Source organism: Quercus lobata, chromosome 10, assembly GCF_001633185.2.
Source record: "Quercus lobata isolate SW786 chromosome 10, ValleyOak3.0 Primary Assembly, whole genome shotgun sequence".
In the NCBI taxonomy this organism is placed as follows: domain Eukaryota; kingdom Viridiplantae; phylum Streptophyta; class Magnoliopsida; order Fagales; family Fagaceae; genus Quercus; species Quercus lobata.
Window position 1 is genome coordinate 45437443 of NC_044913.1, and position 72089 is coordinate 45509531.

The following is a 72089-nucleotide window of genomic DNA, read 5'->3' on the forward strand; positions in this document are numbered from 1 at the left end:
ATTGGGTATTTCTTTCTTTCCTTTTCTGTTCATGGTTAAATACGAAGGTAGGAAATATTAAAATCATAATCTTTATATGCGTTAGCTGCAATTTATTCCAATGGTGGATGCTTCCTCCCAGATCTCATATAAGATCAAATCCAAATGAAATTTTTTTACAAATCCTTCCTGATGCTAGTGTAGGAAATGGGAGATTGCTATTTCTAACAAGGCATGAGCCATTTACCTTATTAAAAACCTTAGTCCAGAAAGGAGGCCAGAGAAGGAAGGGAGGCTTGAGGGGAGCTGAAGGGGCTACATGTTGCTACCTTTTCATTTTATCAAGCTGCAAATTTTAGCTTTAGAAGTCAGGGACTTATTTAGCCAAAACAAAGTGGGAAGCCTTCTATCATTCACCTGAAGGTGGGGAGGATAGGAAACCCCTGTGTACATACATACATTAATAAATAAATGCAATTGCTTGGAGAAAGATGTTGGTTCTTGATGAGGGTCAAGTGAGATATTCAATATCTAGAATTGTAGCTTAATATGGCATAAGTGGTTGAGGTTTAAGACACTGTTCTTATTTGAAAATCTATGGCTGCGGTGTATGGAGAAGTATGTCGAGAGCTAGTTAGTTAGCGAAGGAATTCAGATTCAGTGTTAGTCTTTGAGTGGATTCTTGTAAATGATAAGGGGTCTCTCATTTGGAATTTTTTCTTTTGATAGGCAATGTAAAATATTATTAAAAAGGTAGCCAACCTGAGTACATTGGGGATGTACTGTGGGAGCAAAAATTAGGGACCAAAATTACAATAATCAAGTAGAACAGGAAAGGAAAAACAAGAAGAATGAGACAAAGCTACACTCCAATCAAGGAGAGTTTGCGGAAAAAAAAAAAAAAAAAAAAAAAAAAAAAAAAAAAAACTTAATCTCTAGCATAGAATGTTCACATCCCTCAAAACTTCTAACATTCCTTTCACGCCATATACACCACATCAAGCATTGCGGCACAAGTCTCCAAAAGTCTATATTGCAATGTCTCCTAAACTTACCCTGTCAAGACTCAAACAATTGAATAACCTTATGTGGCATAACCCAGTGAATTCCAAACAAACAGAATACCAATGACCACAAATCATATGCTATGGGGCAACGAAGAATAAGACGATCCACTGATTCCCCCCAACTCTTACACATATAACACCAATCAAGAACAAGAATATGCCTTTTGCGAAGGTTATTTGTTGTTAAAATCTTACCTAAGGAAGTAGACCAAGAAAAGAAAGCTACTCTTGTAGGAACCTTCAATTGCCACACCATTCTCCAAGGAAAAGAAATGAGTGTAGGAGGGTAAAAAGAAAGATAAAATCCACTCATTTAGAATTTTTTCAAGACATTGGAATGATGAAATCATGTTGTGGCTCTTTCTCCTGCAATCATATGGAATTCAAGATTTACAGCTATCAATTGGCGTTTATGTTCTTTTTCTACATATTCCCGTCTGCTGAGTTGGGAATTCATTTTTGAGTCATTCTTTAATTTGGCATGTGCTCATGGTGTACATCTATCCTGGACAATACAAGATGACTTCCAGCACATTATTTGCCCCATGGCTGCCTGAAATTTTTCTTTCATTTTAAACTCTCACCCCAACACTGGGTTCTTTGCAAAGCTTAAACCACTTTTCCCAAGGTTCATTCCTATACACTAGTGACTGATTTGTGCACTCCAAATTGGTTGCTACAGACCCAAGCACACTGGAGATGGACTAAGGGAACAAAACAATCAAGAGCCCAAATTACAAAGATCCTGCAAGTCAGAAATTGCAGAACATGAAAATGTTTGTAAAGCTAAACTCCACTTGAGCAAAGTATGAAAGAAGAAAGATTTAATCCCGTGAATAGAATGCTCGCATCTTTCAAAGCTTCTAGTATTCCGTTCCCCCCAAATACACCACATTATGCAATGTGCACAAACCTCCACAAAGCTATATTGCGATATTGGCTGAACTGGTCCTGCCATGAACATAACAACTCAATGACCTTTTGTGGCGTAACCCACTGGATTCCAAACAAGCTAAACACCATAGACCATAACTCATGCTATAGGGCAATGAAGAAGCAGATGATCTACCAATTCCCCACATTTTTTGGCCATACAACACCAGTCTATGACCATAGTTCTCCTCTTCTGAAGATTATCTATAGACAAAATTTTACCCAAGGCAGCTGACCATGAAAAGAATCCCACCCTAGGAGGGACCTTTGCTTGCCGCACCATTTTCCAAGGGAATGATGTGATGGTAAAAGGGGATAAAGTGTGATAATATCCATGAACCTTAATCCCTCTATTCTTAGGATACTGAGATTAGTTGTGCTGCAACTAGGATTGCCCAGCAAAATTTTTCAGCATCTTGAAATTTTTAGAAAACAGTTACTTGATTATATTTAGTATTTGTAAGACACTAGTCATGTTGAAAATTCTGTGGTTTGGACACTTGAGGGCACCATACTTGAGCCCAATGTTTGTTTGGATGATTATAATTTGGGCCCTAAGTGGGAGCTAATTTGAGGCCTACTGGCTGGAGCTTACTATTCATGTAACTGTAGCAAACAGTGTCACAGTGCTGAAATTTATATGTTTAATTATTGTGGGTACATCAGTGAGGGTTTTGGGGCCTTCTAGTAATATTTTACTTATTAATTATGCATGGTCCAGATTTGTTTATATCAATGATCAAGATTGAGTGTTATTTGGCTTTGTAATGGCTTGTATTGTTAATATGTTATCCATGTATTATCTGAATTGTATGGCTGCTTTTGAGCGTCTTGAGCCCTATAAAGTGCAATGTATTCTTTCACTAGGATTTACTTCTAACCCACTAGTGTGATGCTAGTAGTTATCCTGTGCTTTTCATTGAATTTTTATGATTCCAAGCATGTGTAATCAAGTCTGTAATCCCTTAATTTGGCCAGCCAAGGTTGCAAATCTGAAATCCTTTACAAACCCTAACCCCAATTTCCTAAACACTAGATTTTCGCCTTAACATCCTATGTCACATCCTTAGGATTAAGATCCAAATTGAGGTCATTGAAAGTGAGTGTGGCATTGTGCATGTAGGGGCTATGCCTACCGTATGAAGATTGTGTATAACAGTGGTTTAGTGCCTGGCATGGTGCATTAAGCTTGATTCTAAGATTGAACTACAGGCCAGAAAGTCCATTGATGATTGGTATCCTTTGTTGCTTGCTATAGTTTTCACTCTTAGCATGTTGTGGCTGCATTGTGGGGTCCGTTTGAACGTTGGCTTGAGGTGGCTGACCTGTCAATGTGAGATGCCAACTTATTTGAAGAATTTTTGAATTTCTAATATAGTGTGATTATTGGTTGAGGCTTCTAGTTGTGTTCCAATGGTAGCACTTCTTTGTGGCATGAGTGTATTGCAAGTGACTACATGAATTATTATGAGTAAAGTATAATGCTTGGCTTGGTGTAGGAATTCCTCTGTCATTGCTAAGGTTGCATTAGTGTGGCAGCTGGTCCTTTTTATAAGGGAATTTGACATAGTAGGAATTCCTGTTTTAGGCTATTATATAGATTAAAAATTTATGATCTTAGTCTCAACTTGGTTGAGCAATGGGAAATGATTTGTTCCCCAATCCAAGCTGGTTGGCTTAGGAGTTTGGAGGCTTCCTCAATCACATTCAACAGGGTTGAGTTCTTCCCACTTTGGGGGAGTTGGTACAGACACAAAATATAGGCCTTTAGTTATGCATACTTATGGACACATATACAGAGTGAGGACGGCCCAATTTGTAGCCTTATGGATAGAGGTTGCTAATAATTGGGCCAAATGTGTAATCACTTAATGTTTAAGATTTATTTCATTTATGTAATTGGTTATTTTCTTTCCTATTTGGTTTAGGAATTTAATTCATAATGTTATTTTCCATATCTATTAGGGTAATAAGTTTGGAACTAATTATGGAACATAGGGTTTGTATTGTTTTACAGTTTGATTGATTAATAAGATTTCTTTTGGATTTTTTTACCAATGGCTTGGGCTGACTCCAAGGTTATCTTTTTATTTTTCTATTCTTCAATCATGTTAAAAACTGATGTAATACAATGAGCTTTGATGCCAAAAGTGACAAAGGGCAAAACCAAAACAATATTGAACCTTGGCATAGATTTCCAAACTTTCTTCTCGAATAGAAAATAACTTTACTTAGTAAGAAAAGGAATTAAATTCTTAAACCAAAAATAGGAAAAGAAAATAACTAAATACATAAATAAAATAAATCCTCAACATTAATTGATTAGGCCTTAGGCCAAATTATTAGCAATCTCCATCCAAAAGGCCATTGGTTGGGCCATTTTCTTTTCGTGTGTAATTAGAGACCTATATCTTATGGAAGGTACATAATAACATATAATAAAAAAAGTTATGAAACTCTACTGGTCTTAATATTTTACTTATGAAAAAAAAAAAGTTAAAATAGTATATATAGTATATTTTGCCTATTAACTCAAATGGATTGTATAATTGCACAAAGTTTTTAAGTTTGAATTTTACATATTTCAATTTCTTAAAATTTTATATAGTAATTGTGAAAACAATTATCAATGGGATATATGATAATAATCTAGTCATATAAAGTTTAACATAACATTTTATAAAGCTCTCTTATGATTTATAATAAATAGCATTACTATGACAGCTATGATCAAAATAAAGTATTTGGTTCAATAAAAAATATCCAAAAGGCAAAGACCAAAAGTACAAAAATAGGACATAATCTTTATATGTGTCTTGTCATATGTCAACAAAAAATTGTATAGTTCAACACCTTAAGAATAGTGTTTGTAAAGTAAGTCATTAGTTCATGTCATTTTCCTTAAGATCGAGGGGTTAATTTTAATGATTCATATATTTTGAGCCTAAAAAAAGTTATGGATTACAAATTGGTGTTATATGTGCAAATGTAATGGTGAATCTGTAGATAACCTATTGCTACATTGTCCTATTGCTTTAAACTTGTGGTCCCGTGTACTTAACCTTTGCATTTTTTCTTTCTTTTTAATAAAATGTTATCACTTGTCCACAAAAAGAAAAATATTGGTTGAGTGATGTGGCTGCTGGTTTGATTGCCAAAATATGTGCATTGTTAGGATAAAAAAAGGAGCAAGATCTGCACATGGGAATACACTTCCAATCGGCAGTCAGAGTGACTTCATCACTAGTTTGCCAATCAACATTATGAAATCCAATGGGTCACTTCTTTTGAGGGAAGCTTTCTCCAGTTGTCATACGCATGTTGGAATCTTGATTGATTGAGCATGGGCTTAGTTGTAACTGAAACACATGTTGGATTGAGTTGGTCACATGTCTTGGAGTTAGTTAGGGAAGTTGGTTACTTTCAGCGCTTATTAATTAGTTGGATAAGCTTAGTTAGGGTTAGTTCACAGATAACACATTAATCACGTGTATATTCTTTAGCTCAATTACTGGGCCAATGGGAATGAGCCATGTGTGTGGCCAATGGGAATGGGTATGAGTTATATAAATTGAACCATGTTTCCTATCAAAAAAAAAAAAAAGAACCATGTAACCCCTCATTATCATGAATTAAAGAATAATGAAAGTTGTTGCCTTTGTGCATGTTTTCTCTTGGAGGTGGTGACTCTCTTGAAGTGGACATATTCTCATGCAATTATCAATCACTCATGCAAACCATCATCCATCCAAAACCCTAGATCAATCCTAAACATCCACTTAATCCATCTCTAACCCTAAAACCATTATCAACCATCAAATCCACCACTTAACTTTAAGGTCATTCCCGAAATCCTATGGCCTTAGGCATCAAATTCTAGCTTCTCAATCATCAAGAATCATCAACAAACCCTAATCCCTAATTGTGTTCCTTACATGCACATACTTTAATGTGTGTTTGAGGGAGAGAGAGAGAGAGAGAGAGAGAGAGAGAGAGAGAGTTTCCATGGTTCCTAGATCTCAAACGTTCTGGTCTGGGTATTCTTTTTTTTGCATGCATTTGGAAATTCAAGTTGCTGCATATTTTGTTTGACAGAAAAAAAAAATTGGATGAAGGACAGGCCAGAACTTCCAAAAATGTAATTATATTTGCTTATGGGGACAGCATGGAGTACCCTTCTTTGGGTCATCTTCTGGGGCCATGGATAGGGGAACGCCACCACCTCTCTACTTCCCTCTTTTTCCTTACCCAAAAGGAAGAATATGTAGTCTGACTGTTTTGGCTTTGCTTATCTTTTTCATCTTCTTCCTCTTGGACAAGTGAGCAGGCATACAAGTTCAGTCTCTGTAGGAGATTCCACACAGTTCAGATGAGCAACCTAAGAGGCAGGCACTATTTAAATTTGTTGGCATCTGCATTAGGTGGTGATTAGTTGACCATATAGACAATAATCCATTACTAGTATGGATGGCTATGTATGTTTCTTTTGAAGTTTTGTCTAGCTCCAAACATTTTGGCCTTTGTGGATCTGGTTTTTAATTTTGATCACTGCCAACCTGACTGCACATCTGATTGGGGAATTGGCTTTGCCAACTTTTGGAGGGAAATTCAATCTAATATTAATTATATTGAGCTTGGATTTGAGTTGGATCAAGTTATACACTGAAAGAACTGGTTGCGTAACTTACCAATAAAAAAGTTGAAAACTAAAAGTACTGTTTAGGTCATTTGCACAATTTATTGTTCAAGCTGTAAGGGAGGGGGCCCTAAAATTAAAAAATAAAGCACCTAATCAAACATTCACAACCCTGCCTTGTTCTGCTTTATTGAATATTGATCATCCTTGGTCAGGGAGTCATTTGGAGAAGTAGCATCCTCTAATTTGTGCAGAATTTGGAACACATTCCATCAGAAAACCCTTGTTGGTCAAAGAGATTTATTGGATCAAGAGGTCCACCAAATTTATTTATTTATTTGTTTTTTGGGATGGATCTTATATGTTATATGTTGTTTAACACTGAAATTATATCAAGCTAAGCAGTTTTCTCTCCTGTTTAGGTGGGAAGCTGCTCAGATTCCGAAAGTCAAGGTGGCAAAGCTTGATAGAAGTAAATTTAGCAAAGAACAGAGTGTTTATATGCCCCAGATTCCTAATATTGCTGAGTGTCCAGACCATCTGCTACCGCTGAAACAATGGGAGGATGCGTTTCTTGCTGATTTTACAGAGCTGCGGCTGGTATTTTTTTTCCCTTGCCTCAAGTACACTTAGTGCTTGGTTGATTGTGTTATTTTCATTTTTGTTGTGTGTGAAACTAATTATTCGTATGACTACATTTTGCTTCAAGTTGATGCCTGTATCTCTTTATTTCTTAATATTATGTGATAATTACCATTGTAAAACACAATTGGGGTTAACTAGAAGTTACTCTCCTGTGGTTGGGGGAAATTAGAAACACCTGCATATAGTTAGTAAAACCCCCAGAGTTTTGAAGTAAAATGAATTCATCATATTTTCTGTTTGAATTGATAGGTTTTACAATTTCATGTGCATGTTTCACATTAAACACGAAATTTAGCCCTCAGTTAGCTCTTTGAATAGACAAAGCCATTACAGAGTAGGCATTGAGGCCCAAATGAATGATAATTTTGTGTTTGAAGTGACATGTGTCACAGAGGAGAATCCATCAATTGTGACTAAAAGTATGAGGATTTTATTTCTGCTCCTGACAACAGTTTTAGTGATTGTTTCTAAAAGACGGGAGGTAATTTTTATTTGCTCCTAACTGCAGGAAGGTAATTTGCATTTTTCTTAGTTATTTTATTTTATTTTTATATTGCGCAATATGGCATAATGGGTAGAAAAGACTCGCCTTTTCAACAAACTCCATCCACACATGCAGCGTTCTATCTCAAGTTGGTTTTTGGAAATAACGTGAGGAGATTGCCTCCTATTACTGAAGGAAGTGAACAATTTTATCATATTCTTTCCCCTGTTTCTGCAAACACAAAAACTGCATTTTTGTGTGGAAATATTTGAAATAGTTAAATACATGCCATTGCTTAAAATTTATACATAACTCATAACTGGCAATTCTCCTAATGAGTTTTAGGTATGAAACTGCTACATTGTCATTTCTATGTGGAGAAACTGACATTTGTTTTTTTAATACTTAATTCTCTTAATATCAGGCCCTGTCGCATCTTGAGGGTTCCGATGAAAACATTTCTGGAAAGTTGCAACCAGCATTTGTTGTCAATGAAAAGTGTCATTCTGGCCAGCAATTTCAGGATATGGTTTTTGAAAATTTTGATAACCTTGTGACTGAGACAGTCCATTCCAAGCAGCCTCGTGATTGCTCTGGTTCCCAAACCTCCATTGATCAGCCTTCTTTGTTGACTGTAGAGGACCAAGCTTCCTCTCTACCTTCGGAGCATTCGGGCCCAAAAACTTCTGCAGATGAAAGTTCTGGCCCTTTGTTGTCAGAAATCTTAAGAATGGACTCTCTAGCTCGGGTGTCAACATTGAGGAAACGCATAAGCTTGGTGGAGAACATGAATACTCTGTCAAGAAATGATTGTGTGTGGCTATTCACCCTATGTGCAGTAGTTGATACTCCACTAGATGCTGATACTTGTGCCTCTCTTCGAGGCCTGCTTCGAAAGTGTGCTACAGTACGAGCTGCAAAGTCTGAACTTGATGATGAGGTTGTAATGCTAAATATTTTGGCTACAGTTGCAGGCAGGTATTTTGGGCAGTCGGGAAGTTAAAGCTTCCTGGTTAATTGTCTCCGCTTCATGAATAATGGACTTCAATTTATTTATCGAGTAGAGAGGAGAGATGATATATAAGAGAGTTCACTTGTATTTTAACTGGGGAGATGTGTGACCTTGTTAAAGGAACTGAGGATGAGGCATTTTGTTTTCTTACTCGGTTTGCTTATGGTAAAAAAAAAAAAAATCGTTGTCTGCGAAATGCAATTAGTATTAGAATGTTTAAACTTCATACCAAAGAGAGCATCCTACAGGACACACATGGAGATCGTTTGGTTCACATTACACATCTTTGACCATATGTGGAGTCTCAATGATTTTCCATAGTTATTTGACAATACTATGCCTTGTAACGAAAATAATACATGTGGCCGACTTTCTATTGAAGATCCATAGCAGACCTCAAAAGCCGATAGATTTTGATGAAGATCTACATGAACCGCGCCTTATAATAGGGCATCCAAGAGCCAATCCTCTCTCTGCATGCATGTACAGAAAAATCTCATAAAACAAGAGGGATATTGGTCTACATTAAAAAAAATAATTAGAGTGTTATATATTAATTCCTATAAAATAATTAGCAAACATCTTACAGTGCAAAATTGTTCAACAACAATATGATCGTCTTCGTTTTGAATTGATTTAAATTCATACCACCATATTATATAGCTACTTGTGAGAACTATACAAACTTATAAATCAACTCACCCACATTTGAAAGAAGGATGGAGATAATGAAGACGAAAAAGATTGAACCAACTTTGGAAAATTTGAAATACTTCTTTTAGTTACAATAGAGGTCATGTAACTACGAATATTTGTGAGTGATTTTATGATCAAAGAGTAGATTTGAATAATGTTCCTTCAAACCAGTTTAGAGGTAAATTTTGTCCTCTATCCTTATATATTATAAAAATCTCATGAAACAAAAGGGGAATTAGGTTATATTAAAAGAAATAATTAGAACATACTAGTGCTTTATATATAGATTCTTGCAACATATAATTACCAAACACGTTACAGTGTAATTTAGCTCAACGACAGCACTAATGCAGTATCCCCTTCATTATGGATTGATTTAAAATCAATACCAAGAAATTTGGGAGAACTATATACAAATGGAGTTGGCTGGAAAAATGGAGATGACTAAGACGAAAAAGAAGTTAACAACTAGTCTACCCATGTGTTTTGCATTAATGCCAAAAACAAAAGACTATTGTTGATATTTATAGCATACAAGTTGTTGCGATTAAAATAATGCAAACTCAAGTGTAAACTATCAAAAGTAATGATATCTCAATGAGTTCGAGTTTGAGTTCGATCTATAGGGAATAACCAGCACTAATGTAAAAACTTCTATCATTAAGCAGAAAATAAAAATATATAGTTGTTTGTGTATTTTTCATTCAAAAATGGAGCACGGTAATATTAAAACTACAATTAGAAAGTGCAAAATAAATTTGAGAGAAATTAATGGAGAAAACCACTAGGTATTCAAAGAACCACCTAATTCTTTGTCATATGAACCTGAATTATTTTCAACTCAATTTGGGTAGAGTGCCAACTCGTCTAATCAAAAGATAATACAATAAAATACTCAGACAAAGTGTAAAGTAGATTGAATTTGAGTTTATTAAACAAGTAATTCCATTGACATGCTACAAAGGAGACCGAGCATTCAATATATTCTCAAATCATAACGAATCATGGAGTTCGATCATTCTATATATTTAAAGCTCATATTAAATCTTAAGAACTTTTCAAACAGCAATGATTTCAAATAGTAAAACCTCAATCTCAAAATTCAATCATCAATTAATCCATATAAAGTACATAGAAAATTCAAAGAACTCATAATAAAAAATGTTAGGTTTCATCTCTAATCCTAGCTAGAGATTTAGCCACTTATAGTTATGTAAGATAAATCCACAAAAATTCCATACACCTAAAATAAATAAACAATAAGATAATAAAAAAAATGTTCTAGGTGTTTTTTTTTTTTTTTTTTGCCTCTATAACCTCAGTCTTCTCCAAAGAAAAAGGGGGAATCCCTCAAATTTGGGATGTCAATCCCTTAATTTTGAGTTTTTTTTTTTTTTTTTTTTTTTTTTTTTTTTTTTTTTTTTAATTTTACTGTCAACTTTCAGACAACTTTCGACCTCAAAACGTTGGATTCCGAATTTGTGGTGAACTATAATGTCAACCTCCAGGATTTTTTTCCAACTTTAGCTTGAACAAAAAAAATTTTTCTTGCCTTTTTTTTTAATTTTATTTTTTATTTTCACTCATCTTTGACCAGTTAAATGATTCAAAAGCCATGTCTCAATTGATCTGACCATTGGATTCCCTTATTTGCTTAATGTTTGCATGATTAGCTGATTATTTTTTTAATATCATACAAAAGGAAATTACACGTTTATGAGTATATTTTAGAGAAAAATTTCAAAATTCCACATTTATGTAGAAGTGCAGGAATAAAGAAAATATATATGTGATAATGCTTACTAAAACTAATATAATAGTATAATTTTAAGCAATTATCCCTAATGATTGAAATTTGAAGAGAACATCAAAGTAAGCTATGAACATGTAATTTATGAATAAAAATGTTCTTAAGATTGTATTTTCTTTGTGCCACAGAGCCAATCAATTGCAAGCCAAAATTTTGTAAATTTAAATAACCAAAAAAAAAAAAAAAAAAACCTAAAGTAAGCTGTAAACATGGAATATGTTGATAAATAATGCTTAAGATTGTGTATTATCTTTGTGCTAACTTTAGTTTTGAATGATTATTTGCGATGTAGTTATTCGTTAGTTCTAAATTATATTTTTTAAAATTATATTTGTTTGGTTTTTCATATTTCAAATCAATTAGGTTAATACCTTCTCAAAAAAGAAAAAAAAAAATCAATTGGGTTCATACTAAAATTTATAAATATATATATATATATATATGTCACGTCTCAAACTCAAAAGGGTACAAAGCATGAAAAAAACATCTCAAAGTTACCTGTAGATTTTTCCTTTTTAACAATTCAATCCAATTAAATCATATCAAGTACAACATCAAGAATTATCATAATAATTCCATTAAAGATACTCCCAAAGTAAGTCAGGGCTCTATGCAATAATTACAAGGATCATTGGTCACAAAAAAATGGAGGTTTGAATAAATAATTACACATCATTAACTTATCCCATATGTTGAAATAAAGTCATAATCACTATCATATACAAAAGAATGAATCAAGCCTACTCTAGGATATACATCATCTAAATATCTCCATCACAAAAGTCCAGCCTCCATTAGTAGTTAGTCTAACTATTGGTAGCCAAAAAAACTTGTCTCAAGCCTACTCTGAAAAGTTTGTAAAAGAATGGGATAAGACAAAGTCCAATAAGTAGCATAATTAACGGGAGAGGGAGAAATGCAAATTTCATGATAATTAGCATTTTACAATACATGCTATAATTTGGGAATTTCCATTCAATTTATGCAAAATCAATTTCATTAAAACACGACAAGAATGATAGAAATAATATAGCACCAAACTTCCCAAAATAACTATGAAGCTATATTTTATTCATTGTGAGCCATAAAAATATCCAATACAATTTCAAAACCAAAAACCTCACCCAAGGTGCCACAAAGACGGAAATGTCACCAAGACATCATACTGCCACAGATAGGTCAGAACCCAAATACACTAGCATGATATGTACTTCTTTTGGCATGTGGTCTGTCGGCCCTACTGGCCTCACCCACACCCTCAAGGATCCACACACTCAAGGATTTACCCGTGTCATGCAAAGTGGGATCCTTCGACTTGGCTTGTCGTCATAAAGACGGGGTAAGCACCAACATCATAGCACAAGGGCAAACCTACATCAAAAGCTCACACTGATTGAATTTGGGCATTTTGGGTTAAGTGTGTTTCCATAAATTATATGTTATACCTATGATTGAGTAAGGGTTCAACACATTGTGAGTCAAGGTAATTGTGTATTGGTAACTCTTGTAGTTGTGTAATGAAACTCACATGTCCATCCCAAACAGGAGAAAATGGGCAAATGCCCATTTCAAAAAAAAAAAAATACAGCATTTTGCCCCATTTTCTAAACTAATTAGGAAAATGCCCTTCTTTTGAAACTCGATTTTCTCAAAATCGAGTTATAAAAAATAAAAAATAAAAATTCTGAAGCCCTATAGTGACGTTTTAAGGAGCCTATAGTGACGTTTTAAGGACCTATAGTGGCGTTTTATAACTCAATCTCCATGAAGTCAAGTTATAGGGAAAAAAAAAAAGAAAAAAAATTTCTTTGCGTCACCCACACCTCATCCCATACCAAAGTAATTTTTGCTTGCGCTCCAATTTTTGCATACCTAGAATATTCAATTAATGAAAAAAGCTAGAGAAAGGAAATTTCATCAAAGCCGAGCAAAATTAGATAGTGGCAAGGTAGTAGGCAAGTTTTTATTTTGTTGGATTTGTTTTCCATTTACCATAAAAAGTGTTTTCTACGGATTTGAGTTTTTGTAAGCCAAAGACTAGAAAATGTGGAAGAAAAACTTTGTTGAAAAAGCCTGATGTAAGAAAAAAAATGGTTTTAAGTAAAATAAAAAGTAAAGGGAAAGGGAAATAAAATGCTAGAAACAAAAGATGGATAATCCAACTAGAACTTTGTAGAGGGTTCTTTTTACATTTCTTTTTCTAAGAAGGAAGTCGGGCCTAGCGCTCCACAGAATGGGCTTCAAAGTACCATTTTGTCGCTGCTAGTTTGTGCGCAAATGTTGAGTCCAAGTCCAAGGGAAGACACTGCAAAGTGGGCTTATCCTCTGTTTCTGCTGTAGAAGGAACTTTTCTCCAGTTTCTGCCGCAGAAGGAACTTTTCTCCAGTTTTTGCCGCAGGACTGACTTTTTTGCTATGCGGTAAAACTTCCTGCTGTGCAATAAAACCATCTGCTGTGCAATAAAGCTTTTTGCGCTGCAGTAAAGCTTTCTGTTGTGCATTAAAGCCTTCTGCTGTGCATTAAAGCTGTATGCTGTGCATTAAAGCCTTCTGCCGTGCAGTAAAGCCTTTTGCAATGTGAATGACTACTCTTCATTTTTTACTACAGAAATACCTTTCTACTTCCTACACATAAACAAATCCAAAACCCAAAGAAAATACCAATCAAGCAAATGTTAGCTTACATGGGTTAGCATATTCTCAAATAAATACATACACATATTGGTAAATATACTTATACGTATTCACATATACATCTATTAAATATATTTTGCAAAAAATGAGAAACAAGATATATGTATATATATACTTATGACAGGATGATGATTAGTTTGTGTCAAAAGTAAAACACGTAATAACAAATAAAGAAGAAAGTTTTAGCAGAAAAGGTTTAGCTAGTATAATAGCTAACACGGTAAATATAATAAAAAGGTGCTACGGCAGAATAACTAATACAACAAGTAAAGATACCACAGCAGGACAATTGACGCAGCAAACATGATAAAAGCGTACTATGGCAGGATGACTAAATACATCATATATAAATTATAATGAGGGAAATCAAATATATTTGCAATTAAAATCAAGTATTGAATCTTCTCATAGAATAAGTAAACCAAGAAGGAACCCAAACCCCAACTTGAACAACCTTGTCACAGGCTTCTGTCGTTAAAGTTGTGCATTTTGGAGAATAGACCTAAATGACTACTAGCTATTACTTTTAGAGACTTTAAAGAGTGGATTTGCTAAGAGGGAGGGAAACAATGGTCTATTGATGCATACCCCTATTCCTGCCGTGTTTTCTCTCTTCGTTTTACCACTTTCTTTCTTTCTCTCCGTTCTTTTACTCTTAGTTTCTTACTACTCTCTTGCTATGGGTTGTCCCCCATTTGGGCTTTTCTTTTCTTGGGTCTCTCTCTGGGTGACTCTCTCTTTCTAAGTGCCTCCCTTCGGTGCTTGCCCCTTTTCATCCATAGCTACCTCCTCCTTTTATAGCGAATTGATTCAATGGGATTTCTCTCTTTTACCCTTATGGCTTCACAAACTATTTTTGGTTTGTTGTGGGCATCCCTTTAGAACTACCCACTAACCCATTGGTTGCCCCGTCCACTGCCATTACTTAGAATACGTCAGCTACACCATTACTCATTTCACGACAAAATTCCAATTTTGTTTGTTCTTGTTGTATACCTCTACCCCTAGGTTCAAATGGATAAGGATTGGGCTACCTCACTACCTAGCTCTATGGCATGCATCAGATGGTCCCAACCATCTATTACTTCTTTTGGATAAGATACCATCCCAGTAAGATATATTTCCAAAAGAAGTCACGGCTGGAAACCAAATATAGACCCTCTTTTCCCCCCACCACCAAACCACGCCCTCTGAATCCCCTCGACCGTTAGCCCACCTCTCTTGTATTGGCTGGGTACAGGTTGGTGGTGCTCCAACCCTTCTATGCTTGCTTTACTATCTTCTGCTTTTGTCTTCTTTCGTTCCCACGCTGTTTCTGCCATAGCAGATTAGTTCTGTTTCATTTTGCTACATGTTTTTGTCTTATTTCTTCACGCGTTTCCTACTGTGTTTGTCATTTCCTTTGGTTTGGCTTTTCTTTCCTTCACGTGATTCCTGCTGTTGACACTTCCTGCTATTCCTTGTTTCTTTTCATCATGCTTTTTCATATAGTTTTCACACCTATCCTTTTATACAAAATGATTTGGGCCTTCGTGGGCCAAATAATGTTGACTGAATCAAAAGGGTTTTAGGCCCAATTTTTCTTGATCTGTCAAATCCATTCTGCTGAAGAGCCGTATGCTGCGGCAGATCTATATTTAGCTACAGATTTGCATTTTGCTATAGATTGCTTTCCCTTACACTTTTTTCTTTGGACCTTTCTTGCTCTTTGGTCTTCTTGGTGGGTCTTGCTTTTCATTGGGCTTTCTTCCTCATGAGCTTTTGGATATGGATTCGCAAAATTGGGCATTAACAAACTTTATCTTTGTTTTAAGATTTCACCTTTTGCTAAGTGCTTTTTTGTTTTTTGTTTTTATTTTATTCGATAGTTAAGGGAGAGGGTATTTGAACCTAGGACATCTCTATTGCATACAAAAATGTTAGGATCATATTTTTCATTAGTTGGCATATCCTTTGACAAAATGCACTTATTTGTATTTGGGTAGTTCTAAGTGAATTCTAGAATATTATGAAGTATGTCTCATGAGAAAAACTAGTGGTATTATTGAAGACATGAAAACTGTGTAAAGAAACTAGTGTGAAAAGCTGAAAAGAGTGGACCTCGACACAAGCTTCTATTGAGGCTTAATGAATCTTGATACAAGCTCGATATCTCTCGATTTATCTAGCTTTGCAGATCCATAAACTCTAGATCTTTTTTTCAGCCCATGATGACTTGGACTTCTAGGGTTTCATTCACTAAACTTCCTAGATTATATAAAAGGATTATTTTAATGTCGTCATCATATACAAAGACTCAATTAGAGAATCTATACATTTATTGTGAAGCTACTACGTTCTTATGCACTTTAGGGTTTTGTGACTAAGAGCTTCATTTCTTCAAGTATATTGAAGAGCTTTGCATCCAACAACAAGCTTCAAGTTGTTGGGAGATAATCACGTATTGAGATCCATGCAAAGGGAAGAAGTCTCTACAAAATCAAGACCAACTGGGGATTGGCATCAGATTCCTTGAACTTGTAATCTCTTGATTTTGATTGGCGATTCTTGGGAGTGGTGACTTGAAATTCCCTCGATAAAGTTTTTGCCTTGTGAGAGGTTTTCTCAATTAGTTAACAAATTACCGTGTCAGTTTACTTTCCACTGCACTCTAGATTATTTGGTGATTCGTTCTTTCTTCCACGATATTGCGTGTAATTTGATCTTATTAATCAACTTTAATAATTGAATTAATTAATTAGAGTCAATCTATAACTCAACAACAAAGAAGTGTTACTTGAGCAATTTAGGGGTGTTTGGTAGATGAGTTTGAGTAATGTTATTTGTGTGTTTTTGATATATGTGCGAGAGAAAAAGTATGTGGAAATGTGTGTAATGTTGTTTAAAATGTTCAAAAGTGTGTTTGAACTTACCTACCAAACACCCACTCTTTGCGTAAGAGCTTTTGTTTTAACATAGAACATTAATGAAAGAGCAATAAAATTTGTAGTCTAGTCAACTAGTTTATATGATATTTTTTAATTGCCAGTGTTACCGAGAGCTCAATGAAGTTAGCGCAAAGAGAATATAAATCTTATGAATTTTTTATTCAAAAATTCCAAGTTCATAACTTTCTTTATATTTTTTATTTAAATATACAAAACTTTGACACAATTGAATGCTTTTTCTGCCCAAATAAAATACATAATCTTATTCATTTTTTATTTATGAATCTCATGTTCATAGTTTACAGCTTACTTTACTGTTCCTCCCTCCAATTCTGTTGCTAGTATATATGCTATAAAATATAAATATCAGGAATAGTCTTTTGTATTCGGCATTAGTGCAAACCACATGGGTAGACTAGCAATGGGATGTATGTGATACAGTCTCGAATTAATTGTAGACGTTTAAGCTTAACATAGCATTGTGCATGTTTAGACTCAATTCACGGAGAAAATGGGCAAATGCCCCTTTCAAAAAAAAAAAAAATCTAGCATTTCGTTCTCTTTCCCAAACTAATTAGGGAAATGTCTCTGTTATAACTCGATTGTCCAAAAATCGAGTTTCAAAATGCCACTATAGGGTCCTTAAAACGTCACTATTGGTATGGGGCGATTAAACTTAAAAAAATAAATAAAAAATAATTTGCATGGAACTCGAGTTCATGGAGCTCGAGTTCCAAAACGCCACTATATGGTCTTAAAACGTTACTATAGTACTCCTTAAAACACCACTATAGGGCTCCAGATTTTTTTTTTTTTTTTTTTTTTTTTTTAATTTTCAGTTTGTTATAACTCGATTGTTCAAAAATTGAATTTTAAATTGAAACTCGATTTTTAGAAAGTCGAGTTTCAAAAAATGGGCATTTTCCTAATTAGTTTGGAAATGGGGGCAAAACATTGGATTGTTTTTTTAAAAAGGGTAGAGGCCAATTTTCTCCCTCAATTCACATGATGAGTATAGACAATGTTTAAAAAATAAATAAAAACCAAAACAATGACATTAATATTAATTTTGTAGCTAAATTTTGTCCTACCAACTTATGACTTTCGCTCCTGATGATAGCATTGTGCATGGGTAGACTAGCAATGGGATGCATGTGATATAGTCTCGAATTAATTGCAGACGTTTAAGCTTAACATAGCATTGTGCATGTTTAGACTCAATTCATATGATGAGTATAGACAATGTTTAAAAAAAAATTAAAAAAAGAAAAACCAAAACAATGACATTAATATCAATTTTGTAGCTAAATTTTGTCCTATCAACTTATGACGTCTGCTTTTGATGATAGCTCTTTATCATCAAATCAAGATACCAATTAGTTTTTAGTGTAGGCGATGGTTGAATTCTAGATCTTTTATACAATCATCAGAAACTTTATCAGTTGAGTTAACTATAACCCAGTTGTCGTATCAATTAGGACATTTTTCTCACCATAGAACCCAATCCCCTCTCTTCTTTCAGCCTAATTCCTGCTATTCAACACCCACATCATCAAACTATACTCCTCCAATAATCTCAGCAATGAACAAAATTTCTCTCTAACTTAGTTGGAAGAAAAACTTTTCAAATTTCTCATATATTTCTTTTTTTGTTATAAATTTTGAAAATCTAACTGTTAAATTTTTATGTTCTTATATTTTTAACATGCATATCAAATTTCGTTCAAATAAGATATTTTTAACTATTTGATCAATAAAATTATTTTATATATATATATATATATATTTTTAGATCACAAAAATTTAGAATTTTAACATTTATTTGATAACATCCAATTAATCTTTGATCTTCTTAAAATTTTGTAAGAATATAAAAAGTATAATAAGATCCCATAATCCAACTATTAGATTTTTTTAATTTACAACTAATATAAAAATAGATAAATTTAAAATTTAAAACGTTTCTCTAAGATCAGCAACTATCCCCGCCACCGTATCAAAATTAACTCTTCAAAATAAATACCCAAGTCCAACCCGGTTGCCCATACCGATATGTGGGTATCCAACTAGTCCGCCATTCTGCAATCGCAGTCACAGGCAATGGTGAATACAAGATCGAACTCGGTCTCTGCTAAAGCTCCAGACCCAAATGAATCACCAAAACCGGAAATAAAGTATGAGAACCCCACGATATCCCGAACCCGCACCACCTCCGTCGTCTCTTCCTCACTCTTCAAATCTGTAAGTATCTTTGCTTTTTTGTTTTGTTTTTGTTTTTTGTTTTTTGTTTTTTGGGCTTAAAATTTGTTGTGCAGGTTTTACTGAATGATTGGTGGCTGGAGAAGCCTGCTAATGGCAAGGGTTTAGCTGTTGGAGGGTTTGCTTCTTTAGAGTAAGAGGGCTTTTCACTTTTCACTTTTCACTTTACTCTTTTTTTTTTCCCAATGCTATCTTCGTCTGATATTTGAAAAAATTTGAGAGAAATGAAGAGAACCCAGATGGGATTTGGATGTTGTTTAAGTTTTTAGAGTAGATGTAGTTTGAATTATGGATTATTATAAATAAATAAATAAAAACTCTCATCATTCCCTGTGAGAAAATGACATTTTTTTATGGATTATTAGGGAGGAGCAAGAGGGCTATCTTTTTTATATGAATGTTCTTTAGTAAAATCAATTGGGAAATTTTTTTTGTTGTTGTTTCTTTTTTGATTTTATGATTCTTTGTTCCCTTAGAGATGTTTTATGTGATGGATTCCAATTAACTTAACTTGTAAAGTCTCTGATGGTTGGATAAGATATTCAAGGTTCAAGAGCCTATATAAAAAACTGATTGGTGTCTTGATCTCATGATAAAGAGTACTATTATCAAAAGCGGACACCATAGGTTGAAACTCTTTCATAAAAATAAATAAAAAAGTTTTATATGGGAGAAGGAAATACAATTTGGGTTAGAGTTTATTGGCAATTTTCATCAAAAAAGTAGATATTTTGTTGATACTATAAAATTGAACAGCCCCACAAGAGATTTACACTTAGCATTTGTTTGGATACCAATGAAAAATAAAAATTATTTCACTATTTAGTTTATTTTTACTACTATTCATGGACTCTACTGCACTTTTTGGTACTATTTATGGTCTCATTGTACTATTTCAGCTAATTTTTACTTTTATCTACAATATTTTCAATAATAAGTTTTTAGTTTCGACAAAATAAGTGGTATTTGTACGGACCCTTAAAAAAAAAAAAGTTTAGTGGATTTCCTCAGCCGATGAATGTTGGCTAATCATATCATAATTGCAAAATTATTGTTATTTTTTAGATTGTTGTACAAACAATCCCCTGTTTATTTGATTATTCTTGAATCCTTTGAGTTCCTTTACAGGAGAGTAGGAACAAGAATTTTTCGCTCTGCTACAATTTCCAAGAGACATGATACCGTCACCCTTGAGACAGCAGATGGCATCAGCATTACAATCTGTAATTTCATAAATAGTTCTCGAACGCATCAAAATGGCTTTGATTTGGAGGTATGTAATTCCTTGTTGTTACATTACTGGCTGCTTGATATGACTTTCATCTTGGGTATAATTACTGTTTGAAAATTGAGCATGACTCAAGTGAGATGAAGACCTACTTGGACTAGTATTATAGGCTGGTATGAAAGGTTTAATAAGTAAAAATGGAACTATGCTATTAAGAGTTGGACAGTAATTTTTTTTTTCCCCATTGGCTATATATCTGTATTATTATTTATGTCTGTAAATGTTCTTGCTAACATGTTCTTTTAACATAAGTTCAAATTCTTAATTCTGATGTGAAAGGTATGCAATCATTTCCGGTTTGGATTTCCTTATAACTGGGAGGAGTACGCTGTTGGTGGTTCTGGTGACAAACATAGGGCTTCGGCTTCTAATGAGTTCAACATGTCTTCAGGTGACAGTGCAAATAAAAATTTGCCATTTTCTTTCAATGATCTCCCAGTGACCAGAATACGTGATCTCTTACTGCCCTCTTTTGGAGACCCAAAAAGTTGTTTGCTAACAAAGAGCATTTTCAATGATATACTTGGAAAATCCAAGGGAAAAAATGTGGATTCTAGGTCAGATGAGACCCCAGTTAATCAAAAGAAGACTAAGGTTTATATTAAGTTCGACAATGATAATAGTATTTTGAATTCAAGGGATCTGACAAAAGAAGAACATCAGAAAGCCAGTTGTCATTCTGAGATGGCCACAAATGTCCTCGCCTCAACTAGAGGTGTTTGCACAAGAAGCATGACTAGACTGAAGAATTCTGGGGTGAAACATGAAGTTGTTTCATCAAACTGTCATGGTAAGAGTACAAAAAGTGCTTCAAACGTGAGTCATCCAACCAACTCATTTGGAGAGGATGGTGTAACCTTATTAACTGCTGTTAAACGTAAAGTAGGAAGACCAAGAAAGAGTCTGAGCTATCTGAACAAATGATCTGTAAGGAAAATTCTTAACCAGTTACTGAGAGCTGTTAGTTGAATTACTTTGCAAAGAATGCTGCAAATGTATAAGAGAATCACACCTACATATCAGTTAGTAATATAATGTTTCAGTTAAGATATCATATTATGTTTTATTTGACTGCTGAGTTTTTTGCAGGAAATACTGCAAGCTGCTTATTTTTATTGTAGACTTCTCTTAAAGTAAGCTATCCTGATTTGTTTAGGCTTTGCCAAGACAAGGAGGTTAGTGTGGCTGAGCTTATGAAGCTTGATAATGGAGTCCTTTTTTGGGATGTAAGTTTCTTTAGGGGTGTGCATGCTCGGGAATTAGAGGCATTGGCTGGTTTCATGGATACCATATATAGTGCTTCGGTGAAAGGGTTTGGTGAGGATAAGATGTGTTGGAAACTTGATAGAGAGAAGGGCTTCCTGGTTAAAGACTATTATGGTCTCTTAGTGGGCTCTAATGACTTTTGCTTTCCTTGGAAAAGTATTTGGAAACAGAAGATTCCTTCTCGAGTAGCTTTCTTTGTTTGGACTGCTGCTTTGGGGAAGTGCTTAACGATTGACAATTTACGAAAAAGGAAGGTTTGGATATTGGATTGGTGCTACATGTGCAAGTGTAATGGTGAATCGGTTGATCATCTCTTTCTTTATTGTCCGGTTGCAATGGATATGTGGGCTATGGTGTTCGGATTGTTTGGAGTGAGCTAGGTTATGCTGCAATTTGTAGTGGGGCTTTTAGCATGTTGGCAAGGCAGATTTGGTTGTCATCGAAATGGGTAGATATGGTTGATGGTTCCCCATTGCTTATTGTGGTGCCTTTGGAGAGAGAGAAATAGTAGGTGCTTTGAAGATAAGGAGAGATCAATATCAGACTTGAAGCTATTTTTCTTTAGAACTTTAATGGATTGGTTGGCTGCATTGCAGAACCAATCATTTTTATCTTTTCTTGATTTCTTAGATTCTTGTAATTTTTGTTCTTAATTGTTTGACCCCTTGTACACTCCCTGTGTACTAGGGTGCTCCCCTTTTTGATATCAATAAACTTATTACTTATCAAAAAATTAGTTGTAGGATGGCAAAGACTTGGATGTTAGTCATTTTTTCTAGGATATCTTGAATGGTCTTAAAACTTCATATTTTAGCTCATAGGATGTCATTCTTTGTCATTTCATTGTAAAGGTTTCTATTATCTGGTTGATGAAGTTGTTCACCATTGTTTTGATGGAAGTTCTGTCTTTGCCTTTCGTTTGCAATAATTGGCAAGTGTTGATGTGGACGGGACATGATATTCATTTTACCAGTTCCCCGTCAGCATTTAAGTCTTCTAAGAAGGAAACACCAACACATTTAGTAATGAACTATGCCCAAAGGGAGGAATAGTAACTTCTTATTATAATTTCCTAAACAAACATTTTGTGGGATTCCAATGTCAAAATTTGTAGCCTATCTAATGGTTTATTAGGTGTTCAAATAGGTGATAAAGTTTGTCAAGACCCTACTTTGTTATATTGATACACCAAAACCCTTCAAAGCAGATGCAGCTCCACAAACACTAGCATTTCTTCTTCTTGGCCATGGACTAGCTTTCTGTGAAGTCATGAAAAGTAATAATATGTTCAATAGTTCATTTTGTATAAAGTTGAGCAGTTTTTACTGACAAATTTGCTGCCCCTTCAAAGTACTGCGCTATAGAACATATTACAATTTGTACTTAGAATCTCCAATGTGCAACAAAGCCTAGGTCTTTGGTAAATTAGAAGGGCAATTACTGCTAGATTTATGGAATGGTTCAAAATTTTCCTCAAGCCATAATCTGCATGGTCTTTGAGATAGAATACAAAGTTATTTTATTCTAGAAAACTTTTGGCCAATCAAAAATGCATTACAGAATTGGTCCTAGATATGATTGTGAAGGCAGTTCCAGCTGGTATTGAGGCTTATATGAGTCTACTTGTATTACATTATGGTTGATGCTAGAGCTTCTCTTATGTATTGTGAATTGTGGTTATCAATTTCTCCAAGGGTTTAATTTTGTCGATTTTAGAAATAATCAAGAGTGATTATTGATTCATTTGTTAGGGAATTTGAATGTGCTTGGCATGGCTAATTGGTTGCTAAGAAACCAATGGATGATCATTTTTGTAAGTAAATAAGGCTTTAAGAAGAAGAAAATGTAGGGCTTAAATCAAACAAAAACATGTTTGCGTGGAAACCTTCTTTGTCTGAAGAGGGAGAAAAGCACAGGTTCAAGCCAATCGAATAATCTGCTATGTTGTTGAAAATGATTACAAAGGTTTATGTGTTTATGAGAGAGAGAGAGAGAGAGAGAGAGAGAGAGAGAGAGAGAGGGAGAGGTAAGGAAAGTATTAGAGGGAGATTTAGTGTATAGCAAATCTGTGTTGGAGCTGGTTCTCTTCATCATCCAATAAAGATGTGCTGCGTTTTTATTAGACGTTGTTGAGTCTTGAAAAAAAACACCCTACAGACATAGTACTCCATGCACACGTATGTGTATTAGTGGTCTTCAATAAAAATTCGAATTTGGTAAGGATGAGATGTAAAACTCATATTTAACATCATTTAATAAGATATTGCTACATCAACTTTTTACATAAAATTCAATTCATCCTACCACACCTAATAACATCTCAATAAATTCTCAATTTGGTTGGATTTATGTATGGGTATTAGAATTGATTGGGTGTGGTTATACTTATTCTTAAATATGTGATAAGATGATGTGACATGTTAAGATTGAAGAGTGCAAACTTGAGTTTTACACTCCATACTTGTAGAATTTAATCTCATAAAAAAAATAAAAAAAACCCTCATCATATGCTAACGTAACATATCTTTAACCATACATGGAATCTCAATGGTGTGTTGTAGTAATTTGACAACGCTATGCCTTTCAACAAAAATAACAAAAATAATACATGTCGCAGACCTTATCATAATGTTACATAGCAGACCCCAAACCCCCTCATACATGCTCCGCAAACCTACTTGAAACATTTTCAAAATTTCCCCCCATTTTTTACACACTCTATATTCAACATTTGAAATAGCAATTGCATCTAGCGTGAATGAGCCCCTCACAAATTACACAACGCGCTTGGTCAAGGATCCTGCATTTCCAGTCACAATTTATTGAATTTCTACATGAACCATGCCAATGTTGGCTTAGTTGCGAACAATTGAGGTCACTCTCACATACAGGAGGCAAGTATTCCCCTGTAAGTGCTATTTCATAAAACAAAAGGAATATTATATTAGTTTACATAGGAAAATAATTAGAATATACTAAGTGTTATATATTGATTCCCACAAAATAATTAGCAAACACCTTACAGTGCAAAATTGTTTGACAAAAATATGATCACCTTTGTTTTGAATTGATTTAAAATCATAGCATAGCTACTTGTTAGAGCTATACATATTTATAAATCAACTCACCCATTCTCTATTAAAAAATAAATAAATGAAGCCACCAACGTTTGTAAGAAGGATGGAGATGATGTATACGAAACAGATGTAACCTACTCTGTCAATGTTTTTCACTATTTTGCACTAATGCCAAATAAGGAAGACTATCACTGCTATTTATAACATAAATTGCTATGTTTCATCCTTAAATCTAACTAGTCACAGAAATAGGCGTAACATTTTAATAAGTTATTCACGGGAAGTTCGAGTTATATATCTAATGTACTCTTAAAAGGTGCTGAAAGCCCAACTGAGACACTTTATTTTTTTTTTATTTTTTATTATTATTATTTTTTTAAAATTCATTAGTTTTACTACATTGCGAGAGGGATAAAGCATGGCTCTTTACAATTAGCTAGTTTTCTTTAGCCTTATAAATTTCTCAAATATCTTCAAAAGCCACCGATGTGTTTAAGGCCATTCTCATAAGTGGGACGACACCTTTTTTCCGTGGCTTGCTAGCAATATTGTTAATGAGAATTTTCGTTCCCTAAAAATGGAGTATGGAAAAGTCTATAAAATTTTTCAATATTCGGGGATATAAAATTAAGGTAACCTTGCAAAGATGTTGAAGGACAATATCATTGCCCTTCTAATTGACATCATATGCCATTGTCTCCATGACAGACCCAGACTTTAATGTTCCGGACTCAAACTAGCACAGTGTCGATATTGTATTTTGTCCGGTTTCGATTTATGCGTCAAAACAAATGTCATTTTCCAAAAAAAAAAAAATTGAAAAAAGGTGCAAAATGCAAGTTTCAAAGCCAAAAAAGGGGTAACAAATAAACACAACATGATTGGATAGTGGATCAAAGCACAACATTCAAAAATCCTCTGATAGCAATTAAGACCAAAAACCCAAACAGGGTATGGTCAAAAAGTTGAATCTTAGACAGTCTCGTAGGTCATATTTTTCCCTTCGAAATGATAGTTCATGGGACAAAATCAGAGTTAAAACAGATGAGATATCAACAAAAAACCAAAACCCTAATTAAATATTTCACTTTTTTCATGTAAAACAGGCTGTTTTTAGACCAACTTCACACAAAAACTGTACTGATTGGGCAATAATTAGAGCAATCCAGATGAACCGGCTTGAAGTATGAGGTCTCTACCATCTCTCATTAAAAGGGCTCGATGATATCTGCCACGGATTGGAAGGAATAAATTTTTTAAGGAAAACGTCACAAAATTTCCTACACTGCATCACCTCCCTTCCAAATGTGATATCTTGACTACTGTAGTTTCAAATCTCACAAAGTTAGAACTTATGAAAACTAGACATCTAGAGATTTCTAGGGATATAAAGTTTGAAGAAAACAGAGCTCGAAAAGGCCTCCAAATAGTCGCACGAAGATCGGACTAGGAACCGGGAAGAAAGACTAAATAGCTTGCTTATGTGGCAAAAATAGGAGGCTATGTGATGGTGTACCAAAAACCATCACATTGCCGCCAAACACCTTGGGCGGCTATGTGATGGTGTTTTGGTACACCATCATGTAGCCTTCCATTTTCTTGGCTCATCTATAAATAGCCCCCATTTTTTGTAAAAAAAATATAAAGAAAAAATTGAGTTTTTGGGAGAAAAAAAAAAAAAAAAACTAGAAAATTCTGACAAAAATTTAGCCTCTCTCATTTTATTTGTAATCTTTGAGGGTAATGTGTAGGGATGAGATAGTTTTTTTAATAACTATACCCATCCCATTCTCTCTACTTCTTCCTATGTAAACATCATCCATTTTTATATATATGAAGTTCCATTTATTTACTTTGTTTCTTTACTTTATTGCTTTAAATTTCTAGCACTTTATTTTTATGATTGTGTATAACTATCTCTCTTTTCCTTTATGCTTATATTTATTTGTTGTTGATTGTGATGTTGTTATGTTCCTAGATGGGTATTGAACTATCACCTAGACCTAACATGGGAAGTACCCTTAGGGAGAAGAAGTCCCATTTCTTCTAGGCATCTAGGGGTTTTTTATGTTCTTGCTCATATAATGTTGTGGGAGGATGGGAAACCGAGGACAAGAGCATGCAAATCGAGGACAAGAATAAACGAGAAGAGGTCAAGTCAAAAAGGGGCACACCTTGGAAGGTTTTGTTAAGGAATCCTCAGAGCAAACATGATAACGCAATTACAAAACTCGAGAAGATTGGCGTGCCTGAGGAACCCAAGGATATTGATACATTCCTGGAAGGGACAAGGTCTGGCTATGAAGACCACCAGACACATGACCGAGGAAAGGAAGGAAGGTTTGTCAATGAGTGGATGGAGGAAGGGTACAGATAAAACATTCATCACCTCCGTATTCAATGAACTACACTTACTTAGTTGGTTGCATTAATGGTGGAATGACCCCTGAATAGTGTCATCATAGCTAAGTAATATTTAAAAAATGGGCCATTTTGTAAAAACTCCTAAAATGTAGCTCATTTAATTTTTTTTTTTTTTAATTTCTTCTTTCTTTAAGAAGAAAATGTTTACTTTTACCACGTTGGAAACTTTTTTTTTTTTTTTCTAAAATGTGATGAAGGAAATTTTTTGAATGCAAGCAAAGTTTTAAAATGAATATTTTTTTTTTCTTCAAATTCATGAGATTTTTGGAACTCAAACTTTTTCTTTTGAAAATAAAACCCATGAGCTCTTTTCTCTTTTAAAAATCTTTTGTGTTCAAAATAATTTTTCCACACCAAAATATTTTCAACATAAGCCTTTTTCTTTGACAAAAAAGTCATGGGAATTTTTCAGTTCAAATCTTTTCAATAGAAAAACCCATGAATTTTCTTAAATAATAAAAGAGTTTTTCAATCCTCCACTTTTATAAAAATATTTTTCAAAATAAAGTTTTTTCCTCCAAATCTTTTTCTCAAACAAAATCACGGGATCTTTTAAAAGCTATACCTTTTTTTTTTCCCTAAAAAATAAATCCATAAATCTTTTTAGATTTCCTTTAAAAATGAAGACTTATTTTCAAATCTTTTCTTGTTCAAAAGAAATCTCTTCTTCAAAAAAAGAGAGATGAAAATAGCTTCTTCTTCTTCTTTTCTTTCCCCCCCCCCCCTAAAACTTCCTCTTTTCAAAACAAAATCTTTCTAAAAAATTGTGTTCTTTCCAAATCTTTCTTTTAAAAGAAAATATAATAAGACTAATGTTTTCAAAAAAAAAAAAAAAAAAAAAAATTCTTTTTCAAACTTGCTCATGCATTGTTATTTAAAACTTTACTTAGGATTGCATATTTAGGGATTTGTGCCTACGGTTCAATTCCATTTCTTTTCTTTGTTACTAATACATTTCCATTGTCATATTTTTTTTTACATGTAAAAATGAGAAAACAAGGTGGATGACAACAAGGTACTTTCCTTCTAACCATCTTCTCTTATTTTTACGTTGTAATTTATCCTTGTATAATATTTAATATTCACATGCTAGTTACATAGTAAATTAATACTCTAATGTTATTGTATATGTTATTTTTGGGTAAATGTCCTTCACATGTTATTTACGTATATATCTCACATGCTTTGATAGTAAATATTTTTTGAGTTAAATACTCACATGTGTGTGTGTGTGTGTGTGTGTGTGTATGTATGTATGTATGTATGTATGTATTGGTTGAGCAAAACATTTTCAAAAAATCAAAATGCCAAGTATCCTATTTCTTCACCAAAAGATAATGTTTGAATTAAATTAAAATGAGGTACTATCTTTTGATAGGTGTTGTGGGGTGCTTAACACCTTCCCCACACGCAACCAAACTTCTGATTTCAAGATCTTTGGTTCAAGACTTTTGCTTTACCTTAATTAATAAACCGTTAAAATTGGTTTGGTTAATTAGATAACTTAAAAAGAATTAGACAATAGATGACTAATCACACCAAACACAAAACCAATGGTTGGTGGTGACTCCTAAAATAAAAGTAAGAAAAAGGGACTCAAAAACACACACCTCACCCTAGAAACACAAGCACATAAAGAGTACCCAATGTGTGATAAACCAAAAGAAACTGGGGAAAAGCCCCGAACCGGCTTCCCCCCCCCCCCCCCTCTTTGGGGTGTCCATACACAGCTAAGAGAAAGAGCTAGCCTGCTAAGAAAATCAAAGCTGTCGACTTCATTGATGTAAAACAAACAACACAGGCATTCTTGGAGCAGCGAGGGCGTCGGAAAGCACGACGCAAGATTAAGGGGTGCTAGTAAAATTCATCGAGACAATAGTTTCAAAATTGTATGATAGTTGGAGGGTCGAAGGGAAACAGTTTTCTAATCAATACTTGAATGCCAGACAATTATCAAATTAATAAAAACTCGAAGTTTTCTCTATTTTCTCTAGTGGATTCCAAACCTATCTCTACGTGGATACAAGGAACCCCTCATAGATTCGAGGTTTACTATCAGAAACTAACAGTTTGGTTTCAATTCCATCTAAGAAAGGATCATGTGTACTTTCTTATAGTTTCATCAACATCAATCACTGAGGAAAACTCATAGCCACAATATCGCTCTTGTTATTGCTATTTTAGGAAAATGAAATTAGAGATTATTTTTATGGAATGTATCGACCTAGTTACGAATTTTAATGATTAAAGATTTTTGTCTATTGTATTTGAATGGGTTATTTTGTTAATATATATATATTTTTTCATTTTATGTTATTTGGCCTAATCATGTTGTTATTTGAACTCATTTTTATTGTTGTTATTTGGACTTTTACTTTTTTGTTTAAATGGTGGCCCAAAATCAATAACAACTAGCCACCTAGGATTTGTTGTAATTTTTTGTGACAATTGTAGACACCTTATTTTATATCCCTTATGACTCGAGTCCTTGTTTCCCAATGATGATAACACTAGAAGGTCTAGGGATGATCTAGGGCCTAGCTATGGAAACTCTTTATTCAAAGGATGCTTTTTGGAAAGAGAATAACCTTGCAAAAACCCTAAGGGTGCGTACGCAACCTTAACCGTTGCATACGCAGTTAGTGTTCCATAAATCTCTATAAGACAAGTTTTTATGTAAATCGTGGCAAAGGCAATCCCACATCGCTTGGAATTGCCTCCACCACTTCTCTTTAAACACTATAAAAGGCACCATGACCCTTTTTCTAAAGACACTCAAAATCTACTCCAAAAAAATTATTCAAGATTAGCTTAGTCCAAATAAATTCTTTGGATGCCTTCGCCCCTTCTTGGCTATGACTTATTTTAGTCCAAAGCCTTCTAGTTAAACTTACTAACCCTCTAGTTATTTTTTATTTTTTATTTTTGTTGATTGGCCGAGGAGAATGATCAAAATCAAGCTCTAAAAGTTTCTTGTGTGAAGTATATGTTCTTCTTTTTATCTATTCCTTTGTTTGTTTTCATACCTATTTTTTTGCTTTAATACCTTCTTGTGTAGTTTAGATTTTTTGTTTGGTTGATTAGAAAGCGTGTTTGGTTGTCTAGATTAGGTTTATTTGGTGTTTTCTTGCTATGTTTCACCCTCCACCCAGTCCACCCTAAGCCAATGCGTATTTCACATGAGGAGAGATCCCAAAACTTGTCGCAAGCGCTTGTGCCCACAGTGGCAACTCCACTAGGGATAGAGAAGTTTGACTCTAGTGTATTCCATTGCTTAATCCTAACAAAGGCCTTTTTAATATAGTTTTTGCACATACTATCACTTGGTTCTTTGTCCCTTTGCCATGGTTGGCGATGAGTGAGAAGGTGGAGGCTCCATTTAGGGCCAAGACTTTTCGAAGTTCATCCCACTTACTCACAATCTGTGTCATTGCATATGATAGGCTTTGAGTACACTAAATGTTTGGTCACCAATCCATATGGGATCCATTTAGGCCCAAGGTTGGAATAATGGCTCACCTAGTTGTGAGTGACCTATTGATCTATCCCTTTAGCTTTAAGGAGCTTACCCACACATAGAGAGATCCTAGATCTTATCAAAGGAGGGTACCCTTTATATCCCTTGTTTGTTCAACCACACTTCTTGTGATCACCTAATTCTAAAGGACAAGTAAAATATTAAAATTGGGAGGATGACCCAAAAATTATGGCATACCCTAAGATTTTGGGATGAAAAAAAGAAGAAGTATCTCACACATATGAGGCTTGTCCTAAAGCCCAAAGGTATATATTTACTTGCAAGGTTCATAGGGTCATAGCCCATTTGCTATCATAAGCCTAAATTGGCGCCTTTTTGAAAAAGAAAGTCTTGGGCCTAAGGTAACAAATATGCTATGGGCCTAGCATCCAAGATCTTACAAAGTCAATGAACCTCTCTAGTCTTAGGCCTCTTTGTTGCATGTAAAGCCCAAGATGATGCCTTGAGAGCAAGGTCATAATGTGTTCTAGCTAGACGACTACCAAAAAAAAAAAAATCACGAATGAAATGAATGAAAAGTGAAGAGTCCGAAAGTGATGAATGCATTGTTGGCCCATATTTGAGACAAATGAAAGCCCCTGAGTGTAAGATGAGAGCATATTGTAAATGGACCAAGCCCTATGAAACTATAGGTAAGGCCCATGAGAGGAAATAGAGTGATTTTGTAATTGGGCCTTCACTAAAATGGACTTAAAGATTTTCTTAAGAACATCTAAATAAAAGAAGCTTTTAAGCTGGGACATGTACTTAATATAAAAGGAACTTCTTTTTAGGCACCATTGCATCAATTACATAAAGTAAGCACGTCCCTACCTCAATTTAGGTTTGACAAAGTGACAAAAGACATTTGACCAAGATTGACATTACACCTCGAGAAGAAATGGTCACTCCAATTGACATTGCACTCGCAAACAAAATAGCTAAGATGATGGAAGACCAAAACAAGGTACTTGAGAAAATGGGGCTCGCCTCCCTAAGTTGGAGGAAGGTAAGCTCAAAAAGCCCATAGTGATGGAAGAAGAGAAGGAGGAGATAAGGGAAAATTGGGATGAAAAGGCTAAGGCCGATTATGAGATGAACAAGAAATTTGAGAAGCTCATTGCAGAAATTGTTTCATGAAAGAAAAGATGGAAAATATGCAATTAGTCTTTTGCAAGGCCTAATGGATAGATGATTGTCTTTACAATGTGGGTAGTTAGGGGTCCAAACCCCTATTCCATTGCCTCCCAAGTTCAAGATTTGTAATGTGGAAAAGTTTGATGGTACTGGGGATCCTAAGCAACACGTTACAAGATACATAAGAATAATAGAGATGAAAGGTTTGGATGAAAAGCAAACATTGCATGTCTTCCCTTTATCATTAATGGGAGGTGCGTCAAGGTGGTATTATGGTTTGGACCTAAGCAAGACCAAGGTGTGGAATGAGCTAGTAGAATTGTTTGTTGACCAATTCATCTTCAACACAAGATTGATGTTTCCTTAAGGGAATTGGAGACTACAAAGCAAGGGGATGGAGAAACTTTTTTTGAATACATGACAAGGTGGAAGGGGAAGGTCTCCACAATGGTCAATAGGCCAAATGAGAAAGACCAAATCAACAAGATTATCAAAAGCTTGCTTCCTGCATAAAATAGTAGGCTTCTATCATCGCCTACTACTTCTTTTTATGCCTTAGAAGACCTTTTGGCTTCAAACTCACCATCCAGTGGTGGCGCCACGTTCAGTCCAGGGTGTTCCCAGGAACACCGAGACCTGGAAAAAGAAATATATATATATATATATATATATAATAATTAAATTTTTTTATTTGTTTACCCTTAAAAAAAATTAGGAACACCCTCAACCAAAATTAGGAACACACTCAAATAAAATTTATTTGTTCCACTTTCAAGCAAAAAAAAAAAAGCCCAAAAAAATTTTGAACTAAAATCTATTAAAAAAAAAAAATTGTAACTGAGCAAGCCCACCAGGGAAAAAAAATCCCAACATCAATCCTAAACAACAGATTACAAACCCAATCTAAAGAAAAAAATAAGGTAAGGCAAACCCAACATGGTAGCAAACCCACAGATTCTCAAAAAAAAAAAAAACCAAAACCCAATATACGCGATTACAACCTAACCTAAAGAAACCAAAGCAACAAATTCATCAAGTAAAGCAAAACCAAAACAGAGCACATCAACGACAACAACCAACAGACGGTGCCTCCGCCTCGAGCAATGCTGCAACATAGCACATCGGTCATCACATCGGGCCTTAAACTTGAGCTCCAGAACCAGAACACATCGTGCATCGGAGATCGGTCCGATCGGATTGGAGATCGGTCTTCCTCTCCTCGTCATGCTGCTCGACGGCACCACCCCTCAGCCTCAGGCCTCTCTGCTCTCTCAACCTCAAGGTATTTCATCTTTTTCTCTCTTTAGTCTTTTACATCTACGGGTTAATAGGTTAATGGGTATGGGTTTCTCTCTTAGACTCTCAATCTCTCTCTCTCTTTATCTGAAGACTGAAAGCAATTTAAGCAAATGAGAGTCTCTCTCTCTCTCTCTCTTTGAGACTTTATTTGATTGCTTAGCTTTACCCTATTACTTTATTAATATTTGCCCCTATTTTTTGACTTTATCTGTTGGTGTTGGTGTTGGTGAGATACAATTAATTTTCTTTTAGTGTATTGTGATTTGTGATTGTGAATTTTTCTGATTGGCTCTTGTGATTGGGGGCCATGGGGCTTGTCTGTTGAGTGGGGGGTGGATGGGGGCATGGGGTCGGGGTGAGATATTTGAATTGGGGGAAGTAAATGCACATGAGATGTTTGCTAGTGCAACTAATAAACAATAATTTAATTTACCAATAATTAATTGGGGGAAGCAACTAATAAACAATAATTAATAATTTAATTAACCAATACATTATAAAAGACAAACAAATTAAATTATGTTAGGCCAAACAACAATTAATAATTTTATAATTAATGAAACAACAATATAACAAATTATAGTTTATAAAAGACAAACAAATTAATGAAACAACTAAACATCAATAATTAATAATTTTATTAATATTTCAAATAAACTTATAGTTTATTGTTTATTCTTTTACTAGAATTATGGACAAATATTTGATAAGAAAACCACGTAGAAGGCAATTATAAACTTTATGTATTTGCGTGTTTTTTTATTGTTGTTGTTGTCAATATACAAAATTTTCTTTTTATTAGATTGTGTAATTTATGTTTGTTGAGAAACGCCTTGAAAAAAATTCCTGGAGACGCCACTGTCCCCATCCCTCACTTTCTCAATGCACCGCTCTTCTATTATAATTGGAGTGTCTTCAAGGAGCTTCTATAATATCTTTCTGGCTTTATTTGTGTACGCTACATTTTGTCACTATGAAGCATAGTTGTCAAAACGTGAATCGTATCGTGAATCAATTTTTAATTTTTCTGTATCGTGTATCGTATCATATCGTGTATCGTAAGATACACAAACACTTCATAAAATTTATAAAAAATTATAAATATACATATATAAAGGGTATATTCATTATAAATTTTGAATATATTCAACTAATGACTAATTTATTTATCACTTATGTAATAATATTTAACAAGCTAACTAAATAAATCAAACTAGCATGTGTTTATAACATACGCATTCAAATTTCCTAAATTCAAAAATGATAATATATTACAAATGACCCAAAAATAATAATTTATTTTCATCACATTTATCATATTGCCTAATCAACCTTATCTAAGTCAATGTTATCATCATGTTTATAATTTTGCAAACTTATTTCTTCATTAAAATTTTCTCCACCGTCATTTGTCATTAACATTTACAATCTCTTCTTGTTCTTTTTATTTTAATAATATTTTTATTAAAAAAAATTTGGCATTCTAGTTTCTTGGACTTATAACAATAGTGATAAAAATAAAATTTATATTGTCAATTAATATTTTATTCGTAGTATATAAAATAAATTTTTAAATATTAAAGTGAAGGGTAAGTGTGTATTAAGTAGTCTAATTGAAGGAGAGAGAGCAAAAAAAACCTTATGAATATGTTATTTTAGTAGGGTAAACTAAGTAAACTAATAATTTTTTTTTTTTGTTAAAAACAAGTCTAACAACTTGTTTTTCTCAAAAAAAAAAAAAAAAAAGTCTAACAATTTGTTAGATTCAAATAAAAGTACAAATTTTAACATAAAATCTCATTTTAAAGCATTTGTCCATGTATCGTACGATACATATGATTTTACGATACGATACGATTCATACGATACACACACTGTATCGTACGATTCATGAGCACTGACGATACGTCGATATGATACAGAACTTTTTACACACGATACGATACGTATCGTACGATACGTATCGCATATCGTACGATACGTATCGCGTATCGTACGATACTGACAACTATGCTATGAAGGCTTGCCCTTTAAATATCCAGGTACAAAATACATGTGGGAGCATTTCTGCGACGTGTCAGATGTGCGTGTGCTAGCAGAGCAACAACTTTGGGTTGCAATTACGGATGGTGCTAATAATCATGCCTTCAACTGCACCAACGGTGATGTTTTTACGTGGAAGAGTTTGTGGAAGGTGCTTTGTGAGGTGTTTGATGTTGATTTTGTGTCATTTGATGATAATGAAAAGTTTGATTGGGTTGGGATGATGAAGGAGAAAGGAAGGGTGTGGGATGAGATTGTTGAAAAGTATGGTCTCTATAAGACCAACATGGAGGAAATTGTTTCTATTGAGGTAGTTGATGCTATTTTGCATTTTGGTTTTCAACTTGTTAGTAGCATGAACAAGAGTCTTGAGTTTGTATTTTGGGATATGCCAATACATTAAAGAGTATTGGTATGTGGGTGGGGCAATATAGAGGCATGAAAATAATACCTTAATTACAAAATCAGGAATATTGGTAATGTTATTTTTTTTTCTCTTGAGGAATGGAACCAATAATTAAATAGAATAATGTGTTAGGTTCAAGTTCCGCTTAGTGTAATATTCTAATAATGTTACATCATCCAAAAATGAAATGAAATAATGCTAGCTATTATTAATTTTCTATAATATTGTTTGATGCTTTGCTTTTCTTGAAAAATGCTAGGTTTCACTTAAATGTACTCTATAGAAAATGCAGTCCTGTTGGTATTGTGTTGCCTTAAGCATAGCACTGCATGTGCAACACAAGAAAACATGTGCATTGAGACTAGGCTTATTGTAATTGAGTTATTAGTTGTTAGTTTAAAAGGCATGTTACTGATTCGAGAATCTGTTTGGTAGTCAGAAGTTAGGCCCCTTAATTGAGTAAAATAGTAAAAGAATATTTTCTCTGTTCCTGTATCTTCTAATGATTTTCTCTCTTTTTATTATTACTGTAAGATCAAACCAAAACCTAACCCATCTATGAAGTATTTTGTAAATGAATACTTGGCCAAAGGTAAAACTAAATCAATGGGTGATGTTAACTGCAAATTATGTAATGCTGCCCCTGAAAACATTTTACATGTTCTTAGTCCTCTTATTTTTTACAGGAAAAACCCATGTTAGAAAAATAATGTCGATTTGGATTCAATTTGTCACGATGTATCTAACAACTAGAATTCATCTGTAAAGTGCAAACTTGAATAGCACAACCTCAGAGTTTCCTTAGATAAGTTTGTTGTCACTGTCAATTAGGCTATGACACTTACATGTGGGTGGAATTAGGTTTTGGGGTTTACTGTAAAAGGCAACCTGCTAGAGTAAGAGTAAGCTGTGAGAGATACAAAGGGCTGAGAGTTAAACGGGATAGTTTCCATGTTAGCAACAGTTAACCTGTTCCATGTATACATGGGACTGAAATTAAGCACCTACAAATATGGTAATACCACCAAGTGCAGAACAACTTGTCATGATGGTTGTGCAAAAGCCTACTATTGTCACAATCCGAGAAAAATACTAGCTACAATGGTATTATAATATATCCAGAAGTACTATTCATATTACAAGTAGGGCTCATTGTAGTCATTTATATAGCTCATTTCGAGTTAATACACGCCTAGTGTGGGACTCAATCTAATCTAAACCATTCGGATTATCACCATCTCCTCTACTTTAATTCATGACACCCTCGTCAGGACTCTTGTTGGAAAATAATAGTATCATTGCTCAAGAAGTTTTACACTATGGAAAACAAGAAAGGAAGCTTGAAAGGGTATGACTGAAGCTGAGCATGCAAACAGCATAGTCTAGAATGGCCATTCATCCTCCAAAGTGTTTTTAAGCGTTGTGGGTTTCCAAAGAGATGGATCAAGTGGGTAGAGCAAGGTGTCAGAACGTAAACAAGATTCAGGAGACTATTGAGCTGGGAATTTTTGGAGGTCTCTCTATTAAATAGAAAATTACTGAGGATCACTACATATATATTAAACCCCTAAACTTAAAATCAATAAACCGAGCACCAAGCTAAGAGTGCACCACAATCAGAGAAAAGGTATTGTCTTAAGATGGATGATCTCCACGACCTCTCTGACCAGCCAATTTCCAATGCCACTAAAATGAACAATAATAAGCTGAAGGCCTCCAAATTGGAATCAGTTGCTTAAGAAAGCAGAGAATTCAAACAATTGAGAACACATGAGAAGAAACAATGAAGATTCCACTTTATAACAATTGTATGTTCTACAAAGTAAAACCCAATCCACAATTGAAGAGAGCATAAAAAAGAGTAGAACCATCGTGATTACTATTTACAATCAAACTGCAATCCCATTAATTTGTTCAATGACACTGATAGTTATATATGAAGGAAATGGCGAAGCCTCGGTTACACAATACTTTAGACACTGCCCTTTGCAGGTAAAGGTGCATTATAATCACCTACGAAAACCTGACCTTGTTCACCTTCACCATCCTTTCCTGTTTCATCTAAGTAGTCCTCTCGAGCATTGGCAGCTAACATAAGGCAAACCAACCAGAAGAGGGATGAATCAAGGGATAAAAAGGCACCGACACCAAGGAGGCTAGTCTTGGCAGTCGGGCATTCGGCATCGAGATTGCTATAAACATTGCGCACTTGGTGAATCTGCTCTGTGATTGTTGGCCATAACAGCAGTGTTGCGGCTAATCCAGTAGTAAACCTATGTAATTTCACAAACGAACAGATGATTAGAATGAGATAAAGGCAGTCAAGTAGAAACCAGTTTCATAGAAAACAAACTAAAATTTTACTATCATAATGATCAGAATACATACGGGTAGTACACAGGCATTGCATGTGTCCACTACTACTTAATAGTAAAACTGGTGGGTTTACTTGAAAAAAAAAATTAAATGGTGGACAAAGGAAATATTAAGCAATGAGGTTTACTGGCTTTGTGGTACAAGTAATTTGAAAAGAAAAGAAAAACTGAAACCAAAAATAATAATAAATCTTTTACATGTGAAAAAGATTGCCAACACAAGGCCACTGCAGGTTAGATTTTCCAATGGTTTGATGTAAGCAGCGAACAAGCTGTGTGACTGTTTCATCAGTCTAACCATCACGTCTGGTATGTTCTCATAACATTGAATCTAATGCCTAATGGCAGTATAATTCACCTTTTTCTATTGTATAATTTTCATATTTATAAAGAGAATATACACCTCCAAAAATGAGAACGTTTCCTTAAGATTTCAAACAAATCCAGACCTTTTTGCAGTTGGTAAGTTACTCACACATCCAAATAAATCTTGAACTAACAGCCATACTCTCTACCCTATTCTTATAGGGGAGAGAGTTCCATTTAAATTAGTGCTCATTGGCCAAACAAAACCAGATTTACTTGCAAGAAGCTTGTGTCCAAACTAAGCAGTAAGAAACGGGCAAAGCCGTTCCTCTCATTTAACCTAGAATTAATCATTTGGCATGCCTTCCCCATAATCTGGCAGTCACAGGCTGCATAGATATTTATTAGCTTCCATAACCTTCTCTTGTCTATAATCTATATAATAACAAAGCCTACAATCATTGTTTATTGAAAGTTTAAAACTCATGATACCAAATGGGCAGGCTTTGTTTTTCTTTTTCTTTTTTTGATAAGTAGAATGCGCTGGCTTAATTAAATGTCCATAAACATCCATGTAAATATTGGAAAAATAACTGATGTCCCACTTACTTGAGTTCCACGTGAATTATTTTTTCACGTTAGCTTATAACTCGAGTCTCTAAGACTTGATTTCTTTCACTGAATTTCAATCTCGAAGGCTTGAGATGCTAACTTGTTAAAATGTTTCAAAAACATGTTAACTAACAAAATAGCAGCTAAAATGAGAGGTGATAAGTCCATAACAAATTATAGGTTAGTTATTATTGGTTCAAATTTGAATCTAACACTAACATTATTTTTTTGCCCCAACAATAACAATCAGTAATAACCTACCACTTAGAATTTGTTGTAAAAATATTCTGAAAATGTTATGGTTATATCATTTCTCATAATACTAAATGGAAAATTTCCCCCATAGTGGATTGGGAAAAGTAACTTCAAACATGTTTCAAGCTAAACTTTGCAAAATTAGACTAAAGCCCATTAGAGGAATGCTAACAAATTTTAGATGTCAAGTTATTACTAGCAGTTACTGGTGGGCAAAAAAGTAATTTTAGTGGTAAATTCAAATTAGAAATAATAACAACTTACCACTTAGAATTTGTTGTGAAAATGTTTTCGACCTATCACTTTTCTAACTCTGACCCATTAACCCAAGGAAAAATACCTGACTTGACTTGAGATCTTCTTACTCGGACTAAGAGGTCAACTTGACATAACTCGTTTAATGTTTGGGTCAAAAATACCTGTGCGTCATATGAGCTGATACTTTTTGAAACAATTTAATAAATAAATAACCAAATGAGAGTAATGCTAGAACCACAACTTTTGTCGCAATTTTCTCATAACTTATATATATGGCGAGTTGTGAGTGGTGAAATTGTGGACTCATCACTTTTACTCCATTATTCACAATTTGCCACATGGACAAGTTGTTACAAAAGTTATGGTCCTAGCAGTTTTCAATGACAATTCATAATTGACAAATCCACACCACTAGCACTTCTATTTCACACTTAATATGGTCCATGTCATTTATTGTTTTTTTTAAGGGTAAAATACAAAACTGACCCTCTAAATTTCTTCAGATTTCATTTCAATGAACAAACTTGAGCCTTTTAAACTCGAGTTTAATGTTCTGGACCTATGAAATAATTGCATTGTAGTTATGCATTAAGCTGCATTATGGTTTTGCATTCTTAGAGTGAACTCGAGTCTAAAAGACTTGAGATTCTAATTTTCCTAATAGTTTAAAAAATATGCTAACTAACGGGAAGTGTTAGCAAATTGGTGTTAAATGGTAAAAAAAATCCTCATTGACTAACGGTAAGGACTTTTTGAGTGGGCACTCCGCAGTCCGCACTAGCAGTGAGAAATTTCGGAGTCATTTGGAAGAGGCACATGAGTTAAAATTATTGAGATTTTTTTTTTTTTTTAATTATTATTTCGGTTAGAAACCATTTGTAAAACTGGTCGAAGACTAGCTTTGGTCAAGAAAAGTAAAACAGATACCATAGATTCTGAAAGGCACGCTACAAAAAAACACAAACCCAGGCCAAGATAACCCAACAACCACGACTACCATCTGTGAGTTTCTCTCTCTCTCTCTCTCTCTCTCTGTCTTTACCTTTATTCATGGTGGTGAGTGTAAAATGGTGGTATACATAACATTTAGAAGAGAGAGAGAAAAAGAAATTGGTGGAAGTTTTATCAGAATTTTGTCTTTAATAAAAGGGATAGTGTTAACTGTATTTGCCTTAATAATTTGGCATCAGGATTTGTGTTAGATCAATTTCAATATTTATATTAAATATTACAAATCTGAAAGTGTATCCAGTGCCATTTCATTTAAAATCTTTATAGGGAAATTCGGCAATATGGGTTGTGCTCAATCAATGGAAAGATGAAATGGTTGACACAACTTTAGCTCTAACTTGAGGGTTGACTTAATTTTCCAGTATCAGTTGAAGTGGTTTTACTACTTGTGATGAGAGTAAACTTTATATTTATTGATTTCCCAGATACATTCTTGAACTTCTCATTTTACTACTAACTTGTCTGGTTAGACAAAGGATCAAATTCTAGACAAGAAAATGCTAATATTCTAAGGTGAAATTCCCTATGGTGTTAATCGACATGCATTGCACTTGCACTACCTCTCACTTATTTATTGACGGATTTCTGTTACTCGCTTGTCTGTCAGCTGTGCAGGTCCATAACTCTGGTAAGCTGTTCCCTGTGTAATCGATAACCCAGTTCTCTTTGCAATCTAATTTCTTCCATTGTAAAGAAGAAAACATGGCTGGGGCCTTGGTGGGAGGAGCATTTCTCTCTGCTTTCCTTCAAGTTTTGTTTGATAGAATTGCATCTAGCGAGGTTGCTGACTTTTTCCGGGGAAGAATACTCAGCAATGGACTACTAAGGAAATTGAAGATAGCATTGCTGTCTGTGAATGCAGTGCTTGAAGATGCAGAGGAAAAGCAAGTTACAAAGTCAGCTGTGAAAGAGTGGCTTGATGAGCTGAAAGATGCTGTCTATGATGCAGAGGATATTTTGGATGAAATTGCTTCTAAAGCCTTGCAACGCAAGTTGGATGCTGAATTTCTAACCACAGGATGCAAGGCACGAAGCTTCATCTCTACTTCTCTTAATCCTTTTGCCAAGGAGATAGAACCAAAGATTCAAGAGGTACTTGACAGACTAGAATACTTAGCAAGACAAAAGGATGTTATCGGTCTAAGAGAAGTTGTTGGAGGAAAACCGTCAGAAAGATTGCCTACAACTTCTTTGGTTGAAGAATCTGATATTTGTGGTAGGGATGATGATAAGGAGGCAATAGTCAACTTGTTGCTCTCAGATGATGCAAGTGGCAGTGAGATGTGTGTGATTGCCATGGTTGGCATGGGGGGAATTGGCAAGACCACCCTTGCTCAGCTTGTATACAATGACACTAGGGTGAAGGAGCATTTTAACCTTGAAGCATGGGTTTGTGTTTCAGAAGAATTTGATGTGTTTAAGGTAACAAAAACAATTCTTGAGGCAGTAACTTTGTCAACTTGTGATATTAAGGATCTAAATCGGCTTCAAGTTACGTTGAAAGAGAAGTTAAAGGGGAAGAAGTTTCTACTTGTTTTAGATGATGTTTGGAATGAGGATTATGTTGATTGGGAGGTCCTAAAGAATTCCTTTAAATCTGGGGTTCAAGGAAGTAAGGTCATTGTAACAACACGCAATGCAAGTGTTGCATCTGTCATGCGCCCTATTGCAACTCATCATCTAAAGCAGTTAACAGATGAAGATTGCTGGTCATTATTTGCAAAACATGCATTTGATGATAGCAACTCTGAGGCACATCTGGAGCTAGAAGTAATAGGTAGACAAATTGTGAAAAAGTGCAAAGGCCTACCTTTAGCAGCCAAGACAATTGGGGCTCTCTTGCGGTCTAAACTAGATGTTGATGAATGGGATAAGATATTGAAGAGTGAATTGTGGGATTTGTCAAAGGATGGGGGCAACATTCTCCCTGCTCTTAGATTAAGCTACAAATATCTCCCCTCACCTCTAAAGCAATGCTTTGCTTACTGTTCAATATTCCCAAAGGATTATATTGTTAGAAAAGATCAATTAGTGTTATTATGGATGGCAGAAGGTTTCTTGCAACAATACAAAAACAAAACAATGGAAGAAGTGGGTGATGAGTACTTCCTTAACCTAGTTTCAAGATCATTATTCCAACAATCAAGTAGTGATAAATCACATTTTATAATGCATGATCTTGTCAATGACTTAGCCAAATTTGTATCTGGCCAATTCAGCTTTAGATTGGAGGGTGACTATTCTCATGAACTTGTGAACAAGACTCGCCATTTGTCTTATTTCAAAACAAGATTTGATAGTTCTAAAAAGTTTGAGGATCTTTACAAGGCTAAGCGGTTACGCACCTTCCTCTCTTTGACATTGCCACCAAGCAGTGAGACTTTTTACTTAACTAAAAAGGTAACACATGATTTGCTGCCAATGCTAAGATGCTTACGGGTGCTCTCTCTATCTCATTATAGTAATATGACTGATTTGCCTGATTCAATTGGCAAAATTAAGCATCTACGCTATTTGAACCTTTCTTTCACTGCAGTTAAAAGGCTGCCTGATTCCATATGTAAGTTGTGCAATTTGCAAACACTGAAGTTATTGGGTTGTCGATATCTTGCTGTGTTGCCAAAAGATATGTGGAGACTCATTAATTTACGTCATCTTGATATTACCGAAACTAGCATAAAGGAGATGCCAATACAAATGGGTAGACTAAAATGTCTCCATACATTGACTACTTTTATCATTAGCAAACATAGTGGGTCTTGCATCGGAGAGCTGGGGAAACTTTCAAGTCTTCGGGGAATGCTTTCTATTCTGGAGCTTCAAAATGTTGCATCTCCTACAGATGCCTTGAATGCAGGCTTGAAGGATAAGAGGTACCTTGAGGAGTTGGTGTTGGAATGGAGTGCTGATACTAGAGTTTCAGAAAGTGAAAGAACTGTACTTGACAGTCTCCAGCCCCATACAAACTTGAAAAGTCTGACTATGAACTACTATAGTGGTAAAAGTATTTCAGATTGGGTAGGGCATCATTCATTCTCTAACATAACACGTATGCATCTAAAAAATTGTAAATATTGCTTTTGCTTGCCACCACTTGGGCAGCTACCCTCTCTGCAGGACCTCTCTATTGTTGGGTTTGATGGAGTTATTAAAGTGGGCACTGAGTTTTATTGCAGTGGTTCTTCTTCGATTAACCCTTTTGGAGCCCTAAAAGTTATAAGGTTCGATCAAATGTTGAAGTGGAAGGAATGGTCTTCTTTTGCTTCTGAAAATGAAGGCGGAGCTTTTCCTCATCTTGAAGAACTTTATATTCAAAACTGCCCTGAGCTAATGGGAGGTTTGCCCCTCCATTTTCCTTCTTTAACCAAACTTGTGATTATTGAGTGCCCGCAGCTTGTGGCTTCACTCCCAAGAGCTCCTGCTCTATGGGATATGCAGTTATTACATTGTAATGAGGTTCTGTTAAAGGAATTGCCATCTAGAATGCAGAAGCTCAAAGTTGGAGGATTTGGTGCACTAAAGTCCCTACCCGAGGGAATGATGGACGGAAAAACTTGTCTTCAAGAGTTAGAAGTCTGTGACTGTTCCTCACTTATGTCCTTTCCCAAGAGTGGTATACCCTCTACGTTAAAAACCCTCAAGATCACAAACTGTAGGAAGCTAGAGTTTCCAATGAACCAGAATTTTTCATCCCTTGAAAGATTCTTTTTAATAGATAGTTGTGATTCTCTCAGTACCTTTCCATTGGACTTGTTCCCAAAGCTTTATGATATCATAATCAGGGGGTGTCGGAATCTAGAATCTCTTTCAATTCCAGAGGAATATCTCCATGATTTAATGACCTTGCAAATTCAAATCCATGATTGCCCCAATTTTGTATCTTTTCCAAAAGGAGGGCTACCCACCCCCAACCTAACATGGTTTTGGGTCACCAATTGTGGGATTCTGAGGTCACTACCTAAAAAGATGCATATATTCCTTACATCTCTCAAGTATTTGCGTATAGAAGATTGTCCAGAAGTTGAGTCTTTTCCTGAAGGGGGTTTGCCTTCCAATCTGAATTTGATTTCCATCCTCAGTTGTGACAAACTCATTGCCAGCTGCAAGGGGTGGGATTTGCAACAACTCCCCTCCGTTAGAAAATTGTCAATCAGTGGTAAATCTGAAGATGTGAGGTCCTTTCCTGAGGAAGGGTTTCTGCCCATTAATCTTACCTTTCTTTACATCTCTAAATTCCCAGCTATGGAATCCTTAAACAAGAAGGGGCTTCAACACCTCACTTCTCTTGAACAGTTGTGGATCCAAGATTGCCCTAAGCTCAAGTACATGCCGGATGAGGGGTTTCCTGCATCCCTTTCTTTCCTCCGGATCAATGAATGTCCTTTGCTGAAGAAAAGTTGTCAAAGGAAAAAGGGAAAAGAATGGCGCAAGATTGCTCACATTGACTGCGTGATGATCGATGAAGAATTGATTGCATGAGGAGTCCCCCACCTCCTGTTCCTATGTTCAGACAACAGATGGATAGTGAAATTAACTCAGGTTTTACAGTTAGGTACTTGCTCTATGCCCAGCTGATTAACTATGTAATTTACCGTCTGTTTTAAATATAATTAACGCTGATAATGATGAAACAGAATGCTTTGTTGCTGACCAAATCTTCCTCTGCTTCATCATTCTGGCAACAATAATTAAACTTAGTATTGATTCTTTCTCATTTTACTGTCAGAAATTACGATGCTGTCTGTACAAAGCAGGAGGTGCTCTACAATTCTAAAGGTTTGTTCAGGTGATTTGTGCTTCTGTAGATCTCCATTTCACTGTCTATGCTCAAGTTCTTGTGGTCCTTTTGCAGGGTTACTTTTGTCCCTTTTGGTATCAGAGGGAACTCACATCTCTCATTTCTTTACATATTCTGAGGCATTCGAATTTTTTGTCTTTTACCTGAGGACTGCTCCTCCTAAATTTGACACAGATTTTTATCTTTAATTGTGATAACTGAAAATCACTCCCTGAACAGGTACGCCTTTTCCACCCATCTCTTGGGGGCTTGGAAATGTATTGTGTCACAACTGAGGGGATTTGCACTTCAATTCAAAAGAGCCTCACATCTATGCAAGCGAAACTCATTGCTTTGAAGCCAGAGGGACTGGGCTCAACACTCCACTCTTGAAAAATAGATGATCTCGAACTACCTTAAGCTCCAATCCATGCCAGAAGAGGGACTGCACAACTCTCTTTCTTATCTATGTATTCTGGCCTAAGATTTCTCACATCTCTCAACAATCTCTTTTCCTGTATCTTCTAATGATTTTCTCTCTTTTTATTATTACTGTAAGATCAAACCAAAACCTAACCCATCTATGATGTATTTAGTACTTTACCGCTTAATAAGGTGGTGAATACTGCTGATGTTAAAATGCATAAACATAATAGAGGAGAGGACCTTGAATTATTTCTGAGACATTTGCTGAAAATATTAATTAGGCTATCCTTTTGTCAAGGTAGGACTCCAAACGGGACTATATGTTAAAGACTTTCAACTTCTTTACAACATAATTGGTGGTGCGAGTTCCATCATGTGTTTAGAGAATGGTGTATATTCTGACACAAATTTTGTTTAATAGTCTCCTGAATCATGTGTGTGTAGCGCTTTGAATGATATGGACCTATCGAAACAAATTCATCTTTGAAAACAAAACCCCCTGTTCAAATGGGTTGTGATCTCGAGCTTCGGTGTATGTGATGGAGTTCATGGAGGTTAATAAGACTGGATTAGCGGTACCGATAGCACCTGACAGGAAATGGTCTCCTCCTCTTTCTGATTCAGTTTTCAAACTAAACCTTGCTCTCTCACAGTCTCGGTCTAAATCTTCAGTTGGTGTGGGTTTTCTTATTCGTAATTCAAAAGGGGAAGTGTTGGCAGCATCTTGTGAGCGTGTCGGGAAAGAGCTGCACTCTCTGTGGACAGCAGCTGTGGTAATGCGTAAGGCCCTTGTGTTTTGTCTAAACACTTGCTTTTCCAAGGTCATTATTGAGAGTAATTTTGCTAAGCTGGTGGACTTCATTAATTCAGATAGAATCTGCACTCTAGAGGTGGCTTGGATTTTGGAGGATATTAAACTTATATGTGAACAATTTGTTAGTATATCTTTTGTTTCTGTTCCTTTAAAATGTAACCGTGCTGCTCTAGCTTTAGCTAGTGCTACAAAAGAGAATGAAGAGACTATTGTTTGATTAGAAGAATGTCTCTCTTTTCTCTTTCCCATTGTACAGCGTAATATTAATTAAATAAAGCCTACTATCGTTTCATCTCAAAAAATAAATAAATAAATAAAGTCCACTATTGTTTCGTCTCCAAAAAAAAAAAAAAAAAAAAAAAAAACCTTGAACTTAAAATCAATAAACCGAGCACCAAGCTAAGAGTGCACCACAATCAGAGAAAAGGTATTGTCTTAAGATGGATGATCTCCACGACCTCTCTGACCAGCCAATTTCCAATGCCACTAAAATGAACAATAATAAGCTGAAGCCCTCCAAATTGGAATCAGCTGCTTAAGAAAGCAGAGAATTCAAACAATTGAGAACACATGAGAAGAAACAATAAAGATTCCACCTTATAACAATTGTATGTTCTACAAAGTAAAATCCAATCCACAATTGAAGAGAGAGCATAAAAAAGAGTAGAACCATCGTGATTATTATTTACAATCAAACTGCAATCCCATTAATTTGTTCAATGACACTGATAGTTATATATGTAGGAAATGGCAAAGCCTCGGTTACACAATACTTTAGACACTGCCCTTTGCAGGTAAAGGTGCATTATAATCACCTACGAAAACCTGACCTTGTTCACCTTCACCATCCTTTCCTGTTTCATCCAAGTAGTCCTCTCGAGCATTGGCAGCTAACATAAGGCAAACCAACCAGAAGAGGGATGAATCAAGGGATAAAAAGGCACCACCACCAAGGAGGCCAGTCTTGGCAGTCGGGCATTCAGTATCGAGACTGCTATACACATTGCGCACTTGGTGAATCTGCTCTGTGATTGTTGGCCATAACAGCAGTGCTGCGGCTAATCCAGTAGTAAACCTGTGTAATTTCACAAAAGAACCAAAGATTAGAATGAGATAAACGCAGTCAAGTAGAAATCAGTTTCATAGAAAACGAACTTGGTTTCTCTAAATGAAACTGCTCCCAACATACACACGCATTGCATGTCCACTACTAGTTGCTAGTAAAATTGGTGGGTTTGCTTGAACAAAAAAAATAGATGGTGGACAAAGGAAATATTAAGCAATGAGGTTTACTGGATTTGAGGTACAAGTAATTTAAAAAGAAAATAAAAACTGAAACCAAAAAAAAAAAAAGAAATTTTGTACATGCAAAAAAGACTGCCAACACAAGGCCACTGCAGTTTAGATTTTCCAATGGTTTGATGAAATCAGTGAACAAGCTGTGTGGCTGTTTGATTAGTCTAACCATCATGTCTGGTATGTTCTCATAATATTGAATCTAATGGCAATATAATTCACCTTTTCTATTGTATAATTTTCATATTTAAAAAGAGAATATATACCTCCAAAAATGACAAGGTTTCCCTAAGATTTCAAACAAATACAGACCTTTTTTGAATCGGTAAGTTACTCACACATCCAAATAAATCTTGAACCAACTGCCATACTCTCTACTGTATTCTTATAGGGGAGAGAGTTCCATTTAAATTAGTGTTTATTGGCCAAACAAAACCAGATTTACTTGCAAGAAGCTTGTGTCCAAACTAAAATGGAAAGCAGTAAGAAAGGGGCAAAGCTGGTCCTCTCATTTAACCTAGAATTAGTCATTTGGCATGCCTTCCCCATAGACTGGCAGTTACAGGCTACATAGATATTTATTAACTTCCATAACCTTCTTTTGTCTATATAATAACAAAGCCTACAATCATTGTTTATTGAAAGTTTAAAACTGATACCAAATGGGCAGGCTTTCTTTTTTTTTTTCTTTTTCTTTTTTTATAAATAGAGTGTGCTGGCTTAATTAAATGGCCATAAACATCCAAGTACATATTGAAAAAATAACTAATGTCCCAGTTACTTGGTTTGCTTTATTTCAAAGATATGCCTCTAGTGTACTTCATTTTGACACATCCAACACCAGATTTCCATTTAAAGAAGGTTTCAACTTTCAACACAAAACACCTTCACTTAAGTCTACTGGAAAATTGGCTGTGTACACGTGTGTGCGTATGCGAGCATGTGTATACGTATGTAAAGGATGACAAATCAGCATTATAAGAGGAAATTATGGGAGAATAAGAATTTAGGAAAGTATGCTTACAAAGCAATGTTGAAGAATACAACAAAACTAGTGCTTCTAAACATAGCACCCTGAGGAACAGATTTTCCTTTGTAAGGGTAGAACAGAGACAAATACCCAGCCACAGTGGTTGCAATGAGAAATGCAACAGACAAATACCCCAAAACGACAGTTGGATCTGATGGATACTTGCAGGTAACAGAACTTTTCCCTATTATCTGAGTTCCAGTTGCTGGCTGAAGAAACCAGAGAGAAAAAAATAAAGAATTTAGACGGTAACCAGGAGACAACCATTAAAAGAATGGAGAACAAATATAGAGGTAGCATTCAGTATAGTTAGCTACTAAGTGCTCCATTGCTTGCAACACTTCGAAAGGTAAAAAGAAGTGAAAAATAAATAAATAAAGAGGACTAATGGGGCTAGAAAATAAGAATTGTTAAAATTAAAATAACAATAAAAGGGAATTAAAAGCACACAAATGCCTTGTAGCTGTAGAAAGATCATAAAACCAATTCAATGGAACTATTAGTGAAAAAGGTTGTAATCAATGGGTAAAACTTAGGTACAATTCCTTAGATTTCATACCTTAGATTCTCCAATTAAAGTCAATCACATGGTTATATTAACTCTTTTTTCAAGAAAAATAAATTCAAAATGTGCTTTATTAATCAATGCAACAACATGATTGAATTTAATTGGAGAACCTACGGCACAAATCCTAAGGAACCGTACCAAAGTTTTGTCCATCATAAAAATGTCATCTATGTTCAGAAATTGGAAATTTATAAAAATTCTATTGAATCAAGTGTCAACAACAACAAAAAACCTTAGATCCCAAAATTTTTGGGGTCGACTATGGATCCTCAACAAGATTAGTTAGGGCCGGCCACATGTATTCTTTTCCTAAATTCTATTCTATTGGAAATCATAACCTCTGTTACTTCCTTAATCAAATCAAGTGTCTAGAATTAAATTTTTAAAAAAATAAAAAATAAAAAATCAATCATTTCACGAAAATAAATAACTAACTAGTAGCAGTGGTTGCAGGAATGAAGGAATCATATCAGAAGACTAGAAATATTTCTACTTAAGTACTAATTGATACAATAAGAAGATGAAAAACTAAATCTTGCAAATAGTGGTGATTTAGTAAATCCTTGTATAAACAGAATTTTACTTTTTACTAATTTGTTACCTTCTTATTCTCAGCAACAACTCCAAGTATAAAGGAGATCACACCACAAGTTGCAACTGTCAGGGACATTAGTTTCATAGTAACAGCCATTATAACTTTGCCCCCCAACACAACAAACTTTAATTTACTGCACCAAAACATGAATAACCAGAAACCCATTCAGCGAGTCCCAAACATTTTAACAACCAAACAAAACTAAAATAAAAGGGATCGGATTAAAACAACATCGGAATCAACAAAATATAGAAAGAAAAAAACATATATACTTGTATTGAATAAAAAAGATGGTGTTTGGGTAAGCGGGTAAGACCTGTATGGAAGAGGAGGAGAGCTCGAAATTGATTCAGTGGCAAATGGGTCTGAAGAGAGCAATAATTGAAGAGATGGGTTGCTCTCTGTTTCTCTTTCTACCGCTCTATTTGTGTTCTGAGAGTCCAGAGACAGAGAGTGTATAAATATAAATGCACGTATAGTCCACGGAGTCACCTAAATAACTTAAATAGTCAAACTCATACCATTAATTAATGGAAAAATGGTGGTATAGCTAACAATAGCTCACACTATCTACTATGATAGAAAGTATCCAGTGAGATAATGGCCCATGCGCCGTCTCACCCAAATTTTTTTCCTACTAGGAGTAGTAAAAATCACATCTAAATATATCATTAACTTTTTCCTTTATCATTCTCAGAGTCTCACCTACCATACCCCTTTTTTTTGGGTACGGTAGAATTACCCCACTTTACTGCATTGGAATCGTGCCAAAATTTGTGACACATAAGTTATTTGTAGATTATCTTGATTTCAATGAATAAAGTTTCTAAATTAAGGTGGTAATATGTAATTTATGGATTTCAAAATATAATAAATGCACGTTGGAATTTGGTGATGGCTTCAGCTACTTAATAAATAAACATTTTTTTACCACCATGCACCTTTAATATGGTGGTCACTTCACAAATATAAATACTTATGGGGTGTTGGGGGTAAGGGCCGATGTTCAAGTCACTAAAAGGGAGCTTCACACACATATACAATTAGATTAGGTTAAAGTAGAAATTATATCATGTATAAAATAAATAAATAAACTTTTTTTTTTACTGAGAAAGTAATAAAATCTAAATGTATATAATAAAATTTATAATATTTTTTTTTTCAGCACTCTTAATTAATTATTATGCTTCATTTGTTTCCTATAATGCAAATAAATATTTCTAAATATCAATATATTAATTTTTAAATTATAAAAACAAATGGAGCAAAACGTATAAAATATGTACACATAAAAATATATCTTTTTTCAAATAAAAAAAAATTGTTGCCACCACAAAACTAAGTCAAGAAAATATTTGCTATTGTTTTATTCACATGAAATCAATAACATTTCTTATTGTGGGTCCGAGAGGTCTGCAATCCGGCCCAAACAATCCGGCCCAAACTCTATTTGGGCCCAGGGCCCGTGCCGAGGAGGTATCTTGCCGAGGACGAATGATCAATGGCCGGGGTAGCAAGGGGAACGGCTGAGAACTTACCCTGTCCTCGGCATTCTAGAGCTTCAATGGAAGACCAACATCATGGTGGAGGCAATCCCCAAACAGTCCCCTCAAGGGGATGTGAGCGGAATGGGGCCCATAGGGAAGCAGGGTGTGAAATTGGACCAAGGAAAATGCGTCCCCTCTTCAGTAAATGCACATGCCAATACCCAGAATTGATTAATGAGAAAAGACGTTTGGACGGTGTAAACTTCGATCCATGCAACTAATAGAAAGTTAGACGGGACGGTTGATGGGATGGATACAGAAATAAGCTCCTGCCTGACCTACAAGTGGAGGGTCAGGATCAACCAAGACGGACTATATAATAAAAAGGAAGGTGCACCAACCAGGGGGCGGGGAAAAATGGCCAAAAACCAGAGCCTCCCAGCCCACCTCCAGGAGAAAGACTCCAGGGGTGAAGGAAAACTTAACCTTGTATGAACACCGCGAAAAACCCACCGCCTGTCGATCAAGGCCTAGCCTTCCAAACCCACGCTCTACAAATGATATTGTTTGGGTCTTTTTACGTGCGAACCCGACACCGTTAAGGTCCGCCACGAATCGCGTCCTTACACTTATTATTATATATAATTCATGGATGAAAATTTCCATTAACAAAAAATAGATCTACATGAGAAAAATATACATATTATAGTTTTTTAATTTGTTGGGTTATATAGAACGAACTCAATGATCGCTCAACAACAAAACAATTTGATCAACTATTGATATCAAAAGAAAGAGAGACTTGAATGCAGAAAGATATTATCATTTACATAATTTTTTGGTGATTTAAAGTTTATTTGTGGTGATCTCATGAGAATGTAAAGTATCAGAGAATATTTTTCATTGATTTTCATTCTATTAAACTTGTATTTTAAGATACAACAAAATTTCAACTTATAATGTATACTTCATGATAATTGCCCTTATTTTTAAACTAAGACATTAATTAACTTTTTATATAGGCAGGATTCAAATCTTAAATTTCTAGGACCCACAACTGCCAACTCAAGATAGTTTTTGTTTTAAATTGATTATTTAATACGCATCTAAATCATTTAATATTCACATGGAATGTAGTGTCCGCAGAAGTCAAAAGGAGTGCTTCTTTTGGATCTATTTGACTATTAAAAGTGTAATTATTATCCCACATTCTTTGTACACGCACTATCACATGGGTTAAAATATTGTTTTCAAAACAAAATTTCAATTAAAATTATAAAATCGTGTTCGTTTTTTACAATTTCACAATTTAAAAACACGAATTCAAAGGAAGTGTGAAATAGCAAGTGTGTAAGGACATCTTTGTTAAAACTGGTTTTCCATGGTCTTGTATCATTGAAGTAAAGTTGTGTTATCTTAGTAAAAACCGGATATTGCCACACATGACAAAGTAATGTTGAATACTTGAAGTTTTTTTGCTAATCATGTTGAATACTTGAAGTTGAACCTAATGTTTTCATTATTAGAATTAACTTGTAATCCCGTACATATACATGAAAATACTTAAAAGATACATACTAAAATGCATAGTATAATAATTTTACATATATAATTTAAATATTATTAATAGTCATTCTTTTTTTTTTTTAACTCTTTAAAAAGTCTTGTAAGAATGTTATTAAATAGAAAATGTAAATTGTCCAATTTTTTAAATATTTTTATGTTCCTTAATTCTAAATTCTTTGGTTTTTGTACACAATAACTCACTTGAATGGATATTTATGATATGGTCCCACATTTGATTCCAAAATTAAAAAATAAAACTCTCTCTAAAAATAAATAATTTAGGACACATGACGCAAAATTGGACTTCAATCGTAGAATCTAATTGGATTTTCTCTAAGTTTTACATATATCTATACTATTATTTAAGAGGTTTCCCTTATTTGGATTCCTCATTTTTTAGTTCAAAAATACCCCTACATCCTTATGTTTAAGTAAAGACAAAACTAATGGACAATTCGGTAAAAAAACAACTCTAACTCCCACTAAAACATTGCCTAAAAAATAGGACCAATCTACTATTAATTTTCAAATTGTTTTATTCACTTATAAATTATATTTTCAAAATAAAAACAAAGGGTTTTTTTTTTTGGCTAAAAAAAAACCCTCATCTTGTGCGCGAAGTGCGTGTGATGAGGCTAGTGTGTGTGTATATATATATATATATATATATATAATTTTTGTGCCAAATGAATTGATTTTAGTTATAAAAAAGTAAAAATAAAATAAAGCTCATAAATATAAAATCATTCAAACTCTCTCTTTTTCTAATTTTATATATAGTGTTAGATATATGATTATGTTTTTTATGATTTATTTATGTAAGGACGCGATTTGGCGACGAACCTAAACAGTGTCGGGTTCGCACGTGAAAAGGCCCCTAACAATATTATTTGTAGAGCGTAGGTTTGGAAGGCTAGGCCTTGGTGGAAAGGCGGTGGGCTTTTCGTGGTATTCATACAAGTTTCGGTTTTCCTTCACCCCTGGAGTCTTTCTCCTGGAGGTGGGCTGGGAGGCTCTGGTTTTTGGCCATTTTTCCCAACCCCTTTATTGGTGCACCTTCCTTTTTATTATATAGTCCGTCTTGGTTAATCCTGACCCTCCACTTGTAGGTCAGGCAGGAGCTTATTTCTGTATCCATCCCATCAACCGTCCCGTTTAACTTTCTATTAGTTGCATGGATCGACGTTTGCACCGTCCAAACGTCTTTTCTCATTAACTAGCTCTGGGTATTGGCAGGTGCATTTACTGAAAGGGGGGGGGGAACGCATTTTCCTTGGTCCGAGTTCACACCCTGCTTCCCTATGGGCCCCTTTCCGTTCACATCCCCTTGAGGGGGCTGTTTGGGGATTGCTTACACCAGGGTGTTGGTCTTCCCGTTGAAGCTCTGGAATGCCGAGGACAGGGTAAGTTCTCAGTCGTTCCCCTTGCTACCTCGGCCACTGATCATTCGTCTTCGGCAAGGTACCTCCTCGGCACGGGCCCTGGGCCCAGATAGAGTTTGGGCCGGACTGCAGAACTCTCGGACCCACAATAGCCCCTCAAAATCCTGCTATCTGCCCACTCGGACAGATAGGAGGGTTTTGATGACATCATGGATCTACCAATGCCTATCAGTCCTTGTCATCTAGCGATTCCCGAGGTTTTTCGCCTGCCCAAGGCACGTTCCTAGAGCCGTTGGAAGGCGAAACGTGGCCTCATTAAATACAGGCGGCTTGGTGCTTCCCACGTTCAACGGTGTGATGAAAATCGAACGGTGGTGATCTCCTGGCCTCTTTGGGCGGGAAAAAGGGCGTGCAGTTTACCCTAGAAAGTATAAAAGATTTTTTGGAGATGGATCCGTCTCTCCAGTTCTGTACTTAAGAGTTTTAGTGCGTGTATCCAGGATTCATCCGAACTTCCGCCAAAATTCAAGTCTATCTCAAGCACATATAGCCCATCCGAAGCGTAATTCTCTTTTTATGTAAGTTCCCTACCTCTATTAACTCACGTTTTTTCTTTTCTGGATTTATTTCTCTTTGGCTCCCTTTCTTTTCCGTCGCGGGTTAGGTTTGTTTTAGTAAATGACGAAGGCGGCTAAATTGAGATTGAGGAAGTTGGTCGATACTGAAGAGGCGATGAATAAGTTCATCTTTGATTATAGGATTCCCCCTAACGTAAGTCTGGAGCACTGTAAGATGGGGGAATGGCACATTAAGAGGGAAACGGGCGCGGTTGTAATTCCCGTCCTCGCCTTTATAGAAGGAGGTATGAGAATCCCTATGGGACCAGTGACAAGGGGTTACCTCAGGTATTTCCGTTTAGCCCCCACCCAGTGCGCCGGCAACGTTCTTAGGATTTTGGGTTGTGTGGACGCTTTAAACGAGAAGATGGGTTTAAGACTGACCCACCATGATGTAAACTGGTGCTATAACCTCCAAAAATTGAAAGGAAAAACCTACTACATGAGGTCGAGGGATGATAGGATTCGGTTGATCCAGTGCCTCCCTGATTCCAACAAGGGACTGAACAAGGATTTCCTTATCGTCTCTGGGGAGTGGCATGATGGCGATCCATGCCTCGTAGTAGAAGGAGAACCAGGTGGGGTATTAGGAATGGAAGAGGGAGAACCCTTTAAACCATTCTAACCTAACTTCCTTCGATAACTAATTACGCATATATGTTTGTTGCTTTTGTATATGAACGCGCCTATAAACGGCATTTTCATTTAGTCAATCGGGCAGACTTGGAAACCGTTTTACAAGCGGCAGTTTTTGTGAATGACAGTGATGGCCAAGTCCGTGCAGCTCACAAAATACTAGGGTACCCTCCGGTTCAGAAGTCGTTCGGGGACGCGAACCACGTGATCAGTACCCGCCGTCCTTGGCTTCCAAAAATTACCGTGGTAGAGAAGGGATTTTTGATCTCGCAGGAGCCAGCTGTCCCCAAGAACATCCCCCTGGTGGGCCCTTCTTCGTCTCATCAAGCAGCAGAGGACGAAGGTGAGCCAGATCAGCCGGAGGAAGGGTTCGGGGTATTTGACTTAGTTTACCAATCCGAGGACCCTCCTAGTGACCTAGGTGACCCAGCCTTGTCTGAGGCGGAATTATCATTAATAGGCACCTCTTCTCAAGCCGAGATGGGAGTCAAAAGAATACCTTTAACCCCCCTTCTCCAACTCCTCGAGGACCAACCAGGGAAGGATACCCAGGAGGCACCACAACCCAATGCTCCTCCTCTACCAGCTCGGCCCCTTACAATCCAAACCAGGTCATCCTCCACCAAGTCCCAACCACAATCCACCCGTTACGAACCTCCCACCTCCTCCCAACCAGCTCGGTCTCCTCGACCTGAAAGTGCTGATTCAAAGAGAAAGAGGAGCCCCAAGGGCAAGGACATCGTGGACGAGAGAAAATCCCAACCTCCTAAGGAGAAGGATGTGACTCCGCCCGCAAAACAACCAAAGATCGGACCCCAAGGCAGAGGCAAAGGACCCGCAGTTCAAACCTCTCAAGGCAAAGGAAAAGGGATTGATTCCCAATCCCTACCGAGCGCCTGGCTTCCTGCCCCAATGCTTCACGGGGGTCCATTACTAGAAACTGCCTCTCTGAGGGACTTTGGAGACGGCGAGGGTGGATACGTGGCAGATGCATTAGGGAGAACCATGCTACTCCCTAATGACATGGAAGAGCTGAAGAGAATGAGGATGCAGGAGGTTTTTCTCAGTACTAAGAGATACTTGGGCATGGTAAGATTTCTTGAAACCTAACACTTTACTAATTCTCGTCACCAGTTTGTCACTCACTACACGTTCATCTTTTTTGACAGGCTCTCCAGGCAACCTATAGGATAGAGGAAGAAGTGCATGACAGGAGCAAGGTGGCCGAGAACGAACGCAAGAGGCGCATAACGGCCTCAAAGACTCTTGAAGCTTCTGAAAAGGAACTTGCCAAAGTCAAGGATGACTTAACAATGACTACTCGCGAGAGGGATAACGTCTCGGCGGGCCTTGCTAGTGCCCAAAAACAGGCCAAGGACCAAACCAAGCGCGCAATTGAAGCCGAGGACCAACTGCAAATAGCCAGAACTCTGATCGAGGATTTAAATAAGCAGCTGACCACGGCTCTGCATGAGAAAGGAGTGGCAGAATATGCCCGTGATGAAGCCGTAAGGGCAAAGCAGGAGGCCGAGTTTGCCAGGAATGAGGCAGAGGCTGCCAAGAATTCGGCCGAGGACGATGGTTACAACATGGGAGTAGCCGAAACCCAGGCCACCCTTAAGGCACAGATCCCTTGTGTGTGCAGGTTTTATTGCTCCCAGGTTTGGGAGGAAGCATTGAAGCGAGCTGGGGTGGATGTCTCATCTGATTTGTGGAAGGCGGAGAACATATTCTACCCGGCAGCCATCCGCGAGGCCACTTCGACCAGCCCCGTGGCTACGCGTGATCAACCCGAGGAAGAGATCACCCCGTTGGAAGACTTGCAGGCCAGCGGTTCTTCTAGCAAGGCGCCCAAAGAAGTAGAACTTCAGGATGTGACCGTGATATCCCAACACACGGATTCTGAGGCACCTAAAGAGGTTGCTGAGCCCGTGGTTGGCATTCAGGTGCCTAATACAGAGGAATTAACCATACTTGCAGAGCCGCCACAGGCCACTTCCCTTGCTGTGGTTCCCCAGAGTACTAGTGCTGGCCCTGTTCAGCCTTCCCCAAAAGGGACCATCCTTCCAGGCACCGAAACTGAATCTACTCCCACCTCCCAAAATGTCACTAACAAGAAAGCAGAAAAGTAGAAGCCTTCGTTGGGCTTTTGTATTCGTTTCTATTTGAACGATTAACTTGTTTCTTTTCCTTTCACAAACTTCCTAATTTATTGATGGTTTACAAGCATTTGAACATGTATATATGAAGTCTTGTTTTTCCTTTTTCCTTCTGATTACATCGTTAACCACCCCCGTTGATGCGCACTATTTGCTTATGAACCCTGCGCTGATTTATTTTAATATGCACAAATAACTATGCATGTAATACATGTATCATCATGTTCCCCGAACCCTAATTTACTTGCACCCACAGAGGCCTTAGATTTATTCCTAACCTTCGTCTTACGAAGATATAAGCACCATTTTTAACGTCACGCATAATAGCTAAAACCCGCTTAGTGCCTGGTTTTCCTCATCCAAGTAATTGGTTTCCACATAGGCTTGAGTCCGAGGACCATGCAATGCCTTGGTTCTGTGTCTAAAACCTAGTTTTCCACATCCAGATAGTTGGTTTCCCCAGAGGCTTGAGTCCGAGGACTATGCAATGCCTTGGTTCTGTCCAAAACCTAGTTTTCCACATCCAGGTAGTTGGTTTCCCCAGAGGCTTGAGTCCGAGGACTATGCAATGCCTTGGTTCTGTCCAAAACCTAGTTTTCCACATCCAGGTAGTTGGTTTCCCCAGAGGCTTGAGTCCGAGACTATGCAATGCCTTGGTTCTATCCAAAACCTAGTTTTCCACATCCAGATAGTTGGTTTCCCCAGAGGCTTGAGTCCGAGGACTATGCAATGCCTTGGTTCTGTCCAAAACCTAGTTTTCCACATCCAGATAGTTGGTTTCCCCAGAGGCTTGAGTCGGTGGACTACGCAATGCCTTGGTTCTGTCCAAAACCTAGTTTTCCACATCCAGATAGTTGGTTTCCCCAGAGGCTTGAGTCCGGTGGACTACGCAATGCCTTGGTTCTGTCCAAAACCTAGTTTTCCACATCCAGATAGTTGGTTTCCCCAGAGGCTTGAGTCCGGTGGACTATGCAATGCCTTGGTTCTGTCCAAAACCTAGTTTTCCACATCCAGGTAGTTGGTTTCCCCAGAGGCTCAAGTCCGAGGACTATGCAATGCCTTGGTTCTGTCCAAAACCTAGTTTTCCACATCCAGATAGTTGGTTTCCCCAGAGGCTTGAATCCGAGGACTATGCAATGCCTTGGTTCTGTCCAAAACCTAGTTTTCCACATCCAGGTAGTTGGTTTCCCCAGAGGCTTGAGTCCGGTGGACTATGCAATGCCTTGGTTCTGTCCAAAACCTAGTTTTCCACATCCAGATAGTTGGTTTCCCCAGAGGCTTGAGTCCGGTGGACTATGCAATGCCTTGGTTTTGTCCAAAACCTAGTTTTCCACATCCAGATAGTTGGTTTCCCCAGAGGCTTGAGTCCGGTGGACTATGCAATGCCTTGGTTCTGTCCAAAACCTAGTTTTCTCTTTGTGTGGGATCTTGGCTTTAGGGGAGTTAGCTCCTCAGCCAAGCCCCTAGAGTTTATCCATACGGTTAACGTTACCAAGTGCCTAGTTTGCTCTTTACGGGGGACCTTGGCTTTAAGGGAGTTAGCTCCTCAACCAAGCCCCTAGTCAAGAAATGCAGTCCCTAACAGAACTTTATACTAGAACTCTATAACCAACGGTTAGATATATCGAAGAGACTCTATCGACCCACCTCCTATACCAACACACAAGCCTTCCCCACAGACGGCGCCAATTGTAAGGACGCGATTTGGCGACGAACCTAAACAGTGTCGGGTTCGCACGTGAAAAGGCCCCTAACAATATTATTTGTAGAGCGTGGGTTTGGAAGGCTAGGCCTTGGTGGAAAGGCGGTGGGCTTTTCGTGGTATTCATACAAGTTTCGGTTTTCCTTCACCCTTGGAGTCTTTCTCCTGGAGGTGGGCTGGGAGGCTCTGGTTTTTGGCCATTTTTCCCAACCCCTTTATTGGTGCACCTTCCTTTTTATTATATAGTCCGTCTTGGTTGATCCTGACCCTCCACTTGTAGGTCAGGCAGGAGCTTATTTCTGTATCCCATCAACCGTCCCGTCTAACTTTCTATTAGTTGCATGGATCGACGTTTGCACCGTCCAAACGTCTTTTCTCATTAACCAGCTCTGGGTATTGGCAGGTGCATTTACTGAAAGGAGGGGGGGAACGCATTTTCCTTGGTCCGAGTTCACACCCTGCTTCCCTATGGGCCCCTTTCCGTTCACATCCCCTTGAGGGGGCTGTTTGGGGATTGCCTACACCAGGGTGTTGGTCTTCCCGTTGAAGCTCTGGAATGCCGAGGACAGGGTAAGTTCTCAGCCGTTCCCCTTGCTACCTCGGCCACTGATCATTCGTCTTCGGCAAGGTACCTCCTCGGCACGGGCCCTGGGCCCAGATAGAGTTTGGGCCGGACTGCAGAACTCTCGGACCCACAATTTATATTAGACTCCTCGTTTTCTACTCTAAATTAACTTATTTGGCATAAAAATTAAAAAAATAATAATAATCGATTAGATGGAACACGTTTCATAAAATTAAATTCTAATTGAAATCCAATTTTTACACTGAACTACTAACTTGGTTCAAAATTTTAAAAATTTTGATTAGATGTGGCACGTGACGCAAAATTAGACTCTAATTGAATTCCAATTTAAAATCTAATTTGATTTTCTCTCAATTTTACTTATTAATATATACTGTATATATATATATATATAGATGACTTATAAACTTGAATTGTTTTTAGTTCTACAAAAAAAAAAAAAAAAACTCTTAAATATAAAATCATTCAAAAATTATGTTTTTTTATGGTTTACTTATACTGGACTCCTCGTTTTTTACACTAAATTAACTCATTTGATTCAAAAATTTAAAAATTTAGATTAGATGGAACACATGTCGCAAAATTATACTCTAAGTAAAATCCAATTTTTACATTGAATTAACTTACTTGACACAAAAATTTAAAAACTTAGATTAGATGGGACACGTAGTGCAAAATTAAACTCTAATTGAATTCTAATTTGAAATCTAATTGGATTTTCTCTCAACTTTATCTATTATTATTATTATTATTATTATATAAATATATAGATTTGGTTAATTAGTAAAAAAAGTAAATGATGGTGGTAATTGAGTGGTATTACTTACTCGTGATATTAGCGGAATTTGGGTTAGAATCTAGTGGTGGAATTAGAAATTTGTGTTATATTTTTTTTCTTCTTATGTATGGTAGTGTAGGATGAAGTTTCGACATTAAACTCAAAATTGTATTATTTTCTTATTACAATCTTTCTTTCTTTTGAAGAATCAATCAATAGTTTTAAACTTGTATAGGAATCTAGATTTCCAAATTAAATTATAAATTTATAATCCATTAAATATAATGGCTAAATTTTATAATTAAAAAAAATACAAAATTAAAGATTGCTAAATTGTAAACAAATAATCCTTGAATGCACTCAAACAAATCTAATCAAATAACCTGTTACACATTATTTTGTTTATTTAATTTATATGATATTGATGCTATATTTATCAATTTTAATAGTATTTTATTATATTATATATTTATTAATTTAATTCAAAATAGATGAGAAGAAAAGTCATACTTGGGGTGAATAACCTTGCTTTTGTTTCTGGAGACTTTAAATGTAAGCCATATATACACGTGGTCTAGGAAACTCTAATAAGAATAGTAAAGAAATATTGTCTGCTTATTCATAAACAGACAATATTTCTTTACTATTCTTATTAGAAAAAAAGAAAAACATATCACACCAAGTGAACCAAACGGGGAAGATAAATCAAAGGAAGAGACAAGGTAATCATGATCGAGATCCTGTATATATAGTATTGGTTAGAGGGTTTCAGGAATCCGATGGGGAATCAAAATATTTTATTTTTCTGTAATTAAAAAAGTAATGAAAAATCATTAGTAATGATAATATATGTTAAAAAAAAATCTTAAGAGAAATGGCAAATGTAACACAAATTACTCATAAAATGTACTAATTACTTGGTTGTAAATTGCCAATATATGAACAAATGAAAAGTTTCAAATTTCAAATTTACAAGTTCCAATACCAAAAATATACATAAAGTTTCAAATTAACAAATCTGTCATTGGCTACAAAAAGAAAATTCATCCAAATTCTAAAGTTGCAAAGACTTTGCAAATGTTTCAATTGTATTAAGATAATGAGAAATGCCAAACCCTTGAAAACCTATTACAACTTTATCAATAGGACTAGACAATCCTAATTTCACCATAAATAGACATAATTAAAAATAATTATAATGTTCAGTAAAAAATAATAATTATAATGACTTTAATAGATGTGAATTTTGTTGTGCTATATGAACAATCTACATTTATCCAACTTGATTCTATGGGGTAGGGTGTTACATTCCATTCTGCAGGATTGTGATCCCATGTAAATCCTACCCCATAAAAGATTCTACACAAATTTGAATTATTTTTACGGGATAAGATCAGGATCTTAAGACTTTAAGATCTAAGATCGGAATCTGACAACCATAGAAAGAGAGGCATGTTGTTTTTTGCCTAGATGCAAATCTATGGGAGGCTCTAGCCTAGTGGTGATGCTCTGCGATTACCGGTTGGTGCAATTGTTGAAGATGAAAATGAAGAGACTGCAGGTTGCTACTTGCTATCAAGTTTGTTGTGGCAAAACCCAGCCTCTTTCCACCGTCAACTCCAAAGGTAGAGAAGGAGAAAAAATTGGAACCTTTTTTCTCTGTATTTTTTGAGATATTGTTTATAGAGAAAAGTTAATGGATACCTTAAGGGTATTAATTTGAGAAAAAATTTTAGAAATTTTTTATAAGAAAAAAAAAGTAATTAATTATTTTGACATCTTTTTATTTATTCATTTTTTTTAGAAGATTTTGACGGTTTTTTATATTTTCCATGAAAATGGTATTAAAACTTTTTTAAAATTATTTGTTAACAATTTTATATAACTATGTTTTTTATCATAAGTTTATTAATACCCGATTGATTTAAGTTAGTGATACATACAATTTAAAAATAAAAAGTGGGGTGGGGGTGGTTGGCTCCGCCATTGCCAAAAACAAAAATCTTTTTTTTTTTTTTCTTTTTTTGAGAAATCTAGTATACAAGTAAAGTGGATCAAGTAAAGTACTCGTTCCTTTCTCAAAAAAAAAAAAAATAAATAAATAAATAAAAATAAAAAATACTCATTCTATATTTAGAAACCTAGTTAAAATATTACACACTCTCACACGCATTAATTTTGTCCCCAAAAAAAAAATCAAAACTATAAGAGTCATATTTTTAAATATTGCCATATTTGAGATCAAATTATGTAATCGAGTCCAAGATTTTTTTTTTTTTTTTTAAGAAACAGTAATACTTATTAGAACACATAAACACAAAAATAGTATTAGTGAAAACTCACAACTACTCAAGAAATTGCTCAAAAACTTTTGAATCTGCAAGTCTTAATACTTGTCCACCTATCATTAATGAATCTTGATACCAAGCTTGACACCTCTTGATCTATTGAGTTATGGGATTTTTAATACCGACTGCAACGTTTTATTTAAGTGACTATTAATTGTTTGTGGATTTGTGTAACCTAGTAAGAGAGTCTATTTAAAGGCTTATTAAGGTCTTATTTAAATAAGGTGGTAGAGATTGAAAACCTAAGGCTTACATATTGGAAACCCTAGCCTCCACCTATTGAACCTATGAGTTCAAAAAACAAAAGGAGATATTGTTACAACTCTTATGCGCCTTTGGATCTGTACTAAGAAAAGTCTCTAACTCCAATAATTGAAGAACATATTGGTGTTTTGTGTGAAGTTACTAAAGATAGTAACCACCACAAACTTGTTGTTGTGAAAAAAAAAACTTTCAAGGAGTTCTTGGAGTCAATCGGAAGTTTTGAGTGTGATTGTGGGTGTGTCATCCGTAAAGGCATTCATATATTGAAGAGTTTACAGGTTCTCCAAAGTTTTTTTTTTTTTTAACTATGAAACTAGTCTATTTCATTTTGGTTTTTCTCAGTTATCAAATCTTGTCTTATTTACTATTCCATTATGCATGATATTAATGTTTGTTTGTTTAACCAATGATTATTTATAATTTAACTAATTAATCACTTGACTTAAAATTAGTTAATTTTATCAATCAGGGTCTAAAATTTCCCAACAAAAACTACAAATTCTAGCACCAAGCTTATCTCTTCCCCTTAGGGAAGGTTCGACTAACCTAGAAGAATTAGGTAAATGGAGGCTCGGATTGCTGCTTCTTGTTGTTATTGTTTTTCCTTTTATGAAGAACCCCAAGAGGACTCTATCTCAAATATTATAAAGGCTTGGCTCTCCATCTAATTTAGGAAAGCACATATAAACATAAACTATCATAAAAAAAATGAAGATAATGGTTAAACAAAACAATATGCCCTTTACATCAATTATATATATATATATATATATATATATAAGATAGAAATTATACTCTTAACTTAATATAAGTGTATATGTGGGCAAAACTCTCTCTTAGAGATTTGGACCTCGACCCTTGCCTCTCACACCCCATAAACACTTATACTTGTAAAGTGACTATCACGCCAAGGATGCGTGATAGTAATTATCTCATAGATGTGACTAACCATGAGGTTGGAAATAAATTTCCTATAACGGTAATACCATCATCAACTCCTATACCAAAGGCCTTGTAGCTGAATTGGCACCTCCTCATGCACAAAGTGCTTGGGAGTTTAGAGGGGAAATGGTTCGAACTGCGGGGTTAATAGCATGTTGTAATTATTTCTCAAAAAAAAAACTCCTATATGTAAGTGGATGATTTCTATATTTACTATCCATTACACTATCTTTATGCTAGGTTCAACCGAGCATATATGCTCTGTTAAGGTCACGAATATTAATAGGTAAATAATATATAAAACTAATGATATAAAGCTCAGATAAGTTGGAATATTTGGCATATTCCTTTTTCTTCAAAATTTTTATTTTAAACAAACCAAGAAAACTATTGTGGGGCCCAAATGATTTATGGGCCAGGCGCATCTACCCGGGGAGAATCCAAAGGCCCAAGCCGAGGAAGGCTATGGCCCAAACTCGACAAAATAGCCTATGGATACCGCCGAGGACAGCTCAGTCCTCGGTAGACCCAAAGTCCCCCCTAAAAGAGGGGTAAAAACGGTATAGGACTGAAACTTGGAAGAAAGATCTAAAATATCCAGGGAAAGCTGCCCTTACTGCCATTCAATGCTCTGAACCTGACAGAGCCGCATTCTTTGGCTTTTACAACCACCCCCAAAGACTTTGAATATGGGCTGATGGGACAAGTATCAATCTTGGAAAGGTTGACCCTATACGTGGACGAAGGACAATGAACGCAGGCAAATATAAAAGGAAAAATAAGTAACCTAAAGAAGGGGCGGAGAAAAATGGCCAAAAACCAGAGCCTCCCAGCCCACCTCCAGGAGAAAGACTCCAGGGGTGAAGGAAAACTTAACCTTGTATGAACACCGCGAAAAACCCACCGCCTGTCGATTAAGGCCTAGCCTTCCAAATCCACGCTCTACAAATGATATTGTTTGGGCCTTTTTACGTGCGAACCCGACACCGTTAAGGTCCGCCACGAATCGCGTCCTTACAATTGGCGCCGTCTGTGGGAAAGGCTTGTGTGTTGGTATAGGATGTGGGTCGATAGAGTTTCTTCATTATTTCTAACCATTGGTTATAGAGTTCTAGTATAAAGTTCTGCTAGGGGCTACGTTTCTTGACTAGGGGCTTGGCTGAGGAGCTAACTCCGCTAAAGTCAAGATCCCACACAAAGAGAAAACTAGGTTTTGGACAGAACCAAGGCATTGCATAGTCCTCGGACTCAAGCCTATGGGGAAACCAACTACCTGGATGAGGAAAACTAGGTTTTGGACAGAACCAAGGCATTGCATGGTCCACGGACTCAAGCCCATGGGGAAACCAACTACCTAGATGAGGAAAACTAGGTTTTGGACAGAACCAAGGCATTGCATAGTCCTCGGACTCAAGCCCATGGGGAAACTAACTACCTGGATGAGGAAAACTAGGTTTTGGACAGAACCAAGGCATTGCATAGTCCTCGGACTCAAGCCTATGGGGAAACCAACTACCTGGATGAGGAAAACTAGGTTTTGGACAGAACCAAGGCATTGCATAGTCCTCGGACTCAAGCCTATGGGGAAACCAACTACCTGGATGAGGAAAACTAGGTTTTGGACAGAACCAAGGCATTGCATGGTCCACGGACTCAAGCCCATGGGGAAACCAACTACCTAGATGAGGAAAACTAGGTTTTGGACAGAACCAAGGCATTGCATAGTCCTCGGACTCAAGCCTATGGGGAAACCAACTACCTGGATGAGGAAAACTAGGTTTTGGACAGAACCAAGGCATTGCATGTCCTCGGACTCAAGCCTATGGGGAAACCAACTACCTGGATGAGGAAAACTAGGTTTTGGACAGAACCAAGGCATTGCATAGTCCACGGACTCAAGCCTATGGGGAAACCAACTACCTGGATGAGGAAAACTAGGTTTTGGACAGAACCAAGGCATTGCATCGTCCTCGAACTCAAGCCTATGGGGAAACCAACTACCTGGATGAGGAAAACTAGGTTTTGGACAGAACTAAGGCATTGCATAGTTTTCGGACTCAAGCCTATGGGGAAACCAACTACCTGGATGAGGAAAACTAGGTTTTGGACAGAACCAAGGCATTGCATGGTCCACGGACTCAAGCCCATGGGGAAACCAACTACCTGGATGAGGAAAACTAGGTTTTGGACAGAACCAAGGCATTGCATAGTCCTCGGACTCAAGCCTATGGGGAAACCAACTACCTGGATGAGGAAAACTAGGTTTTGGACAGAACCAAGGCATTGCATGCTCCACGGACTCAAGCCCATGGGGAAACCAACTACCTAGATGAGGAAAACTAGGTTTTGGACAGAACCAAGGCATTGCATAGTCCTCGGACTCAAGCCCATGGGGAAACTAACTACCTGGATGAGGAAAACTAGGTTTTGGACAGAACCAAGGCATTGCATAGTCCTCGGACTCAAGCCTATGGGGAAACCAACTACCTGGATGAGGAAAACTAGGTTTTGGACAGAACCAAGGCATTGCATAGTCCTCGGACTCAAGCCTATGGGGAAACCAACTACCTGGATGAGGAAAACTAGGTTTTGAACAGAATCAAGGCATTGCATGGTCCACGGACTCAAGCCCATGGGGAAACCAACTACCTGGATGAGGAAAACTAGGTTTTGGACAGAACCAAGGCATTGCATAGTCCTCGGACTCAAGCCCATGGGGAAACCAACTACCTGGATGAGATAGGGTTTGGGTTTTTGGCAGAACCAAGGCATTGCATAGTCTCGGACTCAAGCCTATTGGGAGAAACCAACTACCTGGATGGGATACCTGGATGAGGAAAACTAGGTTTTGGACAGAACCAAGGCATTGCATAGTCCACGGACTCAAGCCTCTGGGGAAACCAACTACCTGGATATGGAAAACTTGGTTTTGGACAGAACCAAGGCATTGCATAGTCCTCGAACTCAAGCCTCGGGGTAAACCAACTACCTGGATGAGGAAAACTAGGTTTTGGACAGAACCAAGGCATTGCATAGTCCACGGACTCAAGCCTCTGGGGAAACCAACAACCTGGATGAGGAAAACAGGGTTTTGGACAGAACCAAGGCATTGCATAGTCCACGGACTCAAGCCTCTGGGGAAACCAACTACCTGGATGTGGAAAACTAGGTTTTGGACAGAACCAAGGCATTGCATAGTCCTCGGACTCAAGCCTATGGGAACCAACTACCCTGGATGAGGAAAACTAGGTTTTGGACAGAACCAAGGCATTGCATGGTCCACGGACTCAAGCCTATGGGGAAACCAACTACCTGGATGAGGAAAACTAGGTTTTGGACAGAACCAAGGCATTGCATCATCCTCGGACTCAAGCCTATGGGGAAACCAACTACCTGGATGAGGAAAACTAGGTTTTGGACAGAACCAAGGCATTGCATAGTTTTCGGACTCAAGCCTATGGGGAAACCAACTACCTGGATGAGGAAAACTAGGTTTTGGACAGAATCAAGGCATTGCATGGTCCACGGAGTCAAGCCCATGGGGAAACCAACTACCTGGATGAGGAAAACTAGGTTTTGGACAGAACCAAGGCATTGCATAGTCCTCGGACTCAAGCCTATGGGGAAACCAACTACCTAGATGAGGAAAACTAGGTTTTGGACAGAACCAAGGCATTGCATAGTCCTCGGACTCAAGCCTATGGGGAAACCAACTACCTGGATGAGGAAAACTAGGTTTTGGACAAAACCAAGGCATTGCATAGTCCTCTTACTCAAGCCTATGGGGAAACCAACTACCTGGATGAGGAAAACTAGGTTTTGGACAGAACCAAGGCATTGCATGGTCCACAGACTCAAGCCCATGGGGAAACCAACTACCTGGATGAGGAAAACTAGGTTTTGGACAGAACCAAGGCATTGCATAGTCCTCGGACTCAAGCCCATGGGGAAACCAACTACCTGGATGAGGAAAACTAGGTTTTGGACAGAACCAAGGCATTGCAAAGTCCTCGGACTCAAGCCCATGGGGAAACTAACTACCTGGATGAGGAAAACTAGGTTTTGGACAGAACCAAGGCATTGCATAGTCCTCGGACTCAAGCCTATGGGGAAACCAACTACCTGGATGAGGAAAACTAGGTTTTGGACAGAACCAAGGCATTGCATAGTCCTCGGACTCAAGCCTATGGGGAAACCAACTACCTGGATGAGGAAAACTAGGTTTTGAACAGAATCAAGGCATTGCATGGTCCACGGACTCAAGCCCATGGGGAAACCAACTACCTGGATGAGGAAAACTAGGTTTTGGACAGAACCAAGGCATTGCATAGTCCTCGGACTCAAGCCTATGGGGAAACCAACTACCTGGATGAGGAAAACTAGGTTTTGGACAGAACCAAGGCATTGCATAGTCCTCGGACTCAAGCCTATGGGGAAACCAACTACCTGGATGAGGAAAACTAGGTTTTGGACAGAACCAAGGCATTGCATAGTCCTCGGACTCAAGCCTATGGGGAAACCAACTACCTGGATGAGGAAAACTAGGTTTTGGACAGACCAAGGCATTGCATAGTCCTCGACTCAAGCCTATGGGGAAACCAACTACCTGGATGAGGAAAACTAGGTTTTGGACAGAACCAAGGCATTGCATAGTCCTCGGACTCAAGCCTATGGGGAAACCAACTACCTGGATGAGGAAAACTAGGTTTTGGACAGAACCAAGGCATTGCATGTCCTCGGACTCAAGCCTATGGGGAAACCAACTACCTGGATGAGGAAAACTAGGTTTTGGACAGAACCAAGGCATTGCATAGTCCTCGGACTCAAGCCTATGGGGAAACCAACTACCTGGATGAGGAAAACTAGGTTTTGGACAGAACCAAGGCATTGCATAGTCCTCGGACTCAAGCCTATGGGGAAACCAACTACCTGGATGAGGAAAACTAGGTTTTGGACAGAACCAAGGCATTGCATGGTCCACGGACTCAAGCCCATGGGGAAACCAACTACCTGGATGAGGAAAACTAGGTTTTGGACAGAACCAAGGCATTGCATAGTCCTCGGACTCAAGCCTATGGGGAAACCAACTACCTGGATGAGGAAAACTAGGTTTTGGACAGAACCAAGGCATTGCATAGTCCTCGGACTCAAGCCTATGGGGAAACCAACTACCTGGATGAGGAAAACTAGGTTTTGGACAGAACCAAGGCATTGCATGGTCCACGGACTCAAGCCCATGGGGAAACCAACTACCTGGATGAGGAAAACTAGGTTTTGGACAGAACCAAGGCATTGCATAGTCCTCGGACTCAAAACGCCTGGATGGGGAAAACAACTACCTGGATGAGGAAAACTAGGTTTTGGACAGAACCAAGGCATTGCATAGTCCTCGGACTCAAGCCTATGGGGAAACCAACTACCTGGATGAGGAAAACTAGGTTTTGGACAGAACCAAGGCATTGCATGGTCCACGGACTCAAGCCCATGGGGAAACCAACTACCTGGATGAGGAAAACTAGGTTTTGGACAGAACCAAGGCATTGCATAGTCCTCGGACTCAAGCCTATGGGGAAACCAACTACCTGGATGAGGAAAACTAGGTTTTGGACAGAACCAAGGCATTGCATAGTCCTCGGACTCAAGCCTATGGGGAAACCAACTACCTGGATGAGGAAAACTAGGTTTTGGACAGAACCAAGGCATTGCATAGTCCTCGGACTCAAGCCTATGGGGAAACCAACTACCTGGATGAGGAAAACTAGGTTTTGGACAGAACCAAGGCATTGCATGGTCCACGGACTCAAGCCCATGGGGAAACCAACTACCTGGATGAGGAAAACTAGGTTTTGGACAGAACCAAGGCATTGCATAGTCCTCGGACTCAAGCCCATGGGGAAACTAACTACCTGGATGAGGAAAACTAGGTTTTGGACAGAACCAAGGCATTGCATAGTCCTCGGACTCAAGCCTATGGGGAAACCAACTACCTGGATGAGGAAAACTAGGTTTTGGACAGAACCAAGGCATTGCATAGTCCTCGGACTCAAGCCTATGGGGAAACCAACTACCTGGATGAGGAAAACTAGGTTTTGAACAGAATCAAGGCATTGCATGGTCCACGGACTCAAGCCCATGGGGAAACCAACTACCTGGATGAGGAAAACTAGGTTTTGGACAGAACCAAGGCATTGCATAGTCCTCGGACTCAAGCCTATGGGGAAACCAACTACCTGGATGAGGAAAACTAGGTTTTGGACAGAACCAAGGCATTGCATGGTCCACGGACTCAAGCCCATGGGGAAACCAACTACCTGGATGAGGAAAACTAGTTTTGGACAGAACCAAGGCATTGCATCGTCAAGCCTCGGACTCAAGCCTGTGGGGAAAACCAACTACCTGGATGAGGAAAACTAGGTTTTGGACAGAACCAAGGCATTGCATAGTCCTCGGACTCAAGCCTATGGGGAAACCAACTACCTGGATGAGGAAAACTAGGTTTTGGACAGAACCAAGGCATTGCATGTCCACGGACTCAAGCCCATGGGGAAACCAACTACCTGGATGAGGAAAACTAGGTTTTGGACAGAACCAAGGCATTGCATAGTCCTCGGACTCAAGCCCATGGGGAAACCAACTACCTGGATGAGGAAAACTAGGTTTTGGACAGAACCAAGGCATTGCATAGTCCTCGGACTCAAGCCCATGGGGAAACCAACTACCTGGATGAGGAAAACTAGGTTTTGGACAGAACCAAGGCATTGCATAGTCCTCGGACTCAAGCCTATGGGGAAACCAACTACCTGGATGAGGAAAACTAGGTTTTGGACAGAACCAAGGCATTGCATAGTCCTCGGACTCAAGCCTATGGGGAAACCAACTACCTGGATGAGGAAAACTAGGTTTTGGACAGAATCAAGGCATTGCATGGTCCTCGGACTCAAGCCTATGGGGAAACCAACTACCTGGATGAGGAAAACTAGGTTTTGGACAGAACCAAGGCATTGCATAGTCCTCGGACTCAAGCCTATGGGGAAACCAACTACCTGGATGAGGAAAACTAGGTTTTGGACAGAACCAAGGCAATGCATAGTCCTCGGACTCAAGCCTATGGGGAAACCAACTACCTGGATGAGGAAAACTAGGTTTTGGACAGAACCAAGGCAATGCATAGTCCTCGGACTCAAGCCTATGGGGAAACCAACTACCTGGATGAGGAAAACTAGGTTTTGGACAGAACCAAGGCATTGCATGGTCCACGGACTCAAGCCCATGGGGAAACCAACTACCTGGATGAGGAAAACTAGGTTTTGGACAGAACCAAGGCATTGCATGGTCCACGGACTGAAGCCCATGGGGAAACCAACTACCTAGATAAGGGAAAACTAGGTTTTGGACAGAACCAATGCATTTGCATCTCCTCGGACTCAAGCCTATGGGAAACCAACTACCTGGATGGGGAAAACTAGGTTTTGACAGAACCAAGCTTGCATAGTTTTCGACTCAAGCCTTTGGGGAAACCAACTACCTGGATGAGGAAAACTAGGTTTTGGACAGAACCAAGGCATTGCATAGTCCTCGGACTCCAGCCTATGGGGAAACCAACTACCTGGATGAGGAAAACTAGGTTTTGGACAGAACCAAGGCATTGCATGGTCCACGGACTCAAGCCCATGGGGAAACCAACTACCTGGATGAGGAAAA

General features: G+C 36.9%; 4 protein-coding genes and 1 pseudogene across 10 annotated transcripts in view; 4 read left to right on the top strand and 1 right to left on the bottom strand.

The window, feature by feature from the left end:
• The window catches only part of LOC115963834, a 13781-nt gene extending 4829 nt beyond the window's left edge, over positions 1-8952 (top strand). Inside the window, exons 3-4 of the mRNA XM_031083021.1 lie at positions 7038-7215; positions 8169-8952. Coding sequence (XP_030938881.1) covers positions 7038-7215; positions 8169-8747 — 757 coding nt within the window. The 3' untranslated portion in view covers positions 8748-8952. The remainder of the gene's footprint in view (positions 1-7037; positions 7216-8168) is intronic.
• Positions 8953-18867: 9915 nt separating this feature from the next.
• Positions 18868-22533, top strand: LOC115965760 (protein EMBRYO DEFECTIVE 1674-like). 3 transcript variants are annotated; one of them, XM_031085053.1, is made up of 5 exons: positions 18868-19123; positions 19198-19274; positions 20270-20414; positions 20709-21356; positions 21519-22533. In XM_031085053.1, exons 1-4 carry the CDS (start codon positions 18983-18985, stop codon positions 21351-21353), a joined length of 1008 nt encoding a protein of 335 aa, XP_030940913.1. In that variant the 5' UTR covers positions 18868-18982; the 3' UTR covers positions 21354-21356; positions 21519-22533. The 3 variants fall into 3 exon arrangements, with proteins under 3 accessions (XP_030940913.1, XP_030940914.1, XP_030940912.1); XM_031085054.1 differs by having other exon boundaries at positions 21586-22533; XM_031085052.1 differs by having other exon boundaries at positions 20709-22533.
• A 9212-nt stretch (positions 22534-31745) lies between these two features.
• LOC115964832 lies at positions 31746-35648 on the top strand (annotated as a pseudogene).
• A 4631-nt stretch (positions 35649-40279) lies between these two features.
• On the top strand, positions 40280-45497 carry LOC115963838 (putative disease resistance RPP13-like protein 1). Of its 5 annotated transcripts, none has more exons than XM_031083025.1 (4): positions 40280-40406; positions 41023-44967; positions 45142-45201; positions 45433-45497. In XM_031083025.1, the coding sequence occupies exon 2, from the start codon at positions 41118-41120 to the stop codon at positions 44892-44894; it is 3777 nt and encodes a 1258-aa protein (XP_030938885.1). In that variant the 5' UTR covers positions 40280-40406; positions 41023-41117; the 3' UTR covers positions 44895-44967; positions 45142-45201; positions 45433-45497. The 5 variants fall into 5 exon arrangements, with proteins under 5 accessions (XP_030938885.1, XP_030938886.1, XP_030938888.1 ...); XM_031083026.1 differs by having other exon boundaries at positions 45142-45191; XM_031083028.1 differs by having other exon boundaries at positions 41023-44962.
• A 1508-nt stretch (positions 45498-47005) lies between these two features.
• Positions 47006-50390, bottom strand: LOC115962589. The gene is made up of 4 exons (XM_031081449.1): positions 50238-50390; positions 49928-50054; positions 48753-48967; positions 47006-47507 (listed from the first exon to the last, which is right to left on the bottom strand). The coding sequence occupies exons 2-4, from the start codon at positions 50015-50017 to the stop codon at positions 47207-47209; spliced, it is 606 nt and encodes a 201-aa protein (XP_030937309.1). The 5' UTR covers positions 50018-50054; positions 50238-50390; the 3' UTR covers positions 47006-47206.
• Between the last annotated feature and the right edge of the window lie 21699 nt (positions 50391-72089).

Coding starts and splice junctions, on each gene's coding strand:
- LOC115965760 (XM_031085052.1), top strand. CDS start 18,983: ATGGTGAATACAAGATCGAACTCGGTCTCTGCTAAAGCTCCAGACCCA. Junction 19,124..19,197: donor CTTCCTCACTCTTCAAATCT/GTAAGTATCTTT, acceptor TTTGTTGTGCAG/GTTTTACTGAATGATTGGTG. Junction 19,275..20,269: donor GGAGGGTTTGCTTCTTTAGA/GTAAGAGGGCTT, acceptor GTTCCTTTACAG/GAGAGTAGGAACAAGAATTT.
- LOC115963838 (XM_031083025.1), top strand. CDS start 41,118: ATGGCTGGGGCCTTGGTGGGAGGAGCATTTCTCTCTGCTTTCCTTCAA.
- LOC115962589 (XM_031081449.1), bottom strand. CDS start 50,017: ATGGCTGTTACTATGAAACTAATGTCCCTGACAGTTGCAACTTGTGGT. Junction 48,968..49,927: donor TTGTTGCTGAGAATAAGAAG/GTAACAAATTAG, acceptor TGGTTTCTTCAG/CCAGCAACTGGAACTCAGAT. Junction 47,508..48,752: donor GTATTCTTCAACATTGCTTT/GTAAGCATACTT, acceptor GAAATTACACAG/GTTTACTACTGGATTAGCCG.